Raw genomic sequence first — 72089 nt, 5'->3', positions numbered from 1 at the left:
ATTACATTTGTAAATCAAAGGACAGGTGTAGTACAATGTGCTATACAATATGACTCTTAAAGAATCAAAATAAAAGTTTATTGCTAGATTTTTCATAAACAGCTGGTAGGAACATAGAGATTTTGTGAACTTCACTTTTGCAAATTGTAAAGCAAATAGATCTCTGCAAGAAAGTCTCAAAAATAGCCCAACAATCTTATGAACATAAAATTCCATGAAATTTTCAAAGCACTGTCTTCAAAAACTGTTCAAATCAGAAGAGGATTTTATTATCACATTGTTGTTTCACTCACTTTGGAAGAAAATGAGAGTGAACACCAATAACCAGATTCTCCCCTATCCAGAAGAATTTATTTGAACTTGTGCTGCTGCAGGAGAAATCACAGAAAGACTTGACATGAAAGGAAGACTACATGTTGTGAATAAGAACTGATAAGCTGGAAACATTACAATTATTAGCAAATTAGCCTTGCCCTGAGAAGTCTCAGAACTAGTACTGAGCCAATAATTTATTTTTCAGGCTGTTTGGCAATTATGAAAAGCTGGGGAAAAAAATCTTTGTGTTGACCCAAAATAGAAATTTTCAAATTTTTTTGTGAACTGTGAAGTTTAAAAAGCTATTTCAGGTCAAATAAAAGACTTCATTTAGATGTCAAGCATTTTAAAAACTTTTTAAAATATTAAAGGGAAGGAAATTTCTAAAACCAAAAGTTTTATTGTACTGATGTCATCAAATGTACGTTTTATTCCTCTCCCCTAAGAAAAATAGCTTCAGCCCTACTCAAAACTACTTCTGGGATAACAGGTGACAGTGCAGAGGAGGAGGAGACCAAATGGCATGGTGAGTTCATTTATTACTGTTCCTCCTTCACAGACTTGAACTCAGACCTTTACTACGGGCAAGGTTCCCTCTAACTTTTTCCATCCATGAGCAGAATAAATTTTGTTATGTGCACCAAGGAATGTGCAGATGCACACCACCAATAGAAGCACATGCTACCCACTGTGAGTGGCTTTGGGCACTCTACAAATCAGCTGGGCAACACTTGAATCTCTCCTGGGCAGCCACCCAAGTGCTCAGCTTACCCTAGTCATGGGCAAGAATAAATTTGTCACACGCCTTCTAGTCCCTAGAAATCTTTGCCTACTTCACAACACAATCCACAGTCTATGACACTGCTCACAAGTAGCCTGGGATCAGAAAGACATACAATGCTGGTAAGGACTGAGTTCCTCTTTTGTATTCTACTACAGTAAGTTGTATAGCACCTTACATTAATGTAATGTAATGTCATGTAATGTAATCATTACATTACTTGGCTCACGCAGATGTTACTAATGTCTTGTAGGCAACATATTTATAATGCACACAAATGTAAAGGAAGGTGGTTAGAGACCATTTAATATTTTTGTAATGAAAGTTTTATGTTAAAGAACAAAGTTAATACATCTATACAGTGTCTTGCGCTCCATATTTAAGACTTTTTCTTCCTTTTATGGAGCAAAAATTTGGCTCCCAAATCCATATTTAGACTCAAACAAAAACTTTGTGAAGAACTGAACACCTGCAGTGGCAGACAAATTTTAGGCACCCAAGTTTGAAAATGTTGGCAAAAATTTCCTATATTATGTCAAGGGCCAACAATATGCTTCTTTCAAATTGTACATCAGAGGTAATCCTGATGAATAATAAACTATTTAGATGAATGTTTAAAACTACTTGAAGAATGAATGGAGCAAGAACATCAAAATGTTACTTACATGGGCAAAATCCATTATTTGGAGAGCCTTCTGTTTGGGAAATATTTTGTGCAATGTGCCAATTATAAAATTCACGCCAGCCCATAAAAGCACTATTTGAGAAGTGGACCAGATTCAGCAAGGAACCTGAGCACAGGTTTAACTTTAAAGATGTGAGTAGACCCACTGACATCAATACTTTGAGTTCACATCTACTTCAGCAAGTGCCTAAAGGGTTAATGAGGGCCTTGAACCCTCAGAATTTAGGATGAAGACATCCAGGAACATAATGACACATATCAACATCAAGGTCAGAATTCTGGCAGCAACCCTTTTGAAAGTTCACTTCAAATACAAGCCAAAGGTTTTATGATTATCTTATAAAATAAAATATACAGTAAATACTAGTCAATTTTAAATTACTGTCACATAGAATAAAGTGTTTGTAGGGAAATAATTAGGTATTAGTGTTTGTTTTCATGCAGCATCTGGGAACAATACCAAAATAACATCTCTTCTTTGACATATTTAATGAAAGAAAATACTACAAAAACACACCAGTCCAATCACTTTTCCTTGATTTATTAAATTGTAGATCAAATATGTTTGTCACTTTTTCACCAGAAATTAATGTGCAACAGAAAACGCTATAAGTCAGTTATTAAAAGGGTCTCTTGAAACAGATATATCTTCATAAGACATTTGTTTTGGAAATCTGACAGATATGCCACATTAAAGAAAAGATGCCTGGAGTATTTGGCTTTTTTAATAGAGATTGGAAAGATGACTAAAAAGTTTTCTTGGATGTCAGCAGAATGTGTTAGTGGCGCAGTTAATCAAATGGGGAAATTAATTAACACTTTTTTAAACAGAACATGAAGGATAGTGAATAAAACATGAAAAGTAGGCTTGAATAGGCTGTCACAATTAGACGAGGAAATGCACCTGTATTTCCCCTCTATGGTCTAGTAAAAGCACCTACTTCAGACTTCTGGTTCCCAGCCATCACCTGTCTTGGACAGAGACCCACATCTCATTCCCTCTTGACCAGGGATGTTAAGACTGCACCACTCACTGCCTTACACTGTGATCTTCCCAGCAAGCCAGACTGTCTAAAACAGCTCGGACTTCACTTTCTCTTCAAGGACTATAACCAATGTATTGCTCGCAGTTCAAATCTGCCACACAGCTCTTTCTAAGCAAGCACTTTCATTCTTAAGGTAAAAACATTACCAAGATCACATATTAAAATAGCAAAAGAACCTACATGCCTGATAAAAGCTTACCCAGGATCAACTCAACTGCCTCCTAGGCCTCTGTCAGGGTTCAGTCCTACAAAACCCACAAGTGAGTTTTCCCCATGGTAACAAGTTCATCCAGCTTAGATTCAGAACCAGACCTAAACTGGGCAGATCAGCAGAGGGTTGTGTATAGCTCAGGCCTTTGATCTTGGCCTTCTGCAACAGGTAGTCTGCAAACAGTGAACATCTCTCCTCAGTGCATGGCTTCAAAAGGCTGGGGTTTTGCACAGATGGAGTTAGGGAATTTGTATTCACCTCCCCCTAAATATTCCCTAGGAAAAATCACTTAACATCCCAAAAGTCCATACTTGTCTGCCATCTTTCTAATGCAGTCTTTTGAACTCCCAGGTGTTAGCTCTGTCATATCCCCACCCTGGAGAAGTTACATACAATCACAGACTGCATTTACACATACACTGAATGCAGTAGGATCTTTCACGGATATTGCAGGAGACTTCCATATCTGTCACAAATGCATTGAATACCACACATGAAATATCAACAAATATAATGCATAAATACAAGAGCATGCCACCACGTTTAACCTTAAAATGCACTAGATCGCTCTCATGTGCAAATGTTGCTTGTTCTTGACTGCTTAAGTTCATAAAACAGTTCATTGTCATGTCTGCAAAAGAGAATCAGTGAGCTGAGAAGTCTATAGAGGAAAAGTGGAAGCAGAGTTAATGTGACACAGTACAAATGGGAAAACATCTACGAGAACAGCTGCATTGATCAGCTATTTCACCTTCAAAGTCCCTCCTGCCTGCTTTTCCCAGTTACTACATCACAAGGTCTCTGTGACCCATTTTCTGAATCAATTCTTTCCCAGATGCTTCCTGAGCAAAAGAAATGAGCTCAAGACAGCATGTGAGAGTAAGTAGAGCAGTCAGGAACAACCTGGCTCATAATGGTCTCTGAGGGAAAGTAAGTGAAAATGTTTCTTGGGTGATGCAACAAAGCCCTACAACCTTTCTGAGGACCAGATCCTGACAGGCTCTGACTACTCTTGATCCTCAGCAAACTCAATGGACTTCAGAACAGTTGGCCCCATGACAGGAATGCTTAGCCTTTACAGAGCTGCCAGCAAAGGGACCTGTATGAGGGTTGCGGATCTCTCCATTTCTGGCAAGGCAGCAGATGCGCTCCCCTTGCTCCACTCCCTCAGTCCAGGGGAATCAGTGAGGGGGTCACTAGGCTCTAAACTGTGGCTGGGCTGAGCAGCGGGGTGTCTATGTGTTCTGCAGTGTCAATCAGGGCAGGGCAGCCAACAGTTAGCTGGATCTGGCTATGGCAATCAGACCAGGAGACAATCAGTCTTCCTGCCCAGGTTCACCAACCAGGGTGGACAGTGAATGGATTTGCAGGGCTCTAGGGATGTGAAAGAAAAACAAAGCATGGTGGATAAAGACAAGGGACCCTCTGCCTACATCTACATTACAGCCATCTGTCAACAGAAGCTTTTGTTGGAAGATATCTTCCAAAAAAACTTCTGTCAACAGATTGCAGCCAGACACAAAAGTGGGTCACTCTGTCGATCCACTCTGTTGACAGAGAATGGCCAGACTGCCCAGCCACTCTCTTGATAAAACAGCCAACCAGAAGCACACCAGACAGGGCTGCTCAGTGTCCCGGAAGTCCTGTCGACAGAGGGACCCCCCCAGAGCATCAACACTGGCTTTCTGTTGACAGATTCTGTTGGGAAAGGCGTTCTGCCTCCTGTGGGAAAGGCAGAACGCAGTCAATGGAAGTGCCACACTCTGTTGATTTACTGTCGACAGAACATATTTGCAATGTGGACACTCCACCAATTTTGTCAACAAAACTCTCTATCGTAGGTGTAGCCTCTGAGAGCAGGGTCAAAAGGGTCAGGTTTTGAGGCAGCTTCCGCATCTTTTTCTATGGCCAGTGAATTCTGGTTGCAAGATCCACCGTCACTTAATGGCCCCAGCATAGATCACAATGTAATCAAAAGAGACAACTGAAGTCAGGTAACAAACTGTCACTTCTGAGGAGTCTTATGAAATAATCAGACTCTGGAGAGGATGGAAAATGTCATGAAGAAAAGTGAAAGGAAAACAAAGCTTGTAGAGTCTGGTCTCCAAATGGAGGTGTCTATTTCCTGGTAAAAGAGCCCCCCATGCACTTTCTCCGGAACACTGAAAGGATTGTTGAAAGAGAAGAGGATTACACTGAGTTTAGCAGCACAACCAGCAGAAAACAGCTACATTTGACTGAATAGAAGAGACCCGAAGAATGTTGCCAATCCCCAGGGCAAAGTTTCCTCTAGATGTTAGCACTGCATCAAGGCAGCAAGCATTTAGGAAATTTCAGCCTCTGACAACCATGAGCAGAGACAATGTCTGGGCTGATCTGAGGGGATAAAGTCATGTTGCCCTTAGGTTAGTAGGGTTTTTCTCTTCAGTTGCCTTGAGGCACTCTATAAATAAAAGTGCATGGTGATTATTTGTGTCTGATTCTATAAATCCACCCTGAGTTTTTCTGGCATAAGTAATTTGTGAGTATCTTAACAATGTTACAGGATCTCTGGCTTTCCTCTTGCAGAGTTACAGATCAGCAGAAATAAAAGAGACCAGGATTTACAGTGCAAACAGTCTGCTCCCCCTTATTCTGTACTCTGCTGCTCTATGTCTACAGGCTTGGCCCCAAAATGCAGCTGAGTTAGTATACTTCTACTGTAAGAGGGACGGGCCTATCTAATTTCTGGCTTCCGGCCAGAAGCTCCCGCTTTCTGCCTTAGTATCCAGTTCACCAGCTACCTGACACATTTCTCCTGCAATCTGGGATGTCAGGTGTGAGGCCTGGTGGCTGAGAGAGACTATTTCCAGTAGCCCTGGGAAACTAATCAGCAACCTCCCTGGTGTTAGTCCCTCCTGCACTTTTCCAATGAGACACTGAGGATGCTGAGTGGCTGAGGAAGGATGAAGAGGGAAGGGAAAGCAGACACCTGCTGTGCAGCAGCTGTTGCTGAGAAAAGGAATCCAGTTCTAGCACCCAGAGACAACCTTCTGTGTAAGGTAACAGAGGGGGAAAGAGAAGAGAGAATAAAGTCAGGGAACTGACAGAAGGCGAGAGAGAATTGATGGGTGCTGGCTCAGGGAATGAATTTAGCAAGGTGGAGGGGAAAACAGTTGGGTACAGAACAAAATTGGTTTAGAAAGGTGAAGGAGCGGGAGAGAACACTGAAGGAACAGGGGAGAAATGGATGTACTTTTGAGGGAGAAATGTGGACGGGGTTTTCTTCATATTTTTCCTCAGGTTTTGCACTGAACCCCTGCAGCCAAGTCTGGGAAGTACACAGGGCTCTCCCTCCCTTGCTTGCTGTGGAGAAATTCTTAAGCATGACTCTCTACATGTGCCCAGAGGTAGAGATGGAACAAACTCATGGTCTGGTGAGTGGCTCCATGAATCAGTCATCACCAACTGGATGATCAGGATCAATTGGTAGATCCTGGAGCCTCTGCCTGTCCATCACAATCCTCAGGTAAGTTGTTGCTGCCTGCCTGGCCCCAGACTGCTCCCAGAAGCATCTGGCTGAGTGTCAGCAGTCTCTGCAGCCCCTGGGCAGGGAGATAAGATATCTCCAGGCTGCCTCCTCCTCCAGCACTATCCAAGCAACTTCCTTTGGCTGGGCACTGGCCAATGGAGATGGCATTTGCAGGTAGTAGTACAGCAAATGGACATCCCCTTCTCCCCGCTGCCCCGCAAGGGCTGCACACAGATGGTGCCTGGACTAGTGCCAGGCAGTATTTCTAGGGGCAGCTGGGGCCAGGCAGAGGCAGCTTGCCTGAGCCCCACTGTACTCCCAACTGGGAACCCGCCCATACTAAGGGCTTACTGGCTGCAGCCTGCACTCACCCCCTTGATCAGCCTGGAGTCAGCACCCAAATTCTCTCACAGACCCCACAATTCTCCACCCAGCACTCTACCCCAGCCATGAGTTCCCTCCTGCACTCAGTGTTTTGGGTTGCACGAAGGAGTGAGGAGTGCAAGCTCTGAATGCAAGTTTTGGTGCAAGAAGGGACGCCAGGGCTGTGCCTCCACAACAAAAATAACTTCAAAGTTGCTTACTTCGAAGTAAGCAGCTTCGAAGTTGAGTGTCTACACACATCCTACTTCGAAGGTAAACTTCAAAGTAGGGCACTACTCTATTCCCAGGAATGGAGTAAGGACTTTGAAGCTGGGCTGCCTACTCCGAAGTTAACTTTGAAGTAAGGGGAAAATATGTGTAGACTCTCTGCCAGTTACTTCGATGTAGTACCTAACTTCAAAGTTAACTTCAAAGTTAGTTCCTAGTGTAGATGCACCCCAGGAGGGGGCAAACTGTCTCCCAGAGCTTCCACTCCTCACTCACACACCCCAAAACTCCATCCCAGCCTGGAGCCCCCTCATACAGCCAAACTCCCTCCCAGAGCCTGCCTTCCACTAAACTCCACACTGCCCCAGCCAGAGGGTGCAAGAGAGAGAGCAAGGGAGGAGTGGGCAGAGCTTTGGGGAAGGGATGGAGTAGATGCTGGGTTGTCCTGAAATTCAAAACGTGATTTTCAATGTAAAAATATTGGAGATGGGGGCTCTAACTAAATTCCTGTGCAGGAACCGCAAATTCTACCACCCTGTGTAGTATAGCCAAGGAGCAGCAGTGTAAGCACCCTGCCCTCTGACACTGGCTTAACAGCAGACAGGATTCACTCCCTCAGACTCTGTATATGCCCTTAATGTTTTACTTGGGCTCTGCACAGAAGGATTTATAATTTATTGAATCCTCCCCATGTCTGGCTTACACCTTTTCCCTGTGTTTGTCTGGCTGACGATTTTGGGACAGCAGAAAGAGATTGTGTGCTCTTAGTGTATTGCCAGGTGCAGTCTGTGTTCTCTAATGACACCTTGCCAACTGCTAGCAACATTTCTTTGTGTTGCAAAGACAGAGGGAGATTGTAAAACTAAAGGTGCACACAATTCTGCTGTTGCATGAGATTTTTGACACTCTATGTACATTTCAAACTGAAATTGCAAAGCAAAACTTAAGTGTGTGAAGGATGGGTACCGGGGGTATGAAACTACCCAGTGAGGAATTTCAGAATGTGCACAGACTTCTGAGAAGTGAAACACCCATTCAAAGACATTGTGATGGTCGCTGGCTTTGCTTTACATTCCTAATTTATTTCAATAGTCTCAGTTGTTTTTTTGCTTATTTCCACTCACTTTTCTGCTCTCTGCTGGCATTGATGAGGAAAGCAGAATTTGTAACTCAGGGTATGTAGAATTCAAGTACAAAACTAGAGGACCAGATGTATTTCTCCTCTTTTGCTGCCCCAACAGATGGGCAGCTATTCTCCCAGTTATGAAACTCCTCTGTCAACAAGGAGATGTGAGACAAACCCTGAGGGAGGAGAAGTTTTTAAAATAATTTATGGTGAGCTCTGTGGAAAGAAAATAAACTTATGCAACATATCAAAACATAAAGCAGTCAAGTAGCACTTCAAAGACTATCAAAATAGTTTATCAGGTGAGCTTTCGTGGGACAGACCCACTTCTTCAGACCGTGGTGAAGACACCATGGTGGTCTGAAGAAGTGGGTCTGTCCCACAAAACTCACCTAATAAACTATTTTTCTAGTCTTTAAAGTGCTACTTCACTGCTTTCTGTTTTGATAGTGTATAGACTAGCACGGCTTCCTCTCTGTTATTATGCAACATAAATACACCGTATACATTCCACTGGAGTTCTGCAACAGCAGTCAGCCTTAGTTACTTGGATGTAAGTGTCCTAAAATCATTTCAAAAGTAGATTTTAATATAATTCTTGTCTTGTAGTCCTCAGGCATAGATCCTTCATCCCATGGCACAGAAACCCGGATTTTCTCCACAAATATTACCCTTGTTGCATGGAGGTCTGTCCCCAGTAGATATTTGGAGACAGCTACATCCCAGTGGGCAGGATTACTGTCTTATCTTCTCTTTATTCATCATATTATTTCACTGATATTTCTGCCAGTCTCTTTGGTCCTGATATCTGGATTAGTAACACAGCCATGGCCGTGGCTCATCTGTCAATCCTAGGAGAGACAATTCAGCCCTTGGCTGTGTATTATCTTTACTGAGGAACTCCATGGGCTGCCTGAGGGGATGTGAGCACTTCCTGCAGTACACGCCTCGCATAGACCACCACTCACCACCTTCTCCCCACGTATATATACCTGGCCCAAGAAGGAACCTCTGTAGGTTCTGTGTGGCAGGGGCTGAAGGCAGAAATGATGTCACAGAAGAGGCACAGAGGTTCCCCTCCATGCACACAACAGGGAATATAGTCTTGGACATGAATTAGAATCTCCACCAGCCAACCAGATCACGGATGAAAAATGTTTTATCAGAAAAACTAACTTATTTATTATGGAAAACTTTCACCAGAAACATAGAATACGTTTTACTGTGGAAACCACAGAGAAAGATATTTTAAAGCAATCCTCCTGTCAGAGCTTCACCCTATGGGAGATCAAAAACTGTTGTGTGCACCAGGACTTCCATCTCTGCATCAGTAGTACAGATTGCGCACTGTGCTGAAGGGAATAATGTTCCTTCAAAAAGATACATACCAAGGTCAAAGCTTATGTCATCACAAATGCAAAACATGAGAAGCCTAAACACTGCTTTCAGCAAGAGTTCATTTCGCTGACATGCCATTTTCTATTAATTTAGGCCATTTTTGTCTAAGATTAAAAGCCAGAGGGTACAGTCTGTGCTGACCTGCCTTCCGCAATTAAAAAGAACACAAAATCGTCAAGCTTTAGGGGAAAAATTGATGCCATTTTTATTCTTAGATAATGCAGCATCAATGGACCCAATCAATATTGCACAAAAGGCAGCCAGCAATTTAGGCATCTCTTTACACCTTTTTTCCCCCTTTTTGGTTTTTTACTAACAAAAGAACAAAACTTTTCTACGTGGATCAAAGCATAATACAAAGAAGCTGATAATTGACTAAAATTGCAGTTCAGCATTATATTTCTGAAAAGATACCGTGAGAGCAATTTGTAATGTTCTCAGAAATACATTGTTTCACTAAGATCTCAACTGAGCATTCTCTTGGGTAGCTCTGATTTGATATTCTTTGTATTGGAAACCTTTATTTATCCTGCCAAAGAGCAAAGTCACAGGAAAAATAGTTTAATAAACATTTTCACCTAGCTCAATAAAAAGGTTTTTTTGTGTGTTAGGGGCAGAGGTGGGACTTACTGGATTACATTATTCAGAGAGTCAGATGCAATGGATCAGCTTTTCAGGACTATAAAGAAAAAAAAAAGACAAAAAGGACAGAAACAAGAAACTTGTTTAAAACCCCATATATCATGATGTGTGCAGCAAACACATATCAGAGAGACAGCCGTGTTAGTCTGTATCTTCAAGAACAACAAGAAGTCCTGTGGCACCTTATAGACTAACAGATATGATGCATCTGATGAAGTGGGTCTTTGCCCACGAAAGCTTATGCTCCAAAATATCTGTTAGCAAACACATATGATTACCATGTATTGAAGGCATTTTGTTGCACTGGTACTATAGGGGATTTTTTTGTTTGTTTTAAATCTTTTCTTTTTCATTCAAGGATGAGAAGTTGCACTTGACTGTGACTTATTTGGCAGTAGTCTGATCACAGCTGTGTGGCCATTCAATGTGTATATGTTAAGCAGAGAGGTCAACCCAGTCATAGAACTTGATTTTCATTTACACAGCAGGTCTCTGCATCAAAAAAATACAGTGTTTGTACATTGGGTGGGAGGGGATAGCTAGCACTGAAAACAATACTCCCAAGACGCATGTGTGACCTTATGGGCTGACCAAACACTGCTTTGTTAGTTCTCAACAACTGGCCTCCAGCAAGTTCCATTCTGACTACCTGAGACTTTTTTACAGAGCCGTGAGCTACACTGCTTCTTTTCAAACTGTGTTTTAAGTCGTCATATTTTTAAACAGGCAGCTCTCACTGCCAGGCAGCTCTGACATTCACTTCTCAGAGGGATTTGTTCAGGGACTGTGCTGAGCATAGGCTACAGAATCCAATAGTCCTTCTTACCAAATCCCCACATTTAATAAAGGCCACGTAGGTGCTATAGGCTAGTCAACCTGCTCTACTTACCAGGGCAACCAAGGCAGAAATCCCAACTCAGTGATTCTAAGCCTGCAGACAGATGAATGACAGTTGAAAAGAGATCTTGTTCCCGTTGGATTTAATGGGAATTTTGCAATGGAATTTAAATGGGTGTGGGAAAGCCCTATGAGGTTGTCTACGCTGTGTGCTTCTCTTGGCAGTGTGTAACGTACCTAGGCAGGTAACTCCCTACAATGGCTGTAAACAGCAGGTAACCAGTGGAGCACAGCATAGGCAGTCAAGTGAAAACATGCCTGAAAGGGCTGTCCGAGTATATAACCTGCTGTGCCTCACCGTCCGTGTTCCCTGAAGGTGGTGCACTTAGGCAGCCACTCAGGAGACATTCAAATGCTGCCCAGCTAGGGAGCAGTAGATCGCCCACAATCAGGCTTGTTTCCCTGGGTGGTGCACACTGGCGCCTGCTCTGGTGCCCATGTGTTCAGAGACCGTGTACCTGGTGTTACTACTGCTTCAGGTAGGAGGTGTGGCAGGTTCCTGCACCATTGCTGGCAGTGGGGAAAGCTTCTAGGAAAGTGTTTTCCTGCTCTCTTCCCGCCTTGACAGAGCCTCACCTCCCCACAGTGAAAGGCTTTTCCCTATGCCAGAGTCTATCATCCGTACACCACAGAGTTGTTCACTGGGGCATGCAGCTACACATAACCCACATATGGCTGCTGGTGATGTGGAGGGCAGACTTAGCCTTAGTTTTGCTATCCATTGAGGCTTGTCTGCCATGACTGTTGGTGTGCTACATGACCACCTGACAGCAATATTACAATGCACAGAAACAGCTCTTGCTCACTTCCCTAACACACAAAGGTTTTTTAATTGTTTTTTTGGGTTACAAAGTGGGACCTGGATGGGGTTATTGTGGGTAGGGTAGGCTGAGGAGTGTCGAATTCATTCCCGTGGAAGGCTCAGGAGATTATAGGCATTCTTCAAAAAGCAAGTTCAACCCAAGCGTGACAGTCGCCTAGGAGCCCTATTTCCTCTGCATATAAATCTCACCCTTGAGTTTGACAGTCCCACTGTTCTAGTGGAATGTAGCTACTATGGAAGGTCCTGATCAACTAGGGTGAAGCAGATCTCAGGAAACCCTATGCAGTTCCATGGGAAGCTTTGAGAACAAGTACTGGGAACCTAAAATTTGACCGGCTATCCAACAGGAAAGCAGTGCAAATTAGAGCGATGAGTCCAGTTGCACTGTGCTGACCTACTTTGTCCTTTAAGAAGGAAAGTTTCCTTCCTAACACAGTGTGAGCTATTGTATCAAGTCAGCAGGTCACGAATGTATGATCTCCTGTTGCCAGCTACAAACTCAACAAGCACTTACGTGCCATTGCAATAGAAACAGAAAAAGACCTAGATAAATACCAGTGGCACAGTCTTCTGGATTTTTGCAGACATTAGTTCCAGTGAATACTGACAGCATGGACTGTCCTAATGATCTGAGGTCAAACCCTCCAAATGGAGGATTCTTTTAAGTACCTCCCTTTCCTCACTAGCTCAAGCCTACATCAGTGGATTTACCTCCCAGCTCTCCAAGGAGGAATGATGAAGAAGAAATGATGCTGGAAGAAACGATGTTTGGACGAACATGAAGCTCATGTAGCACTGAGTGTCATCTGTCTACTGAAGCTTATACCTATCCTGCTTCATAATCACCCCATCAGCAATAATGGAAAATGAGGGAGAGACCATCTCCATAGCCGAGGTGTCTTGAAGCTCAGGAATGCATATTCAGCACGAGTCTCTCTATGCGGTCTGAAAGGAAAAACTAGCCTCATCTCATTGGGATCCCACTACTTCCTACCTTGTCCAATGGGAAACATTGGTGCTTCATAGTCAGCCAGGCCAAATACTGCAAAGAAGTCCTGAAATATTAGAATGAATGCATGGCCCTTGCTCACATACAAGAGGAGATCATCCATCCATATCATTTTCAAAGGACGTAAACTACTGTAAATCTGCCTATTTCACTAGGAGTACTGGCATCTCTACAGATTAAGGGTTCAGGGTGGTAGAATTATTTTCTTGTACAGAAGCTTAGTTTCAGGTGCTCGAGTATGAATTTTTCAACCACCTGCTGAGAGTTTCAAGCATCATTCCCCTCCACCCCCAAAACGTTCGACAAACAAGAACTGACAGAAGTGCCTATTGCCACTACCTCTGCAAACTGAAGTGAAATTAAGAATACCAATTCCTAAAGGTTTCCATGAGGACTTGTCCTTACAGAAATTCCAGATGTAGCAGGACTATCTGTTTTACACCGTTTCTGCACAGAATAGCAGAAAAGGCATGGAAACTTTCTTTGTGATCCCAAACAAAAGGTGAAGATTAAATGGGTCAGTTGGTTAAGAGATAAAAGTTGGCGAACAGAGGGACCTTGAAACAAGATGGTAGCAAGTCACTTAACAGTGGAGGCATAATAAGTGTACAGTTTCTCTACCAAGGACACCTGACATTAAATAAAAATTCTATTTGCAATATTCATACATGTTTGTTTCAACTGGTGCAAGGTCAGAACCTACAAACTAAATGGAGAAAAATCTTTTAATTACAGGCATTGATGATGTTATCCAGCCTAATTCCACTGCATTTTACTTATAAGTAAAAATGACACTAAAAAACAAAACAATATTTCACCAGTATTCAGACCCAAAATATAATTAGGTATTTTGAAAGTACTTAGCACTGAATAACATAAACGCATGACTTCTCATAAAAGAAAACACAAGACAAAAATATATGATATTGCTTACTTGAGAAACAATTGAGAACTGGATTACTGACATCTGACTCCCTCTGTGAGTTTCAAGTAAGCATTGATTGGAAATGTCAAAGAATCAAAATCTCATTAATAGGAATTTGTCCCATATTGATGTGACCTTCTGTCCAGTCAGCACACGCGTTGTGTTATGTCTTTGCAATAGGGAAATTATGGTGCCCTAATCCCCCTGCTTAAGCAAAAGAGAAAAGCCATATTAAGTGAAGAGAGGCATGTTTTTAGCCCTAGGCAATTGAACTGATCTGTGATTATTTCATTACAGGGAATTTTATAATCCAAACTGTTTTTATATATAGCCAGGAACATGATGAACTGTGTTACACAGTTCCCAAGACACAGAGATGAAACCAAGGGCAGGATTCTGACCTCACTCAGATAAGTAAGTGGAGCTGCCCTGATGTAAATATGGGGAGAACTGGGTTCTGAATGTCCACCCAACCACACACGTTCTTTAGGAGAACACAGGAACAGTGAAAGTGAAGGCTTTAACACACCATGAACCCTTTTTTGACACAGGAACAGACCCTGAGCTGGTGTAAATCTACTTCTCTCCAGTGATTTCAACTTATACCAGATGAAGACCTGGTCCAATTTTTCTCATAAGAAAGTACTGTATATTGTACACCCTTATTAAACACATGGGGTGTGGCACAATAAAATAGATATACATCATAACTTTCTGATGTGAAAGAGAAATAAAATGTGAGGTCCCTTAGCACTTAGGCTAACAAGAGGCCTAACACTGGGTTGCCCACTCAAGTATTTAGGCCTCGGCTATCTCTTTTGTGGATCCATAGAGCTGCTGAAAGAAATGTAAACTTTCTCACTCTCTTTGATTCTCCACCTTTCCACTCCAAGCTCTCCAAAGGATACTTTGCTGACATTCAGAGGCAGGATTTGCATCAAACTAGGTCTGAGTCTCTCTCTACCTGGCAGCTTTCTGTGCCCTTTCAGATACCTTCTTCCATTGATTAAAATCTTCCCCACCCTATCATCCCCTTCCTTAGGGCTCGGACTTTCCAGTCTAGGCTCTTTCTCTCTCTTACTCCTGCAGACGATCATTTTTCCTGCTTACCCTCTTCCTTTCCACCTCTCTGCTCCTTGGCAACCTGAATGCATGGGCATTCTTCTAGCCTTTTGCCTTTGCCTCCTGAAGCCATTTGTCATGTTTCTTTGGATGCACAGAGTATTTCTGATCAGCCAAGACAACTCATCCTGAGTGTGCCAGACTTTCTGCTGTGATTCATCTGGGAGTTCCAGCACTAAAGGATTAGGAAAACTATTAGAGATAGAAAATTTACTAGGCCATCTATTCTCTGGTTCCCATCAATGTAGAATTATCTGTCAAAGTACATTTAATAGCATTCTGCTCATCTCATTTCAGTGTATTAAGAAGTCTTCTGTTCCCTAATTTCATCCAGGGCTTCCAGTCATACCCCTTTGCTCCATCCTAAACAAGTCCCTTCCCTGCTTGGTTTACATACTCTTCAGATATACGTACTATAATGTTCTTCCACCTCCTTCAGTGTTCTGGGCCTAAGTTAAACATTTCTGACTCTTCATCTTTCCTTATAAGTCAGTTCCTTTCCACCTAGACATTTTCTTTGTCAGCTGCTATTCTCCTTTGATTTCTTGGTGGCTTTCTGCTCATCTGTTCAAAATGCAAATAGTTATACTGCCAATGTTGTATGTTGATAAATGAGAATACACAGCTTGTGATCCAGGTAAACTGGGCCCTCAGAATCTTGTAGGAAGTTGTATTCAAACCTAAGAACCCACATACATTATGATGCTATAGTTTACACAGCTAATGAAGGATAGTGCAATAGTTAGGGCACTAGCCGTAGGACAGGAGAGACCTGGCTGGATGGAATGTCCCAGAAAAATAGTTAGGCTCCAATTGCAGTTGATTTCCATGTTAGTTCTGAGCCTAACTCCCTGTGACCCTTCCACCCCAATCTCTCCTGTGCCTCAGTTCCCCATGTATATAACAGCTCTTTCCTACCTCACAGCAGTGTTGTGAGGACACACACATTAAAGCTCATCAAAAATTACAGGAATGAGAGCCATTTAAGGACCTCATATAGATGTAATAAAAGAGGTAAAAGGCTATATTCACTTTGGATTGCGAGTCCTTCCTTACTGAAGGACAGGGTGGATTTTTCAGTTTGCAGGTTTGAAAACAAAACAAGCTACTTCTGCCCTCTACAGAGAGACATCTAATGAATGAGTGACAGCCAGAAATGCACTAGATGTATCAGCTTCCATTTATTGTGAGAATGTTTGCAAAAATTACTGCTTTGAATTTCTCCTTTGGAACACGCACCACAGTGAATCAGCGTCTCAGTATAAAGAACGTTCTCTGTAGTGATAATAAGATGACAACTAGGGCTGTGTTTCCATCAAGCACATACTTCGCATATTATATTTTGCAACAAAGGAATCATTTAATGATTTTGCAAGTCAATTAGCCACAACAGAATAATTAATGTCAATGGTACAAGCTGAGCCCTTACTGGTAGATGGAAACTAATTGTCATTAACACTTAGTACTGCAGCTAATTATTCTGTTTTAAAACATCTCCAGTAAAGACATTGAATCACCACATTGAATTATTTGCATATTCTACATAATAAAAAAAACAATTACTCACAAGACCTTTGTTCCAAAGTATTTGATTTGTGATAGAATTAATGGTGGGGAATTGATGTCTAGCTGTTCAGTCCAATGTTGCTTGCTCGGTTTTAAACATCTTCAGCATTTCAGGGCAAGACTGAATAAGGCACCAAATACCGATCCTTGAAAAAATGTTTAGTTGCTTAATAACTCTGATCATGCAGAACCACCCAACCTTGTTGGCAAATTATGGGTGAAATTGTTCCCACTCAGCATATTTATAAATTTACAAAGGTGCTGTACATATAGAACCAGCGGTCCCCAAACTTTTTCCAGTCACGGAACACTTGGATGTCCCGGTGCTCTCTGCGGAACACTACCTTTTTTACATCATGCTAACTATGAGGAATATTACTAACGGAAAATATTTAATAATATTAAATTATTGTACGGTAAACGCAACTCAACAATAATTAAGCCAAACATGAACAAAACACAATAAAATTGGTCATTGTATAGTCATTTCAAGAAACTGTAAAATTGAGAAAATCCATCCCAAAATTTATTTTTTTCCCTGAGAAATGGGAAAGTGACTGCCATTACTCAGTTTCAGTGGTGGAACACTTTGCCATAGCTCGTGCAACTGCCAGAACATAGTTTGGAAACCACTGAGAGAGACATAGTAGACAGTGTGTAACTGACATCATCCCTGCTTCAGTGAGTTACAGTCCACGGGTAAGTCTGCACAGCAAAGTTACTTTGAGATAACTATCCTACCATGTATACCACACAACTGCTATTTTGAAACAATAGTTTGGCTAATTTCGAAATTGGTAAACCTTCTTCTACACGGAATAGCACCTGTTTGGAAATAGATATTTCTAAATAGGGACTGTTTAGAAATAAGCCATAGTGCATTCAATGGCTCTGTTTTGAAATAAGCTCTAATGTGTGTAGATGCTGTACTTTGAAATAGCTAAGTGCTATTTCAAAATGCATTTTGTGTGCAGCAGTATTATTTTGAAATTAGCTCTTCTGGAATAGCTTATTTCAAAATAAGGCTGCTGTGTGAACATATCCTCAGTGCACACAGAAAGCCCAATTATATGTTCACGGCAGAGTTATGGGGGAGGCATGGTCAGGAAGGCTGGGAAGCATGATGCAGCACTCTCTAAGACTCATTATGCAGGTGGGAGGGCACAACAGAGCCTCCTCCTCACCACCACACCTGATTGTCACTGTTCCTCTCATACGGAATGGAACAGCATAAGCCTCTGGCCTGGTTTTACAGCTTATGTTCTACATACCTTCAGATTCCATAGCCCTTGGCCTGCCGCCAAGTCCACATCGAGCTGGTTTACATGGGACTGGTGTGGGGAACTCCTCAGTGAGGCAGAGTGGGGGAGGAAACTGGTGTCTGTGCACCCAATGTATCATCATAGTGATTATATGATGTAGAGAATCTTACGCCAGCCCTTCATAATGTGGTGAATTCCACCTAACAAGTGTAATGTTGCAACAAGTCTGATTACAAACAGCAGGATTTCAGGGTTGACAATATGGTGCACACACAACCATTAGGAGGCTCATAGGAACAGCAGGATTACAACTCTCCTTCATAAGTACAGGCAACACTGGAGAACATCCTTTAGCTGTTAGCAGTGTAAGGTGCACAACAGGCCTTTAAAAAATGATATCTTTATCAGGTAGAGAGCAATGCTTCGACTCTCACATGCTGAAGTACTGAAATACACTTAATAAACTTACAATAATTGCGCTGATACAGACGCATTTCACAGGAAATATCAGCAGTTCGATTGTAGTTTAACCTGATTCTTTCAATGAATGGAGGAAAGAGGCATGCGGGTATAACAAATCCCATCAGTCGCAAATAGACCTCAAGCATGGGACCTTCAGTGCCCAACCAGGGCATTTTTTATAAGAGTAGAGGTGCCAAATCTGGTGTCCAGGACAAATTCTAACTATCTTTAATTCCCACTCACGTCTTTATCAGATACTCTGCTTCTTCTTATTTCTCATCCTGAACTGTTGTACGCTATTGTTATGCACTGCCAAACAGCTGCTGTGTTCTACACCAGACCTGGCTGCTTGTCAACCGAATGTAAAAAGGATCTCTAGTATCACCTCACAGGTACTTCAAGTTTTCAATAATGTCTGTAAAATGCGCTGAGATCTCTGGCTGGCATGGAGAGTCCTACGCAAATGCAAAGTGATTCAACAGCAACAAAAGATTTAAACCTTGAAAACTTCTTTTGTAGCCATTTCTAATTGTGCACTCAAATGCATCCCACTGCACGAATTCTTTTACAGTACCCTCGTCTACAAACATCTGTGCATCTCTGTGATCTACGTACACTCAACACATTCTAATTTTAAATTCATAATCTTTTCTAACAAACACCCTCCCATCCATTCATCTTGTATTCAGCTCATCACTCTTTCTTCTTGTCAATGACACTCAGTGTTCAGCAATAGCACTAAAAGCATCAATCATTCTGTCATCTGCTGGCCTCAGAGTTCAGCTTGTATGCACATTCATAGCAAAGGGTCAAACCAGCATTCACAGCAGCTTGGCTCCCAGTACACCCATCATCATCATCATCATCATCATCTTCAATAACCGTGGGCTCAGCACCCGTCGGTGTCTGATGCCTCTCTCACTATTTCCTTCCATCTTTCCCTATCCAGTGTGGAGTGGCTTAGTATCTGTCAACTAGCTCCGCACGAATCTACTACATCATCTATCGATTCTCTGTGTTGTCCACTTCTCCTATTCGAACCATCCATTATGCCAAATACTAGGGTCTTGATTTTTCATTTGTTGTTCAGTTTGCAAATGTGTTCACTTACATTTAATCTTTCCTCAGTCATATAGTCATCAACCTGACATTAGCAATCGCCTTTACACATATTGCATAGTTTAAGAAAAATGACATTTTTGCCCATTTTCTCATTGCTACTTTATCTTCCCGTTCTTTCTACTGTTCAGATGCAGCTAACATTTCAGTAGCGAAATTGTACTAGTGTCTTATTTTTATGCTGTGGACCATTGTCGTGCCTGTGTGGAACTGCTCATGTGATATGACTCAGCCTGGAAATCTCTACAAGCTCTCATTTAGGAAAGCTTCTAGGTATTTTGGAGAGAACCTAGCTTCATGGAAGAAAAATAATAAACACAGAGAAGGGAGGGGAAAATACTAAGTGGGCTATGAACTGCTTCACTAATGCCATGTGGGAGGGCAGGAAAGAAAGACGGAAAACAAAGGGATAAAGAATGTGCAGAGAACAGCAAAATGTTTGTTCAGGATGTTCAGGACATTGAGCCTTCTGCAGGGCAGTGGAGTGAATGGACAGAGAACTGGACTGGGCTCTGGTGATGGGAGTTCTTTGTCCAGCTTTACCACAGACTTGCTGTGTGACCTTGAGTGAATCACTTCACTTCTCTGTGCGTCAGTCCCTCCTCCCATCCGTCATCTGTCTTGACTTTGGGAATTTAATCCCCTTTGGGGCAAGGACTGTCCCTTTCCTGGTGCCTATGCACTGTCTAGCCCAACAGGGCCTCTGGCTCATTTGACGTCTTTAGGTGGCATTGCAGCACAATTGCTTTTTTTAAAAATCAGATGTATAATAATGAACAGATAACTGAAACTATCTTTACAAATGTGTGTGACAAACTACACAAACCAAATGGTGTCACGACAGATGTGTCATTGCTGATCTACCAGTTGTTTCTTCCAACAGTTAGAGAAAAGCCCCTCTTCTTTTTGATTGTTTGCCAAGCACATGTATTTACCTTCATTGTGGGATTTTGTGTCCCCTCATTTGGGTTTGGGAAGGGCTTTGGCATCTTGAATGAAAGGTGAGAAAAACTAAATCTTCAAAAGAGAGAAACACTGAAATGCGACAGTTATTTCTACTAGATTCAGTCTCTAATCTCCTCCCTTAGTGTTATCACATAAAACTGAAATTTCAAATGTATTCATAGTCTCATAGGCCAAAACTTTGTTCTTCCTTGTCTGGTCTTCAAAGAAAAGCAATTTTATTTTTAATAGGTCTTCAATCTTCCCCACATTACACACACAAAAGAGAAAAATAGAGTCTCTGAATGTGGATTCCTTTCTCATGCTTTTTGCCTGCCTACCTACTCAAGACTAAGCAAAGAAAGCTATTTAAAAGCATTTTTTGAGACTGGCTAAGTCTGACAAGCGGATTCAAACAGTAGAAAACACAATCATTTTGGAGACTGAAGAGCTTGTTTAAGTATAATTTAAATTAACAATACTCTTCAGCCTGCCTTATGATCAGTCCAGCTCTCCCACAGCAAATGAAATCATATTTGGAAGGAGTATAGTCAGATCATTTCATTAGAAACTCTACATTACCTCACTTGAGCAGTGTAGGCAGAGCTTCCAAAGCAGTTTTTCATATTTTCTCAAAATGTGGAGGACGTTACGTTGGGAAAAAATTGTACCTTCTCATTTGCAGTTTTCCCATAGGCATATGGATCAGAGCATTGCATAAAATTATGCTGATTTTGTCATAAGAACACAAGAATGGCTATACTGGGTAATATCAAAGGTTCCTCTATGCTAGTATCATACCTTCTGACAGTGGCCAATGCAAGTACATCAGGGAGACTGAACAAAACAGGTGATCTTCAAGTGATACATCCCCTCTCACCCATTCCCTCTTGTCCATCATGCTTTATTAAAGCTTAAATAGCCAAGATTGAAAGGTGAAACTCAGGCAATGAAAATATTTAGAAATCTAGCACAGTTTACGAAAGAGACTGAGATGTGAGAACTTCCTCCTCAGGTTATTCGGTTTTGAAAGGAAAATTAACCAGAGTTTTTATTAAGATCTATGAGGATGTGGAGAATATTGTTACAAAAATGATTAGTCCCTCCTTCACGCAATGTCCCATAACCTGATAAATAAGAACAAATACTTCTTCACATGGCGTTTTAGTCAACGTAGGGCCTTCACTGCCACAGCAAGTAAAACAGCCACCTATGTTACCTCATCTTAAAAACAGATTGAATATAAACGATTTTCAGCAGCAGGTAGATGTCCAACTATTAACGATATGCAAAGAGAGTTAGGCATCGGACTGCCCTCTGTGCCTGTGAAATAACTTCCCCCTCCTTCCAATAAATAATTACATTGATAGTTATTCATTATAAGATGGGATAATCAAGTGTCATGCAGACACATGCTTAAGGTCAGGAGAGCTCATTGCTAATGGCTTCTCATGAATAAAGAGACTCATAGGCATGGCTCTACACATTTTCTCACTGCTGAAACTGGGCCAGACCCACTGATTTATGCCAGCTGAGGATCATCTCACATGGTTACCATTATTTCTGATAATAAAATAGGACATTTAGAGTCACAAACATAGCCTTGTATTATGTAAGGTAAACTTCAAGACTTCCTCCTCAGAGGGCATCTTCCATTTTGATCAGGATGCTCATGAAATAGACATTGCTTTACTTTTTCCCAAATCCATCCCAATCTAGATCCAATAGATGGCAAACCCTTCTTGCCTTACTCACCTGGAAAGTCCACTTGACTTACATGGGACCGTATATCTGAGAAAGTCTAGAAAAGAACAATTAAAATGGAGTCAGAAAGTAAAATTTACCTCAGACATGTAATTTTTGTGGGGTGGGGGGAGTTAACACCACAAATGCTTTAAGCGCTTTAGACAGCATGTGGTAAGAGGAAACTTCTCACCATATTATAGTATACCCAATGAAAAAGTTAAAGGGGAGTTGGGTTTTCTTAGCAGTACATCAGCACTCTACCAGTACTCTTCCAAACCATAAAAGGTGGAGGCCACAAATTGAAATCTATGAGCTCCAGGAAACAAACACAACACACACAAAACCAGAACCGTTAAAAACCTCGGAAAAGTATAGGTAAGAATGCCATCCACAACACACTCCTGCACATACTTAGGTTCATCCCAGCTGATATGACACAAAGGATTGAGAAGAACAGAACCCTTCCCATCCGTATTGAAACCTGTTATTTTGTGTGTGTGCCTTCAATGTCAAATCATGCTTAAAAAAAAAGCCACTAGTTTGGATTGTTAACACCACTCTCTTAGATGCTGACTTGTGTCTAACTTCTTCCATAAGATTCAAGATGCCCTTTTTCTTACATCATACCTTGTCTTTGCCAGTAAGTACTTTTTAAAATAGGTTAATCTTGAATTTTAAATCATTAGCAGGAATTGCACACACTGGGAAAGAGTTGACTGTTTTTTTATGACTGTACCATTTCTACTACGTAACAGGTTAAAGTACACTTCAAAAAGTGTAAGGCTGTGGGAGGAGTGAATTTTGCATGTTTTCTGTCCCTTGCTGAGGTAGCAGAGAAAGAAAATAATCTGCAGCTCTAAAACCACAGATGGAAATCCAGATAAACAAGATAATAAGTATGAAGTTTTGAGGGGTTTTTTTTTTCACCTTTAATTTAACTTACTTGCCTGTAGCCAGTTCTGATCAAACCTCATGTTAGTTTTCAGAAAAGTTTGAATGTAAACTCAGAGAAAGGCAAGGAAGAAACTGTCGGATGAAATGTGAACTTCCACAAAGGTATTTTTAGTTTTCAGCATCACAATTCAATGCTGGTAGGTATTAAAATTCAGCTTATCACAACAAAATGATTAGACAAAATGTGTTTGTTCTAAAATATTTTCAGCTTTGTCCAATTTAAAATCAGGATTAGTTCAGACATGCTCCCTGTTTGGAATTCACATCTGGACACTGGTTCAGTTTGTATTTTACAGCTTTTTCTGTACCTTGTCTGTGTCTATTTGGTTCCACACAATACAACTTCATTTTGACAAGAACTCACTTTCTTTTACAGACAAGATGACTGCCCTCTTTCTTTTTAATTGGTCATTTGCTTTACCCAGTCATGTAAGTGATAATGATTGTATTAAATATAGTGCATGTTATTTAATAGGTAGTCCAGGAGCTCTCTCATAATAATGCTACCTATAACTGTAATATGAATAGAATTCCTGAGGTAAAGGTCTGTCAGAGAACTAATGTATCTTATATGACAGTTATTGACAGTTAAAAGAACTCAGATCTGACAACTTGTCCTAGTTAATAGGTACCTTTTTCCTCAAAGGACACATGATAAATAAATGTTTTGCAATCATTGTTTTATATTTGAAATGTAATAGCAACTTTGTAGTGACCTATCACCTTCAGTTTCGGATTTTAACACCAGCTATCGGTCACCTTTCCCTTAAATCCACATATAGGTATCTTGTACCATACCTTTGGGAAAGATTATATTACGGAATCCAATAGCCAAGTCACAAGAGAGTCAAGTAGTTCCAGAATGAAATCTGGAACTGAAAAGTATGTGCACAGGGTGGCAGGAAGCGAGAGTGTGATATTCTAAATCTGTACACCGGAGCATGAAGGGTATAACAAGGATACTTGTCAGCTCTGAGATACAAAGATACAGTCCTGGCAAGAGATCCTAGTGACACAACATCACGCAAAAAGAGCTCACATGGTTTGTTACCAAAAAGCAGTTAAGGAAACTTTTCTCTGTTGAACTGTTCCAACTTATTTTATTATTGAACAATGTAAATAAAAGCTGTTCCAATGGGACTGCTAAATGAATTGGGACCCTTAACAGACCTACATACATGTTGAACTTTACACCTGGTGCACAAGCTTAAGCGCTCACAAAGGTCTTTGGAGGATCTGACCCCAGCATTTCCTTAAATAACACATTCCAGGATACTTTGTAGAATTAAAAGAAAGGACATCACTGCCCCAAAATGCCTACAGTCTAAATGAAGCACATACAGAATGTTAAGATAAGAGACAAACCATGAGGTAGGACAAGGACAAAGGTTAGAACAAGTAAGAAAACTTTGAATATTGAAGTAGCCTCATTGAAGCCATCAAAGCATTGACTTCACTTGGACTTTCAACGTACTGAAAGAGAGGTATGTACTGAAATACTTTGATGGATTGAGTCAGAGCCTTCAGACCCTTGCAGCATAGAACCCCAAAGGGAGCAACAAGAGAGGGTGAAGCTAAGATGTTACATAAAGGGAGTTAACAGCAGCCTTATAAAGGAGCAGGAGAACTTCCAAACTGTGGTGCAACTGATGTGCCACCAGCAATGCATTCAGCACAGTGGAGGAGAAGCTGACCCTTAAAAGGGTTACAGTGTTTGTCTTTGGGACTGTGCCTTGTCATTAAGGCCACAGAACTCATTTGTTGAGCAACTGATGAACTTTCCTTCTTTGTAAAACAGGTTTCTACATACATGGAAGTTATTAATGACTACTCATATGCAATGCCAAGGCTGAGGACACTTCGAATATGAAGTTATATTTTAAATAAAATTACTCCCTTTATTCTAAATAAATGACACAATATTATGAGGGTACGATTATGCAGCTTTTGCCTAAATAGCTCTTCCCTAGGACATTTCTAACAACCAAATCAGTAGCAGCTTGAGTGTTTCTTATAAGCAAAAAGGTAGCATTTTAAGGTCATAAGCATGTAAAATTGGACACAGTCACCTGCAAAAGAGCCTAGACTGTCTTTGATCTGAGGAATAATGGCTTTTAAGAGAAAAAGCTTTTCCTGTCTCTGTCTCAGTAATTAAGAGAGTTATCTGCATTTTCATTCAGTGGCAGCTAATGATTTGGTTTATCATTTCAGAATATTTAAATGTAAATAATTCTTCAGTAAACTGTATGAAAGAGACAAGGTTGATTAATCATTAACTCTTGTGCTAAATTACGATCAGGCATCATTTTGAAACACAACCTTCCATAACATTTACATTAATGAAAGAGTGAGAGAAAGGAAAGCAAATACTTTTTGAATAAACATATGTGATCAGAAAGACTAGAGGGAAAAAATGACCAGAAAAATATACACAAGTCTTCATAAAGAGGGAGAGAGGCAACTTACTGCTTATGGTGGCAATATGTTGTACATACACTTACATATGCTCTGCAAACAAAGTCAATGATATGTTGTTTGTGCTGTCAGACTATTTCTTGAAATTCTGTCAGACTACTTTTCCCTTTTTCTGTTCACAGTAAATCTCTCTCTCATGCCACAAGAGATGCTATACAAAAGAAGTAAGGGCCCAAATTCATGTATCCATTATTTTTACAAATTAGTAATGTGATAGGTTGGATCACAGAAATCTCCTTGGGGCTCTCCCAATCTGCTGATTAAGCTACTGATGCCCACATTCCTGCCCCCTGGTGGCTCCTCACCACCCCGTCTTGGTAGGCCAGAAGTTCCAGTCTCCCCCTGCCAAGACACAGAGTTGGGGTTACTGCCCACCATAGAGTGACACAGAGGCCGAACCAGCTCTCCTCCAGGAGGGCTCAGCTATAAGAGCTTAGCACTCAGGAACAGACTCCAAAGAGGGACCAAAACCCCACATTAATCTGTCTTACCCTGTATAAAAGTTTAACACAGATAAAGCTCATAAGGTTAGCCCCCTTTATCAATGAAAGAGATACGCACAGTGGTGGCTCATCTCCATGTAACATTTACACTGGGCTTGATAATAAATACAAGTGTTTTTATGAATTATAAAAAGTAGGATTTAAATGGTAGCAAATGAAAACAGACAGATCAAAGTAAGTTACTGAGTTTAAATAAACAAAAGACATCAGCTAATTTTAATATACCAAGAAACTAGTTGTGTGTAAATTCTTAAATAGTTGATCTTATCTCAGGTAAACCGTTTCAAGTCAGAGATGATCTTTACTCTGGTCTGGGTCTACAGACTTTTTCAGAGTTCTTTGGAATTCTTTGCTGCCAGGTTTCTTCATGTGTATCCTCTTAGGGTGAGTGAGGCAGTTTCAAAGGCCAACTGAAGACAAAGACCATTCCTTTCCTTAAATAGACCATTTGTTTAGCACTGTCCATCCTCATGGAAAAATACCAGGTTCAAGATGGATTCCATACCAGCTGCCATGATCATATGACTTTCTGGGACCAGCCACACTTTGAGCTTACAAGACAAAGAAGACTATTCACAGGTGATTGGTTTGAGCACTAAGCCATTATGTTCAGGAAGTATCCCTAATGACCCTCATTAACACATTTAAAATTAAAACCAAATCCACACTTCATATTTCTAACTTCACATATAAGCATAATGCATGCACAAATATAGAATATACAGATTCAGCAGACTGCAACTTCAAAATTGATATGTTACATTATGCATTTTGAATTCTTGGCAGTCACTCAATAACAAGTATGATGTCTTCATGTCATCCTCCTATTTCTGAGTTCAGTGATGGCTGACCAGCCCAATTCTGGAGCTGCAGGTTTTATCACAGAAGGAGAAGGTGCTGGTAGCTGTTGGCGGGATGGAAGGCAGATTTTGATGATCTTCTTCTTCGCCTCTCTTCATCTGCAGTGTGAAGGACCTCTCAAATTGCATCACCCCTCACCGATTACTATTCTCCACTGACTGATGACCCTAGGCAAAGTTCTAACAAGTGTCAACACCGATGCTGGATTTTTTCACTTGTGCCTTCAGTATGTCCTATTGTTTCCTCTGGACCCCAGCACTCCTCTGTCCTTCCTCCAACTCAGAAAACAGAATCTGTTTTGAGGTGCTGATCAGACATCCAACTACTGTGACCAGTTCAATGAAGATGTTGATGAATGACAATGGCTTCAACACTGGTCATGCTCGACCCTTCCAAGATGCTAGTGTTCATGCACTTAGCCTCCCAAGAGATATTTGGGGTTCTCCTGAGGCAGCATTGCAGTATGATATTGTTTGAGTACCTTCAAATCATACTTATATGTTGTCCAGGTTTCACATGCACATAGTAGTGTTAGTGTTACAAGTAGCTTTGTCTTGGGATAGATGTCCGAGTTCTCGAAAACCTTTTGTCTCAGGCAGGTGAAACCAGAATTTGCACAGTTCAGACAATGCTGGATTTCCACATCAATGTCCACTTTAGCAGACAGATGACTTCCAAGGTAAGGGAAATGGTCCACATTTTCCAGAAGTTCTCCATTAACTTCAGTAGAAGATACATGAGAATAGTTCATTGGTGAGGGTAGGTGGAGCACCTTGGTCTTTTTGATGTTCAGTGTGAAGCCAAGATTCTCACATGCTTCAGTAAGGGTATTTAAAGATGGTCTGAAGGGCTGTGGGAGAAAGAGAAGAAACCATATTGTCATCTGCCTACTGAAGCTCCATGACCAGGGTTATGGAGGTCTTCTTTTGGCCTTCAGTCTCCTGAGATTGAAAAGCTTCCCATTTATTCTATAGACAATTTTCTCACCATCTGGAAGCTTGCCATCAATGAGGTGAAGAATCATGGCGATAAAGATGCAGAACAGTGATGTTGCAATGGTGCAGCCTTGTTTTGACTCCTGTTTTGACCTCAAAAGGGTTGCTTTGGGATCCCTTGCAGCATAATACTGTGGCAGTCGTTGTCATGAAGTAGCCTCAAGATGCTTATGATTTCTGGCGGGGCAGCTGATCTTTGAGAGGATGGTTCACAGAGCGCTATGACTGATTGAGCTGAACACTTTGGTTCAGGCTGATGAAACTCATGTATAAGGCTTGGTTTTGTTCATGACATTTTTTTTTGCAATTGCCAGGCAGTGAAGATCATGTCTGCTGTTCCTCAGAATGGTTGGAACACTGGGATTCTGGGAGAATATCTTCCGAGAGAGGCAGGAGTCGAGCCAAGATTTTCTCTGCCATTGCCAGGAGGGGGATAGAATGATAGTTTCCACAGTCTGACTTGTCTCCATTCTTGCAGAGACTGACGATAAGTGTGTCTATGAACTCTTGCAGCATCTGCTTCCTATCCCAGATCTTGAGAATCAGAAGATGGAGCTGTTTGTGGAGCTCTTGCCTGCCTTCTTTGAAGACTTTGGTGGGGATTTCATCTAGTGCAGTTGCCTTGCTGCACTTCATTGCTTTGATGGCAGCTTGGCCCTCATTCAGGGTAGGAAGTGTTGCAAGATCATCCCTAGAAGACTGCTGAGGTATTTGCTCAAGGGATTCTAAGACCATGGTGGAGGGGCAGTTCAAGAGCTCATTATAGTCCTCCTTCCAGTGAGAAGCAATGGCTTCATTGTCTTTCAAGAGTGGGGTACCATCCTTTGATCTCAGGGGACTGATTCCATGATTTCTCAATCCATAAACAGCCTTGGTAGCATTGACACAACCTCTTGTATGGTTGATGTTTCCAAGATGCTGGAGTTCTCATGCTTTTTCAGTCCACCATTATTTTTTCAGAGTCCTTGTTTTACTTTGCACTTCTGCCTTGGCATTGGCTTGAGCTTCTCTCTTTGTTGTGTAGTTGATGTCACTTTGCCAGGCTCTAAAGGCTTTCCTTTTTGCCTCAATCAAGCATTTAATTTCCACATCGTTCTCATCAAACCAGTCCCGATGCTTCCTGGACTGGTAGCCAATGGTTTCTCTACAAGCTCCAATGATAACATTTTTAATTGACACCAGAGTTCTTCAAGCCGTGTACATTGATCTTACATCTGATCTGCTTCCTCTGACTTCTCTATTTGGTGACAATCCTAATCAACATCATGAATTGAATAAGAGAGTGATAGGTCCAGCAGGCATCAGTGCTAGTCACTGAACATGTGTGAAGGACCACACACCAACTCCAAGGGCGGACAATGCCATAGTCTATGAGATGGCAGTGCTTCGACTGAGGATGTTGCCATGAGGTCTTAAATTTGTTTATCTGGTGGAAGAGAGTGTTCCTGATGATGAGCTCGTGTTCCACACATTTTGCAAGGAGGAGCATAATTTTTGGCATCTAGAGTTGGTGCACATGCATTGGTGACAGTTGCATGTTGGTTTTTGGCAAGCTTCAAGTCATGAGACATTCATTGATGTTAACAGGGACTTCAAATAGATCTTTGTCAATTTGTTCTTGATGGCAAATCTTACTCCATGAATTAGTTTTGCTTCCTCTGGGGTTTCCTTCCAGAAAAAATGTGTACCCTCTGCCTTCTTTTCTTCTTCTGGTCTCAATGTTTCTGCCAAGGCAGCTATATTGATGTCAAATTATCGCAGCTTAAGGGCAATAACTGCTGCGCCTCTTTCAGGTCACCCACTGTCTGGGTTGTTCATTAGAGTCTGAATATTCTATGTTCCAAAGTTTACCATTCGATTTTGACTGTAGAGAGGTGAACCCACTGGATGCAGTTATCCAGTGAGGGGAGTTGAGGTGGACTATGTTTAGGGCACCTTTTCTAGCCCTCTCCCCATGTGGGGCAAGCAGAGTAGATCCTAAATAGGGCTGCTCAGTCATGGATGCAGCAGTCAGATCATTCTACCACCTCAATCCTCAAAATGGAATGACTGATACATACACCCACTGCCTACATGCTGGTCCATGACTAAAAGCTACCAGATTTCACAATCCTGCTCCCAGTGCCATTCACCACAGGGCTTAAGTTTAGCAGAACAGTACGCAGAGAAAGAGTCCTGTGCATGACTTCTTTTAGCATGGAAGGACTGCTGCACAGCATCCACTGCACAGTTCTTGATAGATAGAAGGGACAGGTCCAATGGCATGGGATCCACAATGAATGAGAGTCTCCTGTCCACTGCAGCCCTCATTCGCCTTCACAGCCCTTTTGCCACTGAAGACGTTTGGGATTGTTCTTCATCTAGACCCTCCCACTTGACCTTGCTGCCAGGTGTAACCCTGCCAGGAGTATGAGACCCGGCATTGTTTTCAGGTTCATTGGAAAACACACACCCACTCACCATGACAAGGTGACAATCCGGAGAGTGAGGCATTTTGGATAAAGCGTCTTTGAGTTATGCATACTCACAAGCCAATTGTTATAACTCTTGGGAAGGGGGCATGACAAGTAATTCTTCACATAACCTTATTAAAAATGTTGGCCTATGGCTTGTTCACAAACTGTTTGCTACATGTAGTCAACTGCTGCACTGAAAGGTGACTTTAGTTACATGATTTATTTCTGTTCCCTCCTAAAATGATCTACATTGGGTAAACAGGAGATCATTTTTTCTGCTTGCAGATTGTGCACAGGCAGATTATGATTTGCATGACTTTAGTCACTGTAATTGTTTAACAACATTTTGTGCAACTGAAAGAAGGCAGGCCCACTGAAGGGAAAGGAGGGCCAAAAGGGGTAATTCCCCCATTGCCTGGTGCTCAGGCTGACCCCACTGCTGCAGTAGCAGCAGCAGCATCCAGAGCCCCAAGCCCTTTAAACTGCCACCAGACCGGAATGCCAGACACTGTGCTCTGAGCAGTGCTAAGGAGGGGTTGCACCACACTAAAGGCAGCATTGCGGGCTGCCTGTCCCAGGCCCTGACCCTTCTGGGAGTGGGGATCTGAGCCCCTACCCTTCCACATTGTCTCCTGGCTCACCGAGGCTGTCAGCTGTGCAGGTAGAAGGCTTTTTCAGAAGAGCTGGGAGAGCTCTTCTGGTGTGAATCTTCACAGAAATATCTGAGTATTCATTGCACCTTGTACTGCGTATTTTTTCTTAGGGAAAAAAGGTAACTCAACTAGATGTTTGGAGATACATGAATAAAAGAGATGTGATAACTGCAAATCAAATCATCAGGTTTCATTTGCAAGATCACTCTCAAATTACCATTTTCTCTCAGAACCAATAATCGCCTCTTTGGCTTCATGTATTTTTCCTGCAGTCTCTCTTTTTCTTTCAACAGGTTTGTCAAATTTGCATTCACAATTGTAAGTCTCCTTTACCCTCAAAGTATTGGATCTGGTTTTGTGCTGGCATTTTAATTGCAGAGCTGACACACCAGCATGGTGGCAGCTGTGAATTGTCTTCCGAGTTGTACAGAGACATTAAAAAAAGCAAGAAAGAGCGCTCTATTGGGGGGCTGGGAGGTTCACTTCAGGAGACAAGCACAGACAAAATATTGCACAAATATCAAAATGTAAAGGTAGTTATGCTCTGGGCCTGCAGAATCCATCTGTACCTGAAAGTCCAAGTATGTGTCAAGCAGTAGTGAAATCTGCCACAGGAACCTGAAAATTCTGCAGCCTGTTTTTAATTTTTCTTTGGCTCAAGAAGCCAGTCTGACAAAAAAAAAATTAATGAAGTAAAAACAAACCCCAAAGCCCAGGAAAAATTAGCTAAGCTAGAATGAAACAGCTTATTTCTAAATGCATCCACTAAAACAGCGATGGGCAACCACGAATGGTGGGTGGGCCACATGAGTGGCCATCCTTCACCTCAGTGGGCTGCAGCAGCCAGAGGCCCACTGAGGCTCCACCTGTGGCCCCCCCAGCGCCCATCTGCCCCCCATGTGCCCCTCCAATACTTGCTTGCTCCCCCTTGCCCTCCTTCCCAGCACTTTTGGAGCACACAGATCACCTGACTTGCATTCTGTCCTCCCTCCTCCTTCTCCCTCCCAGAGTGGAAGAGCTGCTAACAGGTGTGCAAGAGGCGGTAGCCAGAGGTCCAGGGGCTGCAGGCAGAGTCCCAGTGAGCCAAATGCTGCCCAGGGGCTACAGGTTGTGTATCACTGAGCTAAGGGGAAAACATGAATATCAACTACATTTTCAATAACTGTACGTGGGAAGAATGTTGTTCGGGTCCTAATGAATGATGATAGTTTCACAATGGCCCCATTGTTTTTGTGTATCTCCAGTTTGGGTCAGGTGCTCAGGGTGCAGAATTATTGAGAATATAGTAGCTAGCATTCTAGGGCAGCGATTGCATTGAAGAATTAACAAAGGACTGGGAATGATAGTGCCATGATATATTACAAGTAATCCACAAAGCTACAGTCTCTCTTTGGGCCCCTGCTCGTCACAAATCCCCCTGGATTTAGCTCTGCTACAATAAAGTCACTGTCCTTATCCAGTTTCTTCAAGGAAACATGTGGCCCTGAGTTCCCTCCCAGCTGCATAGCCATGCAGCTGCCCTTTAAGCCCTACGCAGGGGCTAAAGGCTGTAGCAGGGAGAGATGACACCTCCCAAGCCCTCCAGCTGCAATGGGCAGGGGAGAGGTGCCTCTCCCACCAACCCAAATATGGAGCTGCTGTGGCTGGGGCAGCTCTGTGCTGGGTCAAGTGGGGAAGTGGACAGTGCAGCAAGTCTGGGTCATATTCAGGGGGCCCCATGGGGCTCCATGTGCTGCCTCCAGCCTATGCACCAGGGCCACATAGCCTCCTGCTCTCCCACCACAGGCAGTCAGTCTACTGGCTGCTTCTGGGATGCAGTATGGTACCCCAGGGCAGGCAGGCACCAGGCTGCCCTAATGCCACTGACAAGGAGCAAACCAGGTAAACCCAAGCCCCAACCTCCACGTCACCCTGGGCCCCCTCCGCAAACCTGGAGCCCTCTTTTGTGTCCCAAAACCCTCATCCTCAGCCCCATCTGGATGGGGTCCTCATCCCCTCCTTTATCTCAACCCCTGCCTCAGCCCACAGCCCTAGCCCCACACCCCAGCCTGGAGCCCCATCCTTCATCCAAACACCTCATCCCCAGCCCCACCACCCCAGAGCCAAACCCCCATTCAGAGCCCTCACTCCAACCCCTGGGACTCATCCCCACCATACAATGTCCATGTGTGCAGTGACTTTTATTATGAGGTACCTCACCTCCACATTGGGTCATTCCGCATGCACATAAAAAATAAGAGGGAACACTGATGTGGCCCCTCCATTTTCTTTCCACTTGGGCTCCAAGTGCTGTTTATCCTATTGTGAGTCCTACTCTGAGAAAACCACATGCTATTCCCTAAGGACTAGGAGAAGCTAATGCTGTTGCCCTTTTACTTTTTCCATCCCCTGCCCACCGACCCATGCCACCTGCTTTGAACTGCAGCAGGAGTGAAAGTGAAAGAGCACGAGTCTTCCTACCATTGCAGCATTAGCTGGCTCTGCAGACGAACTGATTGGGTGGGAAATCTATTTACGCTGCCACACTATGGGAAGTGCTATGACACTAGCCACATGGATTCCTGCATAATGGAGGTAACCTCAGTGCAGGAGGATTAGGTTGCTGCTCACTGACTACATCATTTTCTCTCTCACACTTCTCCTGCACAAACCTGGATCTACAGTGTCACATGAACACTCAGAATAAAATGCTAACACAGTCCCGCAGCAAGGGTGAGGTGAACAATAAGGAACCATGGAAAGGGGCTGGGAGTGGATATTAAGTTTATCTCCAACTCCTTCCAATTTGCCTCCCATCTCCTATCACTCCAACTTCCTCCTTCCCCACAGCCTCCTCCCCTACTTTTCACACTCTCTTCTCCACTGCTACAGGTTATTGCCAATGTGTGTCTCTCCCCTGTGGAGACTGAGGTCCCACTCTTTGATCAGGAGCCAAATAGGCCTGTAGATTCAGTGGGTGGCTCAGGCCCCACAATGGAGAGGATGTAGCAGAGCTTGCATGAGGAATGAGATACACACAGCTGGTGCCACAGACAAGAATCTTGCTGGTGCCTTGTGCTGTACACATTACAAGCAACTTCAATAAGTAGCTGCTCCTTTTGGCTGGGCATCTCAGGTGACCTTTTTATGCCCCTGGTTGGGACAATGTTCGCTGCCATCTCCAGGTGGCTACTCTGAATCCCACTCACAGACCACACTTTCTTTCTAATGGTTACTAACTGTCAGGGTAGCAAAAGTTCCTGGGTTCTGGTTACCAAGGGCATGTCCATACAACAAAGTTATTTTGAAATAATGGCCACTACAGGTTGAACCTCTCTAATCTGGAACTCTCTCATCCACCAAATTCCTTAATCTGGCATGATTTTAGTTGGCCAGACAACCACTTATCATGGGTGTGGCCAAGTTTCCTGCAGTCCCATAAAGTTGGTTTACAGCCACCAGTCCTGGCCTCAGTGCTCTGTGCTGTTTATTTAGCTCTGCTTTACACTTAAATGTCTTCTAAGAGCCCAGTAAGCAGTAGAGGTGTTGGTAATGTGCTAGAAAATAATCTGCAGCAAGGGTGGGTATATAATTGATCCATGCATTACGAGGCTTGCAGACATCATAATAATCATTACCAATTATGCAGCAGGTTATTTAACAATGTCCCTCACAAATATTTGTTATTTTACAGATACCACCTAAGTGCAGATCTTACACATGTAGCATAATTGTGCTCATATAGAGAGGGATGAATGTATACCCTCTATTATCCAGAATTTCTGAATAGCCAGCAACCTCCCAGTCCTAGGGCTGCCAGGTATGAAAGAGTTTACTGTATTAGGAAGATGAGCTTTGAAGCAGAATCCTGTGTGTACCCTTTTCTTAGAAATGTTTCGCAGCAGGACCACAGGAATAGCTCTTTAAGGAATGAAGCCTTGCGAGAAACATATCTTATATGTAAAACAGTAAGGGGTTAAGTGAGTAAAGGAGTTAAGTGAGTAAAATTTATTCTTTAAAGGCAGTTTTAGAGAGCTTTGTTTGTAGTTAAAAGTTCACCAAACACTGGAACTTAATGATTTGTAACCAAAATGAAGTCCATGTCTGGTATTGATTTTACTTTAGTTACTTGGAAACAATATTGATCCTTAAGAGATACATTTCAACACTTTGGAGCTCAGGGCCCAGAGCATTTCCATCCCATTGATTAATAGATGCTATATATCATTTTTGCTTTTAATGAGACATTTTCTCTTCCATGAGATGATATTCTCAAATGAAAGACCAACTCTGGATTCTGTACCAGACCAAAAAAAAAAAAAAAAAGCCACTGACACAAACATTTTAACTCCATCTTAAATTAAACTATGGAAAATTATTTTCCTGTCTGCACAAAATAAGAAGTTATTTCCTGAAGCTATCTTGTTCTGTCTGTATCCATCAGGTTTTTATCTTAATAAAAGAGACTGGAAGCTCACTGGAGCAAGGACAGTCATTTTGTTCTGGGTTTTACAGTGTGCTGCTGGTTCATGAGAGACTCCTATGTGCCACTGCAATATAACTAAAGATGGATATAATAATGATAATGATAATGACAATAGAAGATATCCCCACTGAAAGATATGAAAGACACCCAAAATGGGCTAAGCTTTATATCTCAGGTATTATCAGTGCACTGCAACTAGAAGTGATTTGCAATATAACTATATGCACCAAACAGTTGGTAAGGTTACATCACAGTGAATTCAATAAGTGATACAGGTGTTTGCACGGCCTTGTAAGCTAGGAGTGAAATTCTTCACAGTTCTAATTAGAGGGCAGGATTTATGTCAGCTGTTCTCAAACTGTGGGCCAAGATCCCAAAGCGGGTTCCAACCCCATTTTAATGGAGTCACCAGGGTTAGTGTTTGACTTGCTGGGTATTGGGCCAAAACCTCACTGTATGGGAAAAAGCTTGAGGGCTTCATCCCTACAGGTTCCCTGCTTGTGACAGAAGCCTTTGAGCTTTGGCTTTGCCCACTGCCCACCCAGGGTAATGCTCAGCCCTCCAGAAACAACCCACTGCTCTGAGGCCATGGGGCTCAGGCAGGCTCAGGTTTCATTTCCACCACCTGAGTTTGTCATAATTTTTGTTGTCAGAAGGAGGTCTTCATGCAGTGAAGTTTGAGACCCCCTAATCTATAAGGAAGCACATAAATTAAGGTTTTGGGGCTACCTAGAATGTTGTATATTAATGTACATTCCATAGGTACATCTACTGTAATGAAGAGTCCGAAGCTAGAGAATTCACGCAGCGGCCAAAAGAAATAATGAAGAAAAGCAGAGCAAACTTAGATGGCGCATGGATGCAAGTGGGGCCAGATCCAAGACACCTTTGATGTGAAAGGGAGTCTTTTCACTTTGTCTTGCAGACTAGAGACCTAGGACAGCAATCACAGGGACCTTCTAGATGAATTTTAAAAAGCCATCAGAAGTATAATGTGTGATTTAATGCTTCAAGTACTGTAGCTAAACTTATTATTTGTATTACTGAAGTGTCTAGAAGGCATAATCATGGACCAAGTTCGCAGTGTGTTCTGTACTACACAAACAGAACAAAAAGGTAGTCCCTGCACAAAGGAGCTTACAAAGCGGGCAGTGTTTGCTTTCCAATAGCAGAAATTGAATGAGTCAAAGGAATGGAAAAGAGAAAAACAAGAAATGAACAATGGCAAATGTTAGAAGATCTAACCTGTGCAGATTTCCCTTGCCTTCATTGGTAGGAGGAGGAAGGATGACAGAGGAATAACAAGAAGAAGAATTCAATTCAATTTTGCTGTCAGCCTTCTGGGAAAAGGGTAATTTCAGATCCCTTGTCACAGCTTCTCAGGAATAATCAGCAAATACCAACCTTAATTTCACCTGCCTACATCGGAGCTACTGCCATAAAAGAAGGTGATAAAAGAGCGATAAGAAAACATAACTAGAATGATGTGTCTAATTATACAGTCAATAAGGTAGGTTTGAAAACATTCAAGTTCCTTTAATCATGAGCTTCTGATAATGACCAACAAGAGGAGCAGGTACTAAGAAATTACTGGATGCACAGAAAGACACCACTATATTTTCATTCTCAGGATAGGTGTGCTTGGAGTGCCAACTTATTCTCACAGTACTTTCAAAAAAAAATCTTTCACCTAAAAAAAATATAAGCTCCCAGCACTTGACCTCAGCACAGTAAAGTAGTAGAGCTCCTGCTTAACTTTAAGGACATAAGCAACTCCGTCGAAAAGGGTGGGATGGCTGCACTGATAACAATGGCACAGGACATGTGCTTAAAAGTTATGCACATGCTGGTGCATGTTGGTGAACTGTGGGGCAGAAGGGAGGCCGACAATTCATCATTGGAATTTGCTACTTCAAGGCAAAAACCAAAGGACATTAATCTCAGGGAAAAGAATCACTGAAGTCAGTGAGCGTTGCATCAGGCCTTAGTTAGTAGTTTGTGTTTATATAGGTCGTGTTTCAACTGGAGAGTACTATCCGTGGGAAACAAACCAGCAACAGGAAGACATGGGGAGTGGAGAGGAGTGACACATTTCTATTCCAGCCACTTTAAGTGCATTTTCCAAAGGCAAAGAGCCTTTGAGAAAACAACATTAATGGCTTTCCCCAAAACATGCCACTGTAAAAGTAGTCACTTCACTGCTTTGTTAAACGCTTAGTGTGCCAGAAAGACATTTGTGACTTCGTGCTGATTTATTTGTCATTCGCTACAAAAGCCGTCTGCCCGAAGTGGATGAGGGCTCAGACTCAGAAGGTCATTAGAATCACTTGCGCTATTTTTATTGCTAATACTTAAACTTGAGGATAATTCTTCTTCCATCCTGTGCAGCATTTCAGCCTTCTTAGATCTCACCACCTTCAAAGATCAGTTCAGTCTCTTCTTGTGGGGCAAGAGTTTAAGTTACTTCAAAAGAGATTCTACAGCAAGAATTCAGACAGCAATATCTGACTGAAACATGCTTGACTCTGTATACATGCTATAATCAAACATATAGATTGATAGAGGTAATTACTATCAGTTTACTAAAAGAAACTTCCTTAGCCCTTTGTTGCAAGGGTTTTATTGTACTTGACCTGTTTCAGAAGAGTAATTTTTATTAAAAGTGTTGCTTCCCCATACGCAGGGCTTTTTTTCTGGTGGTACATGCTGGTACTGTATACTGGCACCTCCTCACCAAGGTTCCTGTGGCTGGGGCTGCTGGCAGGGCTCAGCACCCCAGCTGGATCCCAGCCATGACAGCGTGGCGCCAGGAGCCAGAGCCCCCACATGCTCCATGGCAGAGCAGAGCTGGAAGCTGGAGCACCTGCTTGCCCTGCTGCCACCGGAGCTGGGAGCAGAAGCCCCCACTGCCCCTCCAGCAGCCCCAGCTGTGGAACCCAGTGGGGTGGGGAGATAGCAAGGAGCTGTATCAACTCCTCTTCTTTACAAAAAAGCATAGCCTGCAAGTAATGCAATGGTTCAACTGACATCTTAAACATTTGGGGGCATGGCCTTCCTGGATATAAACATGAAACTTCACATTGTCCTAATTAGAATTACAAGTACACATAATATGTGACCTGTGACTTTATTCATAGCAACATCAGAAAACTAATACTAATTTATGTTAGATGACAAATTACTTTTAGTTTATTAGATGTCCTCAGTGCAGATGGCCTGTTGCTCTAAAAGATGGAAATTTAAAGCAAATGCAAAAAACACATTTTCCTGTAGCTAAACCACACAAAGACCAATGACCAATTCAACATCTTCTTGAGGATAAGTCTATACAACACTGACCCAGGGACAAAACTTGAGTCAGAGCTCAAGTCTCTCTTTCACCTCTACAACAATTAATCTGGCCTAGGCTAGGCCCACTCAACCACAGCCAGATTCCTTCTGTAATTCAACTCAAAGCCAGACGTTTTGCCTTGTGGATGTAGCTCAATGCTGGATCATCAGATTTTGTTCTGGAGCATCCACCAAAGCTATCCCACAGCTCCCAGGGGCTGTCTTAACCATTCCTTCCATCCCAAAAACTTCCCACTGGCTTTTCAGGAACTGGAAGAAACCTCCTGATTCAATTGTACCTGCTCAGCAATTAACACCTCATTTGCCAGCAGGCTGCTCCACTGGAAACACAGTTAACCCTGACAAGTATTAGCATGGCCTTCACAAGGAAGTCCTGCATCAAGCACACTGCCAGCTGGCCAAAGGAACACAGCCACATTCTGGCTAATATCGGCTGTGAGGAGAGCATGAAGCCTGACTACAGTGAGAGCACCCAAAATGACCATGTCTAGAAAGCTATATCTGAGCAGCTGGCAGCTTTGGACATTGACTAGGCAACAGAAGAGCACAGAGCGCAAAGCAGGCAGCTGTAGACAGGCTAGGTTGAAGTATTGTATTAGATGAAAATTTCTAATGGCATGTCTGGGAACACCCAGTCTTCCTGTCAATTCTACTAGGAATTCAACCAGCAACTGCAAACTGTAGTAATCACAGCACCCACTGGAGCATGTGACGGTCTGCTGAGCAGGGATGGCAGCCTAATAACTCCCTTAGCAGCAGACACTGCTAGAGGAGAGCCTGCTGCAGAGAGAAGGGCAAAATTTACCTTGGCTCTGTGGCCAGTAATCAAAGAGGCTGTGCCACTGGAGCAGCTACGACTCTTCCTGGGTCTGTACTTGTACAGGCTGTTTGGGAACAGCCTGTGGCAGCAGCCCACTGCAGAACTAGTACCAGAGCAAGTGCCAGCGCTGGACCCAATAAATATCTGATGCATCGTTGGTTATTAATACATGGATTTCCATGTCATGGCCCTATTAGTACACGCCGGGGTTTTGTTGTGCTTCCATTAAACAGCAGAACCAACTCCATTCACTCCCCTTTCTTCCCGATACCACATGGACAGCACAAAAGGAGGGAAAACATGAAACAAGCAGTTATGATTGTTTACTAATTACTGTTATACATATGGCTTGGGGGTAGTAGATTGATGCGGAGCTAGTCTACAGAAACTAAGCCACTCTGCACTGGATAGGGAAAGATGGAAGGTAATAGTGAGAGAGGCATCAGACACCAAGGGGCGCTGAGCCCACGGTTATTGATGATGATGATGATGCTATGGCTTGGGGACTAACAATTAACATATTCATGTACCTTTTCCATCTAATACAACACCCCTTAGAAATCAGCCACACCTGCACTGTCCCAGACCACCTGTAAACTGAGTCCCAAAAATCCTGGCTGTTACGATTAGGGTGACCATAGTTCCCTATCCCAAAGAGAGGACAGGGAGATATGGGGGGAGGGTCAGCTATTCCCAGCTCCATCAAGCCCTGGGGAGCTAGGAAGGAGATGGCAGCTGCCAAGGCTTCCCGGAGCCCCAGGGAAGCTGCTGCTGCCAGCCTCCCTTGGATCTGCAGGGAAGCGCCAGCCGCAGGCGATCCCGCAGAGTCCTGGGGAAGCAGCAGCTGCCAGCGCTCCCGGGAGCCAGGGAAGCAATAGCTGCCACACTCCCTGTGCTTCCCTGAGGCTCAGGGAAGTGACTTCTGCCAGCAGCTGCACCTGTGCAGTTGCTGGCGGAAAAGGGTGTGGGGAGGACCTAAATATGGGACAATTAGTCCCATTTAAAAAATAAATTAGGATGCTTTTTTGGTGTCCCAAATATGGGACCGTCCCACCCAATACGGGACAGATGGTCACCAAAAGCATGTTATTTGAAAACATGCCCCTTTCACTGTTTTTGCATAGAGTTGGGTTATTGTTTGTGCATTTCTATGGCAACTGCTCTTCCATCCTGTGGTATGTAAATACATGCGCAAAAGTGTTGCATTTTTACACGAGACTAGGCTTCCAAGCGTTATTACATGTTACGTTAAAGGTGGCACAAAGATAAATGCAGCTCATCCCAGACTCGTTCTCAATAATAAGTGTGATAGGACTGGAGAGTTCAGGCAAGCTGATCACAAATATCCAGGAACATCTCCTTCTACGTACAAAACATCTGGAGGCACTCCTGGTTGGCATGATAATGGGTTCCACACACTCTGGGCTTATGGCCCTGCTCCAGAAACCCTGGTCTAACTAAAGAGGAACCTGTGTCTAAGACAACAAGCACGAGCAGCATCAGATGAGTGGCAGCTGGTACCCACAACAATGCCTGGGCCAGGTCAAAAACTGCTGCCAAAATGTCCACCAGCATCTTGCAGGTGCTCTGCCTGATTCCCAAAATAGGACAGAATGAGAGTTGGAGAAGCTCTTCCACAGGGTCGGAATCCCGCGGAAGGCTCCAGGTGTGGGAACACAAAATGGCTATGCTGGATGTGTTGCAGGCTTGAGCCACACAAAACACTTCCTGTCAACTGCTGTGGAATGGACAGGCTCTCCCACAACCTACTAGGGACCAAGCCCTACAGTGGCTATGGCTGCCAAGGTCACTAAGAACCTTGAGGGAGGGTGGTAGCGTTCAGAGAAGCTCCACTGACTAAGGTTGCATAATGCAGTATGGACAACCCAGTGTGCTTATGAGGCCAGGCCTTTCAATGCTGTGCAGATGCTTAAGGGCAGATTTGGAAACACATCCGCAAGCACAGGTAGCAAAGACTCAGACTAGCTACGCCGTGTGGACACACCCAGCAGCCTGCACAATCCAAAGCCTGCATGCATAAGTGAACATATCTTGACAACCAAAGAACAAGGCCTTGCTGAAAAACAAGAAACAACCTAATCAGCGTATCAGCTGATTCAGTGCGAATATATGAAGCATCTTTGGGCTTGTTTTGTGCTATTCAGTAGCTGAGTATTGCTCCCTGGTGCAGCTCAGCTCCTCTCACACACAGCTAATATACACTCAGCTGAACGAACCTGGGCATGTAATAACTAGTACCACGAGACTAGCCAACCTGGTCTGGCTGCCAGTCATGTCCAGCACTGCCCCTTTTTGGCATCACGCAACAAGACATCTTGCAAAATCTACCCAAAATCTGAACAAACTTCAAACATAGACAATCCACAGCTCATGACAGATTCAACAGTCTGGCCCTCTGGATTTGACCTTCCACACCACCTTTGTGTGAAGCTCAAATCACTTCAGATGCATACACTCAGATGTGCTGCTAATGCCTATAAGTGAGGGCTTCCTGTTCTCCCATTTACTGCTGTGGCTAATTAGAAGATGTAGGTCATATGCTTGCAGGCTGTATCCATCAGCAAGGACTGACAGGTTCCTTTGTGGACTTGCAAAATGCCCTTTCATCACCAACTGAATGAATGCTATTTAGACTAACTCATTTACCTTGAACATCTGCATAAATGCAATCACAATAAAAAAAAGTAGCAAAGATCGACACATGCATTGTTGAAGCAAACTGGCTAATAACCATGTTCTGATACTTAGATTAGGGTTGACAGCAGACTTGATAACATTAAGTAGAACATTTATTATTTCTTCCTATCTGAAAACGGACAACACACCAGATGCAAATGGTATAAGAGTTAAATGCCTTTGCAGCGTAGGTGTGTATACCACAGGATCATAATAGGTAAGGAGAGCAGAGGCCTACTCGGTCACTGACTGCATTCTTCTCTATGGATGTATTTGGAATCTTATCTTTATAACTTACACCTGAATTCAGACCAATTTTTCTGCCTTACATTATTTAGACTGTGGTCAAAGAAAAGGAATCTCATACACCTGTATTAATGTCAATATTTCGGAGCAAATGGTAATTCACCTGGTTTATTTCACAGTATTTAGTGACCAAAGTATGAAATATTGAGTACCATATTGCACAACAGATAACACTTTTGCTGCTAATCCATTTGCAGCTAACTAATGTGTCAAGAAACAGCACTCAGAGTAAGTACTTGCTTTTTCCAAATGTTTATTTAAGCAAATGTCACCAAGAAAGTCAAACATATGACAGCAACATGAACAATTTTGTTCTCCCAGGAAAACAGATTACGAATATAAAGTGTGTCTAATTATAGTTTGGCACTTCCATTCATGATGATCGTTAAATCATGTCAGCAATTACATCATAATTCCACCTAAGATGTACAACTTTTCTAGGGAAAGGTTTTCTATGGCAAAAATTGGTCCTTAGCAATGGTATGATTGCTGGAATGCCTGTCAAAAACTTCCAGGACTTGAAAGGTCAGACAGACACCCTTCACTACTGCCGCAAATTGCATACCTTATTTCAGGTGTAGTTTGAAATAGGCTATTTTGACATTTGGCATAAGTGCCAAATGTCAAAATAATGCACTCTTTTGAAACATCCCATAGTCCTCCTGCAATGAGGACTACAGGGATGCTGAAATAGTGCACCTGTTGCTTTGAACTAACAGGCACGTTTCAGAGACATAGAGTAGCGATTTTGGAGGTATCCCAAAATAGCTCCATCTCGTAGACATAGCCTTTGACTGCAGAGAGAAACATAAGATGTGACCCCTCATGGAGAAGAAACCAGGAAACAAATGCATTCAATGCTGATCGTTTTTCAAAATCTCATGACTTCAAGCCTTGACCACAGATTTAAACAAAAACATCAGGCTTGGCTATACTGCAATACTTTAACAGGTCTGTAGGTTTTTCACTACAACTACCAACACATTACATCAATGTACACATCACACCATCCAGGTGTTCACATTTCTAGAGTGTCTGACTCATTGTGGTTTAAATAGTTACACTATAAATTATTATTGTCTCGTGTGCAAAGTATCCAAGGTTAGTGAGGTAGAAAATACCCACAGCCAACCAGATTTGGCTGCTGCAATCACCTGTGAAATTCCATTGCAGACAATAGAGTGTATGTGTGTAAATGAAAGCAGCGTTTGACCTATAATGTGCAACAAGCTTGGGGGAAGGGGAAATCTGATTCACCAAGTTTTGGGGAAAGCAAGTCCAGAGTTCAGACATGAATGATGCAACAAATTTGCCAGTTCAGCAATCCAAGATGGAATGAAAAATAGAATAAGATTATTAAATATTGCAAACTCAGAAGCAGCAAGTAATAAATGGTGCATTGACCAAATAATATATGGAGATACACATCTCATAGAGCTAGAAGGGACCTTACAATGTCATCAAGTACAGTCACCTGCCCTCTGGGCAGGACCCAGCACCATTCAAGACACATTTTTTTTTTATTTGCACTGGACTCCTAAACAACCCCTGGGAGACTTGAACTCACAACCCTCCATTTAACAGGTCAATAGGCAAACCACCAAGCTATCCCACCTCTCAGATTTCACCTGTTCCCTTGAAGAATTGAATTCACAGCCCTGGATTTACAAGCCCAATGCTCTAACCACTGAGTTATCCCACCCACTCTTGTCTAGAAAAGTACAAAGCAACTGAACAAAGCATTCCTCAAAGGTCTCAGGCAGCAGAAAGGCAGGTGGCTGGGAAAAGTTCAGCTTAAACAAAAGCGAAAGTGAATGGGAAGAGAGACGAGAGAAAAGTGTTTACAAACTGCATGCAGTTTAAAGAAGAAATCACAAAATATCACAAAAGCCCACACATAGCTATCCTTTCTTTACAATAAATAAATTTAAGATCAGCCTTCTATCTGTTCAAGTGGCATGTCTCCCATTACCAAAGTATCCGAGCAACTCACAATTTTTATACCCTTTTCTTCAATGCCTCTTTGAGATAGAAAATTATTTTCCCCATTTTACAGATGAGGAAATGAGACATAAAGAAAGCAGCTTGCCCAAGGTCACAACAGAAGTCTGAAGTGAAGCAGGTAGTTTGACCCTGAGTTTTCCAAAGTCCCAGGCTAAGCCCTAATCATTGGACCATACCATCTTGTTAAAAGAATTTCCTTTTTGTACTGTCATTTCTACTTGTCGCTCGTTTTGACAGAAAAGAACGAATTTAAAAATACATAATAAATGCACCCATTATTCAGGTTTTCAGAAGGACGAGTTTGTAAAGGGTGTAGCCACCCAGGGCTCTTCCTATAATGAAGTTAAATTCTGCTACGTTTTAAAAAGGATGCTGTCTGGAAGTGCTAATCAGGGTAGATTTTTGAATGTTGCTAAGTCTTGATCCTGCAAGAAGAAGCTCTAAGAGAGCACCCCAGTTCTGTCCATGGGCCTGAGCGTTCTACACCAGGTCACGAAATGACACGGGAACAGTTTTTGGAGCAGAGGTGCTGAGCTGCAGCCCCCTCCCCAATCCTTCATATCCCTGATCACCCCACTAGAGCAATGGCTGGTGGGCAAGATCCTGGGGCTAGCAGCGGAGCTCCATGGGCATGGGCATGGCTTCTTGGGTGGGGGCCTGGGGCCAGCATCAGAGCCCCTGGGCAGCAGTGAGGCCAGTGGCCAAAACCCTGGGGCCAGCAGTGGACTCCCCCGGGCATGGAGCCAGCAGCTGGGTGGGATCCTGGGACCAGCAGCAGCTGAGCAGGACCCATAGTCATTAGTGGATCCCCCAGGCAAGAGTGGGTCCAGCAGTCAGGACCCTGGATAGCAGAGGTGAAGGGCCAGCACATGGGACCCTGGGTGGCAGGGTTACAGGGCCAGTGGCCAGGACACCAGGCACAAAACCTGGGGGTGCTGCAGGACATGCATGCCTGTGGGGCCAGGAGTCAGAGATGTTACATGCACAATCTTTACCAGCTACCAGTGGAGAATCCATTGAATAATTGGCACTTTAGCCAGACCCTCCTCTGCACTGTGATTTCCCCTCCCCTTCAGGGAGGCTGCAAGGGCAGAAACAGACATCAAAATAAATCAACTTACTGCAATGGTGACCGAGGAAAAATTAAACTGAGATGCTGATGCAATAATCAAATACACAACTCAGGATATTGACAAAAGTCATTAGAAATAGATGACCAGACATCAGGAAACAAACTCCCTTGGCTGCACATGATTACTGGAACATTCAAGATGAGTTATCGAAAAAGGACAGTGTGCTAATGCACAAAGATAAAATGTTAATTCCGGGCTCAGTGAGAGATGACATGCTTGGAAGAGAACATTTGGGCAGAGATAAATGCAAACATTAGGTAAGAGATGTGAGGCGCTAGCATAGAAAGACAGCTAAAATTGAAGGTCTGTCAAGATTTTCTCTGGGCCTATGTTGCAGATTTCCATTATAAAGAAAACAACGTATGAACTGGGAAATAAAGGAGGAACTGGGGCAAGTACTGAACACCCTTATGAGAGAGAGAAATGAATACTCCAGATAGCTTGAAAAAAATAAACATAGTGGCGCATAATAGTTGAAGATAGTTATTCCAAAACTATCCTTACATGGCACAACTTTTCAGAGAAATGTAGTGTGAAGGCATGTGTGTCAGTTGTAGAATAAAGAACCATATAATAAAGAAATAAGGTTTCAGATGTGTTTGTCTGGCTATCTAACTGGCAAGGTAACATCATAGGGCCCCAGGCTTCCTTTCTTGTGCACCTAAGAACCAGGAGAAACCTGATCTTTGCACAGTAGAGAGGTGGTAGTAATTGACTAGTAAGGGACAGGTATTAACCCAGATCTGCACAGGACTACTAAATGCACTTTAGTCTTCCCCTCCTGCTTGGATGTGCCCAAGGGCATTCACTTCAATGGTTCAGGCTTCCAGCCAGCCCTTCTCAAGTGGAGATCTGTCTCTCTCTCTCTCTCTCTCTCTCTCTCTCTAAAGACCAGGTGTGTAGACTCTGTAAGCTCAAAAGCTTAGCTGTCTCACCAACAGATGCTGGTCCAATACAAGGTAGTACCCTTGCCCACCTTGTCTCATTCATTATGGTCAGTAAAGCAAGCCTCACTCTCGGTGAGTTATTTTAATATTCAAGCATCAACAGGTTTTTGTGCATTTTTTCCCCCTGCACACAAGACAAACGGAATGTAGTACTAGGAAATCTTCTCTCAACTCACAAGGCCAATGATGGACAGGATAATGGGATTTGCTTCTACACAGAGCAGACCAGGCATATTGCTCTTTATTAAGTTTATCTACTTCAAGTTACTACACAATCACAAAATACACATTAGCAAGCAAAAAGCATAACAGGAATGTACTCAATTGAGTCAGGGGCATCTTGGGGTGCTTAGGTGCCTTTCTGCCGTGGGGAGTCCCAGACCCAAAGTACCTCACATCAGGGCTGTGGTGAACGTTGCTCCAGCTGGAAAAAATCCAGGGCACACCTGAGGCTGAGAGTCCCCGGTGAAACTCAGGTAGGGGCAGGACCTCACAGTGATTTATCCCTTAGTTTTTACTGGGTGTGCACGGACTGGCTCAGTGTCACTTTTAGCATCTTCCCAAGGCTGAAGCCAAGGTTGCCCTGGTTACTGGTTTCTCAGGTTCCCATGTTCAAATGCAGGTGTTAGCCATAACAACCCTATTTGGGCCATATCTACACTGGCACAAAACTTCGAAATGGCCATGCAAACGGCCACTTCGAAGACTACTAATGAGGTGCTGAGATGAATCTAGTTGAGAACTATGGACTAGTAAAGAACCATGGACTATGACCAGACATAGAAATCGCACGCAGCATCACAAGAAAGCTTCAGAGCAGCATCAATTGATGAATGCTCCAGCCTAAGCAGCCGCATCTTGTGACAGAATTATTTGCAAATCTATATGGTTCAAAAATGACTAACTGTTGTTCACAAGGGAACCAGCTGAAACATGCTGCATCATACATGTTTGAGAAATACTTGAAAAAAGGTAACAATGGAGTTTATTGATATAAAAACACAGCAACATGAACTCTAATGCTTAATAACCAGAGTATTTCACAGAAATAAAGTACAGGAAAGGCAGCTTGCACTTAGTGCTAGCATAATGTTTCATCATTTTGACTTTTGAACAGAATTGTGAAATGATGGCTGTGTTGCTGACATTCACTGTTATATTGGTTGCCATTTTTAAAGATCATGTTTTAATGTTCTAACTCTCCTATAAGTGAAGAAACAGCTACACTAAAGGCATAAATATGACAAACAAAACCAAAAAGTCCTTTTGACAGCTACAAAAAGAGGAAAAAGTTAGAGACACGCTGCCAGACTGAACTAATTCCAACGTCAGGGCTTATAAACGAGCTTGTTCAAGATCAACAGAATGCTTCAAGATTTTACTTCTTCTTTTCCCCCAGTAAAAAATAAATGGTAGTTCACTTACTCTATAATCCTTGGATTTTCTGCTGAGACAGCTGTCAAAGGCATCAGTTGTGGTTGTGTGGTTTATGATGTGCATGTTACAAACAGTAAGTGTTATAGTTACTTATACTGTACAACTATCAAATGATAACTTCATCACTACTCTGGGGGCTTGTCTATACTAGCCCCCTCCTTCAAAGGGGGCATGTAGCAATCCCAAGCAGCGAATAGCAATGAGGTGCTACACTGCATATGCAGCACCTCATTAGTCTAATTCTCACCGTGAGATCTTGGAACTTGCCAACTTCAAAGCATGGACATGCTATGTAGCCATGAGCACTTCGAAGTACCCATGCAACTTCTAAGTGCCCTTATTCCCAAAACGTTTTGGGAATAAGGGCACTTCCACATAGCATGAATACTTCAAAGTGCCTGCGGCTAGACTGCTTGCCACCACTTCGAAGTTACCAACTTCCAAGTTCGCGCAGGGATAATTAGACAAATGAGGTGCTGCATATGCAGTGCAGCACCTCTTTGCTATTCACCTTCTGGGGACATAAATTACCTTTAAGCTGCTTAGCAACCTGAGGGTGCCTCTCCCCCAGCCAGAGTAGCTTGGTGCTAGGGCCCCAGGAGCACACTTCTTCCCTAGCCACAGTGCTGTCACTGCCAAGGTACAGGTGCCTCTTCCTGGGCTCCACCAAGCCTAGCTTGGACCTGCCCTGGCTGGAGGACAGGTGTTCCTCCATCAGCTGTGCCCACTGGAGCTGGAGCAGCCATGGAGAGACACTTCTTACCTGGTCAAGAACTGCCTTGGTGAGAAAGGGCTGGGGTAGTCCTTCCTCTCTCCTTGGGGCAGCCTGCATCCCAAGTCCTTCATCCCTGGCCACACCTCAGAACCCACACGCCCAGCCAGAGCCCTCACCCGCACGCCCCAATCCTGCGCCCCAGCCCTGAGTCCCCTCCCATTTGTGTACAGAATGTCTTTTGTTACCTGACACATCACCTCCACATTGGGGCACATAGCAAAAGTCATTCCGCATATGGACATAAAAGTTAGAGGGAATGCTGCCAGGGACCCCATCTTCACTCAACAGACTCCCCTTAAGAGAAATGTGGTCGTAGGAGCTGCTATTTTACTTTCTAGGGTGGGAGCTCTGCCCCCTGCGGCTATTTATCTGCCACATCGACTGCAAGTTCAGCCTCCCATACAATTAGAGAACCACTTCACACAAATGGGTCTGTTAAGGAGAAGTGATCTGGCTTTGAAGAGAACACTTCCCCCTCTGTGCTCTCTGTCAAGTAACTGTAGTGAGGAATCCTGGAGTTTAGGTGAAGCTGGTTTGTTTTTAGGAAAGATAAAATAATTTGATGTGTTAAAAACCCGCTCGCTGCATATGAAATTAATTTGATGCTATAGCCAGCCATTGACAAATGGCAGAAAAAGACAAGTGTGAAAATTATAGTTATTTATATCCAGACAAATGGCAGGTGAGTCCACACAACAGCCCCACTGCAAAATATCAGTGGCTCAGAGAGTGAAACAAATTACCCTGGCATTTTTAATTAAAAGAGTTCTGCTCCCTGAAATGCACTGGTCTTCTTCCTTCCTCATCTTTCACCACAGATAGAACAAAAGCTCTTAAAATGTGCCCTATTTTGTAAAATATTTACATATTAAATGTACAAAAATGTTTAAGTGAGTCAGCTTATCTTTGCTGGCTTTTCTCTGACATGTGCAGTGTAATTTAAAATGTTCCTATGCTCTACAACAGTGTTTCTCAACCTTTTTCTGTAAAGTACGCCTTTAAAAAAAACATATCCCCAGACTTCTCTCACATACCCTTAAGGGTATGCATACCACTGGTTTAGAAACATGGTCCTAAAATCATCTGAGGACTTGAAACAAGCTTCATTCAACCTTTCCAGATTATTCTACCCTTTCCTGGAATCATATTTGTTTTGCATACCACCAAGTTAGATCTCAATTAACAACTATTCACTTAGAAGAACATGCAGAAATATCACAAAAGGCTGCTGCTGAAAACTTGCTGACTTTCTACCATCTTATTATCAAATAAATGAATTGAAACAGAAATTTTGAAGTTACATTTCAGCGTAAGGCATATGAAGCAGTAGAAACAAGTCATTGTCTGAATCAACTTTTACATTATATCAGAGGGGTAGCTGTTAGTTTGTACTTTCAAAAAGAGCAAGAGGTCCTGTGGCACTTTATAGGCTAACAGATATTTTGGAGCATAAGCTTTCATGGGCAAAGACCTGCTTCGTCAGATGCATGAGTGGGCGTTCCAGAGGAGGGTCTAAATTTATAGGCTCATGAAAAGGAGGGAGTCCCAGTCAAGAGGAGGGCCAGAGCTGGCATGGTCAGATCAGTCATGACCTTGTCAACTCTGGCCCTCCACTTGACTAGGACTCCCTCCTTTCCATGAGCCTATAAATTTAGACCCTCCTCTGGAACGCCCACTCATGCATCTGACAAAGCAAGTCTTTGCCCACGAAAGCTTATGCTCCAAAATAACATAACAAAATAACACAACTTCTTGTTGTTTTTTAGACTGTTCTGACTTTACTAGTGGTTTTATGCAGCCTGTTGTAAAACTAGGCAAATATCTAGATGAGTTGATGTACCTCATGGAAGATTTCAGCGCAGCCTCAAGGGTACGTGTACCCCAGGTTGAAAAATACTGCTCTACAATGAAACAGAAAGGTTGGGAAGAACAGTGTGCTGAAAGCAACTTTCTGTTTCACAATCATTTTCTTTTTAAGGTTTAGGTATGGCAACACACTCAGACCGGAGGGTTCATTTACAAGCGGATTATAAATAGGCAGGCCATCCAACGGCAGGGGAAAAGGGGACAAACTTCCCTGGGACCCAGTGAGTCAAAAGGTCCCAGGCACTTTAAAATCGCCACTGAAGCACTGTCCAGAACCCTCTGGGAGGCTCAACAGGCTGGGGAGGGAGCGTGGCACGCTCTGGGCAGCATTAAGGGCTGAATGCACCCAGCCCTGGCCCTTCCACCTGAGGCCTCGCCCCTTCTGGGAGCATGGAGCTGGCTCCCACTACCTTGCCTAAGGGCCTGGCATGGCTGTCAGCTCCCCTGTAAATATAAAGCTCTCTGAATAGGGCGACCAAATATGGGACACGGAGATATATGGGGGAGGGCAGCTCCAAGCCTTGGGCAGCTGGGAAGGAGGCAGAAGCTCCTTGGGCAGCTGGGAAGGAGGCAGAAGGAGGCAGGGAGTCGCAGGAAAGCGGCAGCCCCCAGCACCCCCCAAACCCCAGGGAAGCCGCAGCTGCCGGCCCTTCCCTGGATCCCCTGGGAAGCCGCAGCTCCCGGCTCTCCCCAAGCCCTGGGGAAGCAGCAGCTGCCCACACTCCCCTTGCTTCCCTAAGGCTCAGTGAAGTTGTGGGGGGCAGCCCAAATACGGAACAATTAGGTCCCTTTTAAAAAATAAGTTGGGACACCTTTTTGGCATCCCAAATATGGGACCATCCTGCCCAATACCGGATGGATGGTCACCCTACCTCTGAATAGAACAAAGCTCACAATTTGTAATAACATTAGTGCTTCTTGCTGGGAGGTCTGGATGTCTTATCAATATTGCTAACACTTGGGCTATCTGAAGGGGTTTTTAGAAGTCCCAGCTCCTGCAATCAAATTATCTCAGAATCTCCATTTTGACATTAAAAATAAAAAAGTTTCTAGCTTTCATGGCTTCTGAGAAAAACCTGGTGGTGTGAACTTTAAATGCTACCACGAGATGACAAAAAACAAACATTTATTTTGTTTATAAACATTTCATGATTTTTAAGCCAATCACTTGATTTTTCCAGGGCTTGACACAGGATTTTTGAACAACTGTGATTAAAAATACTGCTTGGAAGTCTCGAGACATCTGTGATCTCAATAAGCCCTGAATCCTACACAGATAAGTGTGCTTAACTTTACTATCATGAGTAATCTTATTGATTTCTGTTAAATTCGGGGTCTAACAGAAACCTGACAGTGCAGCCTAACTAAAGCTACAATTTACTGCTGGTTTAGGAAAGCATCCCTAATCAGGAAGGGGTCAGAATTGAAAACAAGACAAGTGTTATTTTAATACTCATCTGAATCAGAAACAGGGCAAAGTAATGAGTCTTCCAGCTTTTTCTTAAAAAAGCTAAATTAACTGTTATCAATCAAGAAAGCGATCTTGGAGCCATTGTGGATAGCTCTCTGAAAACATCTGCTCAATGTGCAGCAGCAGTCAGAAAAAGTTAAGAGAATGTTAGGAACCCTTAGGAAATGGACAGATAATAACAGAGCCGAAGTAGCAGCATCAGCAGCATCTGGAACGTGGAGGCCCTTTGAATTGCCACAGCACTGCAGCTCTGACTGCGCATGGTTTGGAGGGAGCAAAGTGCAGGGGGCAGTGCTGTAGTCCCCACAGCCCTGAGAGCTGAATGTCCTAAGCCCCCTCCCTTCTGCCATTGGTTCCGCCCCTTCCAGGGCATCTTGCCCTGTGGCGGCTCACTGCTGCAATTTAAGCCAACTGCTTCCTGTCCCAGGCATTTATTATAGTAGTTCTTAGAGGCTCCAGCGAAGATCAGGACCTTACTGAACTGGATACTTTACATACATGTAATAAGAGACTGTTCCTATCCCAAAAGCTTCAAATCACCAGGCCTAAAGAGACTGAGGCTACGTCTACACTATGAGATAAATTCGCATTGAAGGCAGTTAGCTTGATATTACCATGTGATTGTCTTCACTGTAAATACCATTAGCTCAGTTCAGGGAGCACTAATATTGATATCATGCTTTGAACTTAATACCAAGTTCAAATTTAGAAGTTTGAACAAAGGCCAATGTGGAAGCACCGTGTCTTAAAATCAAATATATTAGCCTCCAGAGATGCCCCGTATGTATCCCACAATGCCTCTCAGTGCTCCGTTCTGGCCTCTGCTTTCCAGGTGTGCAGGAATTACATAACAGAAAGACCATGAATTTCAAAGCAGGAGCAGCAAGCCTGTGGCTGTGGGGTCATGTTTGTATGAGAGCCTGAGAAATGTCTTTCTTTGCGATTAATGCTGTGGGTGCATCTACCCATTACAAATAGCCCCAGCACAGCATTCATGTTTCTGTCTCTACACTTGGTAGCTTTTTCTGTGCTGCCTGGCACCAGCCACTGCCCTGCTGCACCACGTGGCAGCAAGGCTGTTATGGGGGACGTGCTTTCACGAAAGGCCGAGAAACTTTTTCTCACCAGTTTACATTTGTGCACAACCCCACTCCCTCCCCCACAGGCGCCACACAGTCGGGGTCTTTCCCGTGCTCAGCCACGTCACTTGGCTAGCCCCTGACCCAATAAAAGCACCTGCCTGCCATTCATGCTGCCCATGCTGCCAGGCCACACCATATCCTGGCTTGCACGTGGTTAGGGCTCCAGTGGCAGGAAAGAATGTCATGGACTTGCAGCCGCTGGGGGGAAGTGTTCCCAGGCAGCTAAGGTTTTTGGGGCCTTTCTGCCACTCAGGGGGACTACTTCAACTGGCCTCCCCAAAAAAATATTTTCTGGGCCTTGCAGCCACCAAGGGGATGTCTCCCCTGGTGGCTGAGATTTTCAGGGGCTTGCTGCTGCAAGGGGGGGCTACTTCAACTGGCCCCCACTGAAAACCCCCCACACCCTATGCCCCAAAAAGGACCCAGGGAGCTAGCTGCTGCCAGGGGGAAGTCTCCTGTAGTGGCTAAGATTTTCAGGGGGTTTCTGCCATCCCGTGTTGGCAATTTCTGTGTAGTGAAGAGGGAAGACAAAGATCTTCTTTCCTGGCCTTTTCTATCCTCTTTCTTCTAACTTTGCACCCCTTTACAACAGGGAAGAGTGGGTGGAGGACCAGTTGAGAACACATACAGTGCACAGAAGCTGTATAATGAACTGGGAAGACACATACCCTCCCCTCAGCAACTCTCCTTTTTCCAAATCTTTACTATCAACTCTTTCTTCATGCTTTCCATTGTCCCTGTGTTATGTTCAGGGATCAGATGCAGTCAAGGGAGGGGGACAGTCAGTGGACAGCCAGTTCAGAAGACACACGCTTGCTGATTTTTATAAAATCCTTGATAATTCAGTTACAGAAAAAAGAGATTTCTGCCATCTTTGTTGATGTCCTACTTTTCCTTCCTTCCAACTGGAAAAAATAAACGTTTGCTTACCACAGACGGGGAATGAGGGCAATGCAATGTGGGAAGGTGATGTCAAATACCTGTGAACATACCCAGAGCGCTGCAGGGATGACAGAACTGTGGGATAGGTTACTGCTATGCACTACTGCAACAGTCAATGTTTGCCAATTGAGTGTGGCAGCAATAAGTCGACTTCGTGAGGAGCCTGTAGGGAGCTAGGACAGTCAAATTTGAATTTATAAAATCCAGCTTTACAAAACTGATATTAATGAATTCAAATGTATCTCATAGTGTAGATGTAGCCTAAGAATGGACGAAAGAAAGTATCACATTCCTGTTGTAACGATTTGGAGCCCAGACTGAGATTAAGTTGACGTTGCCCAAGGTCATGCAAAGAGTCCACCCATAGCACATCTGGAAGTCACAGCCCAGAGCCTTAATCAAAAGATTATCCTGGATGTTTAATTCTCTAGTTTTGCTGGTTTCATCTTCCTCTCAGGAGTAGAGGGATAGCTCAGTGGTTTGAGCATTGGTCTGCTAAACTTGCAGTTATGAGTTTAATCCTTGAGGAGGCCATTTAGGGATCTGAGGCAAATAGATGGCAGAGAGGGTGCTTGGTCCTGCCAAGAAGGCAGGGGACTAGACTTCATGACCTCTTAAGGTGCCTTCCAGGTCTATGAGGTGCATGACATGGTTAAGGATTACCACAGTACAACAAAACTTCTGTGAAGTTAATAGCTCTGGAGGACTCTAGCCCTAATACTTGTATTTCTCTCTCACCACCTGATAAAGTTGTGTCATCCACTTGTATTCTTCCACTAATCTTAATAAACTTTTATTGCTTCCCACAACCCCTGTTGAATGTAAATCTTTGCACTTAAATAAGTTTTGCATATTTAGGTTTGCATATATAAGAACTTTGATATTCACACAGTGAATTCTTTGTCCTGATTTGCATGCAAGACTCACAGGAACTGCCTAACCATGTAACTTTATCTCATGAATCCAGCCTTCAACCTAATTCGTATTAGATGAAAACAAATCCTAAAATATTCCACCCAGCGCCAAGGCAGCATCTTTACACTGCACCACCTTTCGATTACACTTTATTTCTCTTTGCGTTTAAGTGGGTACTGCCAGCAGAGTAATCATTCAACACAGGGACTCTTTTCCATTATTTCATCCTTTTGTGTAAAAAACACAAGCTTAGCAAATTAAATAAAAATGCAACTGCCAGCAGTGAAAGTAATCAAAATGTGTTTGCCAGACAAAGCATTACGTACTTAATCAAATTAAAACCACTTAAGTAACAAATTCAAATAGAATCTACACTTTTCCAGCCCAACAGCATACTGTAACAAGAGGGAACCTCTGTCTGGCCACAGTAATACAGTTGCATCTGCATTAGAGAACAAAAACAACAATATGAGAGCATATGTATACACTATAAATGAGAGATGTTCAAAGGGCTTCTTAGGCGGAGAACACTATAATGTCCAGGCAAGGAAGAAAAGTTTGTGGAGGCTGATTAAATACTTTGCTAAAGACAAGCACACTTTGGAGAGAGAGGCACACCACCTTATTTCTATCCAAATGCATTTCTTCTGGTTACTCTGTAGTAGGTAGCCCACCCTATGATGCTGGGAAAGATGGCTCATGAAGTGGGCAGGGCAGGGGAGGCAGGTAAACCAGAGTTGACAGCTGCACAGATGGAAGGCATGGTTGGGTGAAATGAACCTGGGCCATGTGTCCCAATGAGGCAGGGGGTGTGAGGGGCACCATGCTCCAGGGATAAAGTTTAGTATAGCAGTGAAGATGGAACAAGCTTGATTTCAACTCCCCTGGGAAAGAAATGTCCCCCCCTCCCCTTCAGCATTTCTATACAAATTTGTTTTTCATTGAATTCTTTGACAAGGATCTTAAAAACAGCACAACTAGAACTGCCCAGACTTAATTACAGCTGATCACAGCTCTTGTGATCAGCTGTAATCAGACATTTTTACTTCCTAAAGTGTGACAGATAATTAGAGCTAAATCAATAAAAAGGCTCATTTACTTCGAAGTAGCTCACAGAAAACCTTACCGCCCCCCTCCAACTTCCCAATAATCACAATTTGTGATTTAATAAATGTGCCTAATTTAATGATGGATACAACTGATCATAAAAGAATCAAAATTCAACTGGTCTTGGTATTTGTGTGAGATGTTCTAATTTTGTAGATTACTTGGTATGAAGCATGCAGTAGAAGATGCTAAATCCTCTGCTGGTTAGTGTAGCCTAATATAACTATTGCAGCATGAGCAGCTGCACAAGAGCATTTTCATTTCAAAGCCTTATTTCCAAGGCTTTATAAATGTTTTATGGTTGTGTAAAAGCTACCAAGCTTACGTGCTTTCAACACATTCAAGGTAAGATTGGGTAGAGGAAAGCACCTAGAAGCTCTCTTCCAATTCTACTCTGTTTTATTATATAAATTAGATGGGAACCAAAAGGAATAGAAAAGCACAAAGTTTTGATTCAGCATTTTTCTCCTCTGACAGACAGGGAAGTAGTCTGAGCATGAACTATGAAGATTTGAAAAGCAGATACATGCATAGGTAAGCAATAAGGCTGGATGGGAAAGAAATCCATTTTGAAAAAAGCATCTCCTTTTCTTATACGTAACAGAAATGCAATGCAAGTATTTTGTGAAGAAGAAAAAAAACCCAGGAGAGATACCTCATAGTAGCCATCAGGCCAGCGGTTAGATCACACACCTGACATATGAGCACTGCTCTCTTGTCTGCTTGAATCAGAGCATAGACTTGAACCTGGACCTCTCATTTCCCAGTAAGTACTTTACCAGCCCATCTCTCACTCTCTGGCCCAGTATTTGCACAAGGTACAATGGCTGCAACAGGAGAGACTGGGAGAAAATGACTCTATAGCCTGATCATTAGGATATTCATCTGGATTTCCAACATCCCAATTTTACATCCCTACTCTGAATCAGGCTATTGGCTTTTCTGGGATTTTTTCTTATTCTTATACCGACAAGAACCCTTCCCAACAAATTCCTCAATGAAATCAATGTGTTTCTGCAAAACACTTTGGTTTGAATGAAATATTTTGGTGTCGGAAAAATGGTATTTCCAGGCACTATTTTCAACCAGCACTCGTCAACAACTTTCCACATTATGGCATTATGGTGAGATAATATGCAATTCATATGTTCACAGAAGACAACCGAATAGCATATGATGTGGATTTCAACTTGGAATACTATACAAGATTTTGTTACTTTTCCATGATTCCATGGACATGAGAACTGACCAAAAGATGGAACCTTAAACCTCTACAGAACATCTCTGGAACACTTCCCTTTCTGATATCACTAAAGATCTAACAAAACATTTGCATAAAATCAATGCACATCCCTACACACACCCGAGATGAGGCTATAACTTACTAACAGTGAGTTGCACCCACCTCCGAGTGGCTGGTGCAGACAGAAGACAAAAGCATACTACTGCTAGAATTACTACATTAGCCCAAGAAACTGATGCTTCTATATATCTGGTGCCCAAGTTCACCCACTACAGGTTGAAATGCCCTATTTGACATAGTGCCTAGACCCAAAATGGAGTGACTGAGTTAATGGATGATGGAGCTTAACAATTAACTCCATAGCACCAGCTGTAGAAAGAAGTTTCTCTGGCTGGGTTTTAATTTTAAAGGTGACCTGTTTTCCATCACATTGCTATCAAGTTTTTCTTACTAAATTTATTCAGTTTGGCTTAATAAAACAGAAACTAAAGAATAATTTATCCAAAATTAATCACTGATTTATTTACAAATACATGATGCACCACATAATAGTTAAAAGTAAAATATTGCAGAACAGTGGCTGGTAAATTCTGAAGGTGAAATTCATCCTTCTGCAAAAAAACTACACAAAGCTTATGAACCTTTTGAGACCCACTTAAATGGGACCCACGTGATACACAGGCCTTGTGCACTCTCTTTACAAGAGCATATTTCATCCTGAGGGAAGAAACTTTAGCTTAGTGGCAAAGCTTCCTCTTGCCATTTTAAATTGGCTTTTTTTTTTTTTTTGCATTCTGGGATGAGTTTGGGATTGCTGGAAGGAAAGACTAGTGTCCCAGTGGCAAAAGCCAGTTATGAAGGGCAGATGAGCAAACACGTGAACATCCTCCACACATCTGCCAAGGAGCTCCTTTCCTGACTAGCAACACGTGCTGCACCTTCACAGCTCCCCAGGCATTTTCAAAAGCCCAGATTTCTAAAATCAGCGGGGACAAAGCCAGCCTTGCTGTAGCTGCACTTCTGCCAATATTTAACAATTATCCAATTGTGGAGTCAGCCTTTCGTGTACCCTCTAGAAATTAAAGTCTCTTCTGATTTTTTCTGGACATTTCACAATACTTGAGAAGTGACTCTCAGCACACTTATGGATAGAAAATTAGTGCTACAGTAGCTCTACACATAGGCATCACTTCAGCCATACAGAACATGACGGATTATATATCCAAAGCACACAGCAACTTTGGAAACAGGAGGACTGCAGAAGAAATCCATTTGTGTGGCAACGTGAAGCAAGTAGAACTATGTTCAGCATGAATTTGGTTCTGACTAACTATGATGATAACTTGCTCCTGTCCTAAATCAAGAGCTCTGCAATACCATACATTTGATTGTTTGTTCCTTTTCTTTGGGGAAACTTTGCCTAGTCTGAAATGTGGCTTCCATTGCTACAGTGGACAGCTAGCCCAGCAAAGCCAGTGTGATTCACGTTATAGTTCTCATGGCCAGTGGCATTACAGAAATGTATCCTGAACTAAAAACCTTGGAATCTGGAAACCGCACTAAAAGAGAAGTACTTATGCATTTTAAAGTCTCCAATGGACAACCTGATCCAGAGCCCAGGGAAGTCTTCCACAGATTTCAAGGAGAGCTGGATCAGGCACAGAATAAAAAAATGAGATTCCAGAGAGGTCCCACTCTATCCAACCACTGCATGCACACATAACTTCCCCTGAACGCAGAGGGTGTTAAATGCAGTCAAAGTCACTGATACCCCATGGCAGAAAAACTGTATGCAGAAAGCATGTAGTACTTGATACTGGTCTGGAATTGAATTTATTTGTGAGCATGGAGAAAGCATTTGTAATCCCAACAAGATGCTCAGTATAATACTGTGACAGACCTTTGTGGTTCACAGGGAGGGGAATCAAACCAGGGAATGAAGAAAAATTATGTTTTATATATATATTAAAACACTACGCAGCTAGGAAGAGGTGGTTGCTTTAGAAAGGACAAGGGTTATTCCTGAACATATCTTCAGAATGTGTCGGTCTGTTGTGGAGGCTGGCGAGAAAGAATTTTTTAAATGCTCCTTCATGGTACATGTCAGATCCACATACTCCATGGCATTATCCAGATACTATTGTTTAATAAGTTATCATAGCATGGGCCAAAGTCTACTCTTGATGCCCTACACAGAGCTCCCATTGCACTCACTGAGAAAGCCATACGAATCCCTAAAGCATTTTTTCTCCAGGCAGAATTAGGTGCCTGGCTAGAGTTTTAGTGACTAGTGAATATCTAGCTTAACATTCCACACTGTATGGGGGCTTTAAATATTAATTCAACTAATGCAAGAACAAAATTGAAGGAACTTAGCCCAGTGACGTCAAATTATGAGAGAGAGAAAAGGTTGGAGGAAACAGAAGTTCAAACTCTTCTCTATTTCGATAAAAAAAAAAAGATCAGAATTTGGCCCGAGACACATGTTCATTTTGATTTCTCATTCTGTATTCTTTCATATCTGGAGGTAAGTTTTCAAATGCTGGAATTAAAGCACTCAGAGTCCACTGTGATGAGTTCTATATACAAAACTGTTAGTGACCCAGAGCAGTGGTTTTCAACTAGTGTGCTGCAACACGCTGGTGTGCAGTAGGAACGGTACAAGTTTGCCATGAAATTTCATCAATTTCCCCTCACAGAGCTACTGCGGGTGGGAGGGGATGGGTGGGGAATTGACCAACCCCATGTCAGATGGGGCTAATGCAGCCTGAACCCCAGCTGGTGCAGGATTGCTTGACTTCCCCCCATGGTAGTTCTTTGCAGAGCCACTGCAAGGGGCAATGCCGACCCTGCATTTGTACCAACAGGCAGCTGAAATGCTGCTTCCCAGCCAAATGGGCTGGCAGGGAGTTCACTCCCCAACCCTGCTGTGGCAAGGGGGGAAGGAGGACAGGAGCCTGTTGGAACTGGGATGCAGTTTAAAAGCCACATCCCAGCTCCACTGGGCTGGCAGGAAGGGAGCCTGCTCTCTGGACCTGCCTCCCCACACTGTGAGTAATCGAACATTTCAGCAGTTACTCAATTTACTCAACATCCCATCTGATCCTTGTTTAGCTTGTTGTATGCACTACTACGTTGCAAACCTCTCTAAGACTGTAACCCTAGTAAATGTAATGTTTATGAGCAATCGATTCAGCTGGAAAAAGTGGGTATGTTGTGGAATTGTTTGTCTTATTGAAGTGTGCTGTGGTAGTGAAAAGGTTGGGAACCACTGAGCTAGAGATAATTTGCAAATTGTCTAATATACCTACCTATTAGCAGTTTGTTAATATTTTATATTACTTTGATTTTTACTTGCTGTAGAGGTATTCACAGTCTAAGACAATGGGTAAAAATCTTTACAAGTGCAAATGAGTATTAAGGTATAATTATTTTATACATGAACCATGTTATTAAACCACTAAAAACTACTCAAAAGCTGCAGCTGATGCACAAGCTGGCTGGTTAGGTTTAGAGTTGGGCTGGTGGCTTATTTAATAGAGCATGAGGACTAGTACTAGAGCTAGTCAAAACTTTGAATTTCTGTTCTGCGTAAGCCAGGGTTCTCAGGGATTCCAGGCTCCTTGCCATGAAGGGGAGAGCAGTGTACCATTGAGAGTCTGTTACTCCCCAGAACCCAGCATAAGAAGCAGCAGGAAATGAGGCAGGTTTCCCACCAACCTGCCTGTGTGTGGTTCAATCCAAATATGTTGGGTTTATCAAACCCAAACTATTTCTGGGAACAATTTTAGGGTTGCTGAGAAAGCATATTTCAATTGACATGTTTCATCAGAAAATTCATGACCAGTTCTATTTATTGCAGCCATTCTGCAAAGTCTCCACTACACAGCCATTTTTTCTGGGTGCTACTCCAGAGGATGACTTTCATCTTTAAAATCAGTTTTGGTTTGGGTTTGTTTCTGGGGGGTAAGAATTAATCTCTCTTATCCTGGGATAAGGAAAGAGTCCCCCTTAAAACTGATATTACTCCAGCATATTGAATATTTTTTTTATTTAAATGTGCTTACTCATTGATTTTTTAAGGCTAAAAGAGACTGTTCAATCATCTAGGCTGACCTCCTGTGTAACACAGGCAATAAAGAATTTCCTCACGTAGCTCCTGCACTGACCCCAGTAATTCAAGTTGGATTAAAATATTACTTCCTGAGAGGCATCCAGGTTTGAAGACATCAAGAAATGAGAAATATTCCACTTCCTCTAGGAGTTATATCCAATGGTTAATACCCTCCATTGCTAAAAAGTAGAGCTTATTTCTAATTTGAGTTTGTCTGGATGTAGTTTGGTGCCATTTGTTCTTGTCAAATTTGGGACATCCAAGAATCATGTGAGATGTGGACAAATTTTGTCCGACTCAATGGAAATGGAAGAGTTGGTGTTCAATAGTGTATTGATATATTTCAGTTTCACTTTTCCATGTCTGTTGAACTGCTAAAGATTACTACAGTGCTAAAAATGCACCTTCATTCACCAGCAGGAGTCAGATCAAAGAGGTGTTAACTGGAACTCGGTACTCTGTGCCCAAAGCAAAACTGGCAATTCTGGGTTTGGTTTTTGATCAGTAGTTATCTAGATGCATACTTATGGACATTTTGCCAAAATCCAGATACTACAGGAAAAATTGTGATTGAAAAACAATCCCTTTTTTCCTTGAAAACAAGCAAGCCATTCCCTCCCAGCATCAAAAATTGAGTGCCAGTTACAGAGCTTGCCAGGCATGGTCAAATGGAACAGTTCATTGGAATACCTCTATAAGTCTACCTCAACTAGCCCATCCATTGGAAAGGCCCTGATGGACAAAGCACTAGCAACCGCCTTCAGAATGCTCTCCTGTTCCTTTTTCTTCTGCTCACATTGTTCTTCCAGCACTTTTTCCACCCACTACCTCATTCACTGCAATTCAGTGTTCATTCTAGCAGGAAGATACAGTTACTATAATGAGTGAAATTACAAACGGAATCAGAACACCCAATAATCACAGGCCTTTATGTCCACCTGTTGAATTCAAAATTGCTATGAAGACATATATCCAAGGTATTGATTCAGAAACACTAGAAATCAGCCCATCATCTTCTTTGATAGCAATAGGTGTTAGGGGTAAATAAGATAATGGTTCAATAGACACAGCAAAGCATGATCACAGCATCCCCTTTCAACTCCGATTAACAAGAATCTAAGCACCCATAACAGTCTCTTCAACAGTGGAGTTTTCTATGAGCCTTTGGTATATGCCCCTCTGTTGCTCATAAACTGTAATAACTTCATTAGCAGCTGTAGCAGACTCTTTTCCTCCAGTAGGTGATTCCTACATGAGGATGACAAAGATGGATGCTAGTGCAGACAACACATCCATCGTGCCCATCGTGCCATCAGTTTTCAGGAGCATTGTATTCATTTATCTTTACACTTGCAGATATGGGGACAAACCTGCAAGTTCTTAATTTAAAAAAAATAAAATTAACTACTCTGCCAAACCATTAGGCTGTATCTACACTAACCCCCTCCTTTTGGAAGGGTATGTTAATGAGGGATTTCGGAAGATGCTATTGATATGCTGCTATAAATATGCAGTGCCTCATTAGCATAATGGTAGCCACGCGCAATTCAAAAGTGCTGCTTTTGAAGCACATGCTGCCCGTGTAGATGGAGGCTTTTTGAAAGGACCCCGTGATTTCGAAAGTCCCTTCTTCCCAAAACCCAATAAGAAGAAGGGACTTTTGAAATCAGGGGTCCTTTCGAAAGGCCCCCGTCTACATCGGCAATGCGCATTTCTAAAGTGGCACTTTCAAATCATACATGGCTGCCATTATGCTACTGAGGTGCCGCATATTCGTTGCAGCACCTCAGTAGCATCTTCCAAAACCCCTCATTAACATGCCCCCTCTGAAACGAGGAGGCTAGTGTAGACACAGCCTTAACTATTAACTCCACCATGAAGCCTCTAGGGGTTCCATGCCCATCACAAGCCTGGATAAAGGAGGAAGGTTGGTCAGATGAGTGACAATGCACTTATCATGATACAACAATACAAATAAAAGCCAACCTTTTTGTGTGCTCCACCTTCATGAATATGCAGCAACAGCTGGAAAAGAAACACTATTCCCAGAATTGTGCCAACACCACTGATGATGCTAGTACAAATATAGGAACGTCAGCCAAAGAAATATGTTAGTACCTATTCCATCTGAGACAGACAGAAAGGGAAAGAGTAACCTTTGCCAAAGGTAACTAACCAGACAAAAAATGCTCAAGGAAAGATGGAGCCTGGATTCTCATTAGGAAAACATGTTTCCTCAAAATGGTGGAATAAACACAGCATAAGAGAGAAGAGACTATAGGCCAACCACATATCCAGTCACAAACCTTATTGGTGCTGAGCAGCCACTTCTGCAACACTGGAGATGAGGCCTTTCTTTAGCTGAAGAAGAGACTTTAGACAGAATCAAGATGGAGTGGAGGGGGCACTGATGGTATAGGTACCTTACTGTGTGCTCACCCAACTTTATTATTGTGTATGGTTGTGGCCTTCAGCAAGCTTTTAGTTCCTAATTTTCAACCTTCAAAGAAATATTACAATCAACCAGTGGGGAGGAAAAAATAAAACTAACAAAGTATTTAAAATTAAAACTCACCAATGCCATTATCCTCCTTCCCTTGCCCTGAAGACAGGGTTAATTTAAAGCAGTATATTAAATTTCACAAATTTTTGGCATGAGTCTGTCTTTCTAGTCAGTCCTTATATAAAGCTTTAATTTCTTATTCCTGAGAATAAGGGCCATGAGTTCTTTTCTCCAGCAAATGAAAAACATTTCTGTAAAACATCAGCTAGCCTTTAAGTCATCTTAGTGATAGATTTGGCTTTGAAAATGAATTATAGCACCTGTGAAAAAATATGAATGAAAAAAATTGGGTTTATTTTATTATATTTTGTAGGAAGAGAGGCTATTTATAAAAAGAAGATTCACTTAAATTAAGAAGAGTTTCCTATGTAGACTGAATGAAGAGGAACTCTTCATCTTTTTTATTTTATTTAAAAAATTTCCTAACAATACAATCTCTTCCAGAGAGACTTTACACACCCTCTACTGAAAAGTCAATTTCAACTGACATATCAGCATTCCTACATATTACAGTATAGCCTGAATTTAAGATGGCTTCATTAATTATACAGTGTTCTTAATGCATAATTATGTAAAGTAACACATTTGGTCTAATTTCATTGTTTCGTCTTATGTGGCAACAGTATATTTATATTTAATAAGGCTATAATAACAAAAGAGGAAGGCTAAAATCGCTATAATGTCCATGGTTATGAAGGCAGTAAATTAAACGTTCTCCTTTGGGTCCTTTGTGGTAAATACAACCATTAAAGAGCGCATCCAAAAATGACTTTTTGTAGCAGCAAAAGGAAAAACAAAATTTCCAACAATTTCACAACCTAAACGGTTGTCTCTCCTCCCCTACCTTGCCCACTCAGGAAATTGCATCAAAGCCATTTGTTCAGTATAAGCTTTTGGCTGAAACACTCAATATTGTTTTACTTTGCCAGCAATGAATGACCTATGTATTTTTAAAAGAATTCTGCGGAACAACTTCCAGTTATGTTCCTAACATGGAAGCAAATGAGGCTGGGAACAGTAGTGGAGTGCTGGAGGCTGAGGGGGAACAATGCAAAGCTTAACAATGGAATAGAGAGGAACATCTTTATGTGGATCCTTGGTAGGCAAGGATGAGGAGCAACAATATGTGACTGGAAGGGGGCAGAGGTCATCCAGTCACAAATATTGATAGCCATGAGCACAAATAGAAGACCACTCAGATATACCCAGGAATATTCATTGTCACAGGCTTAGTCCAGCCATCAGTCTCTGACCCATTCCTTCTGGAAACTTATCTTGCACCTGAAAGTATTGACCTCTGATGACAGTGGGAAGAAGTAATTTCCTTTGAACTTGGGCAGGAGAGGAGGATAGCATTAGGGCAGCTCCTTTCTCTACAATCCTCACTATCCTGATTTTCACACTGCACAATATGGAAACTAACCACAAATGTATTTAGTACATCAACTATCCTATTTATACTTCCTTACACACCTTCTTCCATGGTTGAATCTTTCTAGTTTCAGCCAAAGCTGAGGCACTCTGTGTTCCCAAGCCTATTAGATCACTACAAGAATCCTTCTCTTTAATTATTTCCATTTTTTTATATAGAATATTTTTCCTTTAGGTATAGGGTTCAAGATCTGGACACAGTGTACATCTGAGCTCTTCTGCTAAGTCAGCTCAAGAGCTTGCATTTTCTCTCTTCTCCCAATTCAAGAAAACAAAAATAACTTGAGTCAACTCCTGGTGCATGTAATTTGGCATCACCACTTCATTTTTTCCTTCTAAAATTCACTTTTAGATTTCAAGAACATTACCTATGTGTAAAGGTAGTGATCACCAATTTGTTCTAAGAGTTGCTTCAGCCTGTTGCAAAGTAGACACACACACACACTGTGTTGTCTCATGGAAGCTTTACTTTTGTACTTCGCTATTTTTCTATAATATTCGTAGTAACAGAGAGGTAGCCATGTTAGTCTGCATTCCAACAAAGCAAACCAGCAGTCATATAGCATTTTAAAGACTAACAAAATAATTTATTAAGTGATAAGCTTTTTTGTGGGACAGACCCACTTCACACCTATAGCCTTTCCAGTCCAGACTAAACTATATAGTACAGAGGTCCAAAATAAAACTGCAATAAAAACTGACAGATCAAATAGATGGAACTGAAGGAAGGGAGTGGGTGTGGGGAATGTTAAGTGTTTTGCCTGAGATAATTATGAACATCAAAGGAAGGGAAACGATCCTTGTAATGCGTGATATAATTGTTGTCCCTGTTCATATCAAGTGTTAATGTGTCAAATTTATTCGCAAACACCAAATGACACACAATCTCAACTGTCCTGAACGCTATACTATCCAGAGTCTCAAAATTCAATTATTCGAGAGCAGCCACCGCTTCCCTGGAAGCTCCAGGGCCGGGAGTGCCAGTAGCTGCCACTTCCCCGGAGCTCCAGGCAGGGAGCGCCGATGGCTGCCACGTCCCTGGAGCACCGGGGCCAGGAATGCCAGCAGCTGCTGCTTCCCCAGGGCTCTCAGTGGGGAGCACCAGCAGCTGGCACTTCCCTGGAGCTCTGGGGCTGGGAGCACCAGCAGCTGCTGCTTCCCCGGAGCTCCGGGGCCAGGACCGCCAGCAGCTGTCGCTTCCCTGGGGCCAGGAGCTCCAGTGGCTGCCATTTCCCTGGCTCCCAATGGCCCCACCGCTGGTCTCTGCCTCCCACCTCTGCTGCCCCAAGTTACCTGGGAGTCCGACATATTTGTGAAATTCAACATTCACAAGGGTTCTCAACACTGAACCCTCACAAATGTTGTGACCCTACTGTATTCATGTTAGACTGAAATTTTCGTCTTTGGGTGTGGAAATAGACATACTTTTTCCCAGCTTCCTCTGCCTCTCTCCAGTGTAAGTTCTTCTTCTGCTACTCTAAACATATGAGGCAATTTTTGCCAGATAATTTATTATTCTTAGAATTGATAAAATATTTTTTCTGACACCAATGGTTTGACTTCTCCCTTCACTAAGCTATCTTCCCTGGGAGTGCAAATATTCTATGCAGCTCTGGAGAAAAAATCTTTGAAAGTAGACTTTTAGCAATAACTGAGACCATCAATATTTATATCATTGTATTCATAAAAGAGGTTAAAGGAGACAGATAACAAAAATCAGGAGATTCCAAAAATGAAGAAAACTTTTAAAATATTAAATTAAAAACCATTTATCTGAAGCAACAGATAAGTTAAAGGACTTTCCAATAGAAGGAGAAGGTGACATTGATGAATGGAACAATTTGGCAACTGAAAGTTAGTGACCATGAGGAGGAGAGGTTGTGGACGAGGAGAGCAGGGGAAGAGAAATAAAAGCAAAGTTATTAGAGGGTGGAAGGAAAATGAAGATGGCTCTGTGTGGGTAGAAATAATGTCAGAAAAACATAGGGGAAAATGTCTCTCTGGTCTGAATAAGGAGACTTCAGTGGAGTCAAACAGATAAATAAGGTCCTGAAATACTGAAATGAAACTTAGGTACTAATAAGCTCCCACCCACTACAGATTTTCTGCTCTTCCCTCTCAGGGAACTATTGATCGTAAGAGGCAAAGGCAAAGAGAACCAATACAATGAGAATGGTCATTTTCAGAGGGACAACATCCCTTACCAAAATTAGAATCTTTCCATTGACTCCAGTGAGTTCTGTTTCATGCCCTTTGTGGTAAGGTGACCATCTGTTCTGTTTTCACCAGGACAGTCCTGTATTTTAGGCAGGCGTTCTGCCTTTTTTTTTTTTTACAAGAACGTTAATTGTCCCATATATTCACTCCCCCTGCTGAGCTGCCCTTTCCCCAAGTCAGTGCAGCTGCAGCTGCAGGCAAAATCAATCTGGAGCTGGTTGGACAGTACATGCAGCAGCCCCCACAGGGCAGCCACCGCTGAAGCCAAAGATCATCCCTGTAGCATTCCAGGAGCCCCGCAGCATGGGGCAGCCGGCGAACCCACCCCCTTTCCTCAGGGCAACTGTCCCTGCAGCCAGAGAGCTCCTCCATGGAGTGGCAGCCCTGTTCCAGTGCACCATGGCAGAAGGCAGCCAGGGAGCTGCATTTGCTTGGCAGACGAAGCTGCAAAACCCACTCAGCCCCCACAAGGGTGTCCCATATTCAACATAGGGAAATATGGTCACCCCATTTATAGTGCAAGGTAAGGTAAAGTGCTATCCAGGGAGGGCGAAAATAAAATCAGATCTGTAAAAGTGAAGAGGAAATTTAACTCATGCAACATGCTGGAGGGATCTTCCTTCCCCTAGATTCAAACCTCAGGAATCAGTACTGCGCAGCAGATTTATTACTTTATTACTATTGTTCACGTAAGTTTTCATTTATAGATGACAGCCTGTTGCATGGTTGAACACATCTGAACAATCTGAGCAGTTAGCAGGAAAAGTTTACCTTCATGATTCCTTTTCTGGGAAGTGGAGCCTAAAACCACATAGCCACTTCCCTTTTCACTACGCCTTCATTCAACAACAAAATACAAATATTCAAGAGTACAGGTATCTCTGGATCACTGAAACACTTATGTATCATCTGTAGAGCAACGAAGGGTCCTGTGGCACCTTATAGACTAACAGAAAAGTTTAGAGCATGAGCTTTCGTGAGTTAACTCACTTCTTCAGATGTATCATCTGTCCACCTGATCAGCTGTATACTTCCCTGCAGCACATAAGGCAAGACTGACTGAAACAGAATAGGAAGAAGGACTCTTTCGAAGATGGGGTTTAGTTTAGAAAAAGCCCCAACTACCCTGCTTTTTTTCCTTTTGAAAGAATCTCTTTCAAAAAGAAATTATGGAAATGAAGCAAAAGATATGTCAATCAGTGCCTCCTTTGCATTTTCCATTTCCCTCATTTGCATTCCTCTTTCGAAAGAGGAATGCAAGTGTAGACACAGCCTGTATGTATATGGCTTTAGAACCTTATACAATTGGTTTAAATTCCCTTTGCAAGCTCCAACTTTGGTTGGCTTCTGGCAGTTCTCCCTTTGTCTCTACACTTTCTCACTTTCAAGAGATACCTTTCCTTGCTGACCCCTCCCATCTTCCATTCCTTGTGGGCTTTCTGTTTTCTCTTAATCACCTGTTTGAGATGATTTCTTATCCAGCTTGCTGTGCAGCCTTCCCTTTGACTTTTTCCCCATTGCTTGGGATAAGCTTTCAGATAGCTTCTGAAATTTGATGTAAAGCAATTTTGATGTAAAGTAATTCCCTGGCTCCTCCACACTCAGATCCTTGAGTTCGTGAGTGTAGTCCACTTCCCTAATTAATTCCCTTATGTTTTTAAAATCTGTGCTTTTGAAATCACGACCCCTACTTTGCTGATATACTTTGGTTTATCCTTTCACTTAATTTCAACCCTTGATTACTTGAATCAATGTTTCCTCTGTAACCTATTATTCTGTGAAGTCCTCACTGCTCTCTAATGTCAAAGCCAAAATGAAATCTCCCTTTGTTGATTCACCAACTATTTAGTGCAAAAAAATCTGTCAGTTGATATCACATACAAGAAAATCTGAGCTCTTTTATTTATTAACAGCATTTGTCCTCCAATCTATATCTGAGAAGTTAAAGGACTATATATCAGGAGAACCTCTAGTAGCTGTCTTGTCCAAACTAATTTTGGCCCAAACAGATTCTGGCTTATCTATTCCATCATTTCTTTATAGTCAATCACATCATTAATATACAATGCTACTCCATCAGCTTTGCCTTTATTTCTGTCTTTTCTGAATAGTACATACCTTTCCATACCTGTATTTGTGACTACCATGTTTTTGTTATCCTTATCACCTGTGGTTTCACTTCCTGCACCAATAGTTCTAATTCCTCCTTTTTTTCCCCAGGCCCCTTGCACTGCTGTATTAACATCTTAGCTTGGGGTTCCTGTGTGGCTTTGCCAACATTCCTCACCTGACTGGGTACAGCCAGTATCACCTGACTAGTGTATCAGCACTATTCTTTCCCTTAATGTTCATCCTTCTATTCACTGCTATTTCACTCTCCATTGCCGTATCCCTTTTTACTTGATTTTCCTCCCGCTCAATGTTAAAATTAGGCATGGAGACAACATGAGCATCTCTCAATGCTCTTCCCTGAGGTCCTAGTTTAAAGTTCTTTTTGAGTTGTCCAATCTCTATCCCAGTTGTCTATTCCCTCCCTACTCAGATGGAGTGCTTCCCAGGAGGATGTCCTCTATCCATCAATGCCTCCCAGTGATGGAACAGTTAGACTGCCCCTTATGAAAAAGGCCTACAGAGTTCAAAAAATAATCATATGAGTAGGGACCTGAAGAAAAGATATTATTTTGAGATCCTTTAGTCATCCATTTCACTGATAATTCCATCTCTGTTGTCAATTTCTATAGGATGGTTTAATTTTTTAAAAAAGCTACAGAAATGTTATCCTTCTCTATGAAATTCTATAGAATTTTTCCATAAGGGATATGATATTTGAGTTGATTAACCTGAATTTAATTTTCATTAGCTAGTCTGCAGCAAGGGGGGGTATATAATTGATCCATCCATTACGAGGCTTGCAGACATTATAATAATCATTACCAATTATGCAGCAGGTTATTTAACAATGTCCCTCACAATTATTTGTTATTTTACTGATACCATCTAAGTGCAAATCTTACACATGTAGCATAATTGACAGATCAGGCTCCAAGAAGGCAATGGTAACTCCCCTGCCATGCACCAATGATGAGCTCTGAGAAGGTCAACACTTAAAACAAGCATTTATTCTTTCACATCTTGCTGAGCAATTTTGCACTAATAGGTGTCCCACCCCCTTCTAACGCTGAGAAGTAAGTCACATTGTCACGGCCCTGTAAGGCATACGTAACAATGATTTTATTTTTACATCATCTATCTTCAGGCAGCCTCTGTGAACTGATCCAGGAGAGTATTTACATTATGGCTAGAAAGTAGATGCATTTTGATTGGCTTTGTGTACTGTATATTCATATTTTCATGGATTCACAATTTGCCCTCAGCCAAGCAGCTGAATACCCACAAGAACTGTGCTACCAAATATGATTAGTGCTCTAATCATTTATACTTCTCAAAGGCATCAACCTCACAGCAGATTAGCAATGTCAAGATATATACAAAAAGAATGTTTTTGTGTTTATCAGTTTGCATATTTAAACAGTAATGTTCTACCACACAGTTACAAATAAGATGCTCAGTTTACCTATGATGCTTTTGGATGCTAGTGTTTATGATTCACTGCATTCAAATCAAAATGTAAGGAATGGATTTGCAGATTTTAACACAGGCAGTTTTATATGTGCCAAAGTGTGAAGGATTGCTACGGGGAGCAAAGGAGCATCTTTCTACTCTAACCAACAACCAACACTTCCAACAATAGCTTATATTACTATATGGCAGTGTATGTCTGTAACTCCCAATATGACTACTCTCTGGACATGAGGAGGAGATTGTATGCACTTTGCTGCTATACCTTGATAATGGTTATTCTTGTAATTACACTGTGTCCTTCAGCTTCTTGGTCTTTATGAAGATTACTCTCTTTCTCTCCTTCATGGAAACTATAGGCCAAGAAGACAACATTAATTAAATGTAATGGGGAAGGGAGTTGATTCTTTACCCTTGTCATTCAAAAGTAAAGGGGAATGATGTTTTGTGTGATCTTGGCGCAGTATGAACGCATGCTAAAATGGTAA

Source organism: Carettochelys insculpta, chromosome 13 (genome assembly GCF_033958435.1).
Source record: "Carettochelys insculpta isolate YL-2023 chromosome 13, ASM3395843v1, whole genome shotgun sequence".
Lineage (NCBI taxonomy): Eukaryota > Metazoa > Chordata > Testudines > Carettochelyidae > Carettochelys > Carettochelys insculpta.
The sequence above is the reverse complement of the archived record's forward strand: the minus strand, read 5'-3'. Positions refer to the sequence as shown.